General features: G+C 45.4%; 2 protein-coding genes and 2 pseudogenes across 2 annotated transcripts; all 4 read right to left on the bottom strand.

The window, feature by feature from the left end:
• Positions 1 to 28406: 28406 nt before the first annotated feature.
• Positions 28407 to 30586, bottom strand: LOC138847594 (melanoma-associated antigen B5-like; annotated as a pseudogene).
• An 895-nt stretch (positions 30587 to 31481) lies between these two features.
• Positions 31482 to 33955, bottom strand: LOC100348178 (melanoma-associated antigen B1). The gene is made up of 3 exons (XM_070066385.1): positions 33857 to 33955; positions 32988 to 33050; positions 31482 to 32650 (listed from the first exon to the last, which is right to left on the bottom strand). Exon 3 carries the CDS (start codon positions 32598 to 32600, stop codon positions 31599 to 31601), a length of 1002 nt encoding a protein of 333 aa, XP_069922486.1. The 5' UTR covers positions 32601 to 32650; positions 32988 to 33050; positions 33857 to 33955; the 3' UTR covers positions 31482 to 31598.
• Positions 33956 to 60602: 26647 nt separating this feature from the next.
• On the bottom strand, positions 60603 to 62786 carry LOC100348429 (melanoma-associated antigen B5-like; annotated as a pseudogene).
• An 867-nt stretch (positions 62787 to 63653) lies between these two features.
• LOC138847493 (melanoma-associated antigen B1-like) lies at positions 63654 to 66214 on the bottom strand. Its single transcript, XM_070066402.1, has 3 exons — positions 66078 to 66214; positions 65212 to 65274; positions 63654 to 64874 (listed from the first exon to the last, which is right to left on the bottom strand). Exon 3 carries the CDS (start codon positions 64822 to 64824, stop codon positions 63823 to 63825), a length of 1002 nt encoding a protein of 333 aa, XP_069922503.1. The 5' UTR covers positions 64825 to 64874; positions 65212 to 65274; positions 66078 to 66214; the 3' UTR covers positions 63654 to 63822.
• Between the last annotated feature and the right edge of the window lie 4953 nt (positions 66215 to 71167).

Below are 71167 nucleotides of genomic sequence, written 5' to 3'. Positions count from 1 at the left end.
GTTGTTATCCTCATTTACTTCCAGAAAGTTTTTGATTTCTCTTTTGATTTCTTGAATGACCCAGTGTTCATTCAGGAGCATGTTGTTCAGTCTCCATGTGTTTGCATACTTTCTAGGGTTTCCTGAGTTGCTAATTTCCAGCTTCATTCTGCTGTGGTCTGAGAAGCTGCATGGTATGATTCTCATTCTTTTAAATTTGCTGAGACTTGCTTTATGGCCTAGTATGTGATCAATCCTAGAGAATGTTGCATGCACTGCTGAGAAGAATGTGAAGTCTTTAGATGTAGGATTGAAAGTTCTGTAGATATCTGTTAGATCCATTTGGGCAATAGTGTCAATTAAATCTGCTGTTTCCTTGTTGATCTTCTGTCCGGATGATCTATCTATTTCTGAGAGTGGAGTATTGAAGTCCCCCAGTACTATTGTATTGGAATCTAAATCTCCTTTTAAGTCCCTTAACATATCTTTTAAATAGACCGGTGCCCTGTAATTAGGTGCATATACATTTATAATAGTTACATCTTCCTGTTGAATTGAACCCTTAATCATTATATAGTGTCCCCCTTTTCTCCCTTAACAGTTTTTGTGATAAAGTTTATTTTGTCTGATATTAATATGGCTACACCTGCTTTTTTTTTGGTTTCTGTTGGCATGGAATATCTTTTTCCAACCTTTCAGTTTCAGTCTGCATGCCTCTTTGTTAGAGAGATGTGTTTCTTGTAGGCAACAAATAGTTGGGTTGTGTTCTTTGAGCCAGTCAGCCGAACGGTGTCTTTTAAGTGAAGAATTCAGACCATTAATGTTCAATGTGACTATTGATACGTAGTGACTTTGCCCTGCCATTTTCCCGGAAATATTTTCTAGTATATGCTTTGAGCTTCCCATGCTCTTTTACTGGTAGGTTTTCTTCCTTTACCTTCTTTCATATTGATGGCCGTGTTTCTGTGTTTCTGAGTGTAGCACATCTTTAAGTATCTTTTGTAGGGCTGGATGAGTGGCCACAAAGTCTTTCAATTTCTGTTTGCTATGAAAGGTCTTATTTCACCTTCATTCACAAATGAGAGCTTAGCAGGATATAATATTCTGGGCTGGCAATTTTTCTCTCTTAGCACCTGTGCTATATCTTGCCATTCCCTCCTAGCCTGTAGTGTTTCTGATGAGAAGTCTGCTGTGAGTCTGATTGGAGATCCTCTGAGAGTAATCTGACGTTTCTCTCTTGCACATTTTAGGATCTTTTCTTTATGTTTCACTGTGGTGAGTTTAATTACCACGTGTCGTGGTGAGGATCTCTTTTGGTCATGTTTACTGGGGGTTCTGTGAGCTTCCTGTAGTAGGATGTCTCTGTCCTTCTCCTAACCTGGAAAGTTCTCTGCTAGTATCTCACTAAAAAGGCCTTCTAATCCTTTCTCCCTCTCCATGCCTTCAGGAACTCCTAGAACCCGAATGTTGGGTTTTTTAATAGTATCCTGAAGATTCCTGACAATATGTTTTAGATTTCTAATTTCCTCTTCTTTTCTTTGGTCTGACTGTATCCTTTCCTGTTCTCTGTCTTCTAACTCCGATATTGTCTCTTCTGCTTCACCCATTCTGTTTTTAAGGCTTTCTCGTGTGTTTGTCATTTGATCTATTGAGCTCTTCATTTCATTTTGATTTCTCTTCACTATCACACTTTCCTGTTCTACTAGTTTCTGCGTTTCATTTTGATTCTTCCTTAAAATTTCATTTTCACGAGAGAGATTTTCAATCCTGTCTAATAAGGATTTCTGTAGTTCAAGGATTTGCTTTTGAAAACTTCTAAATATTCTTATCATAAATTTTTTGGAATCCGTATCTTGCATTTCTTCTATCTCATCATCTTCATAATCTTGGCTTGGGGTGTTTTGTTTATTTGGAGGCTTCATAGTGTCATCGTTGATCTTGTTCCCTCGATTTCTGTGTTTGTTGCTTGCCATAGTTAATTCTTCTTTCATCACTGTGCGTTTTTTTTTTTTATTTTATTTTTTTAGTTTATACTATGTCTGTGTGAAGTGGACTGCCTGCTGTTGGAGGAGCCTCGGAGGCTTGAGGTGGGTGCGGCCTGAGAGCTCTGCTTGGTTCTTCTGTGTTACGGGTGTGCAAAGGTGACACCCTCAGGTTATGCGTGGTAAATCTCTCTCTTTTTATTTATTTATTTATTTATTTATTTTATTTATTCAGGGGGTAAGTAATGCCGCACGGCACGGCTGTGCAGAATTGATGGTATTTAGCTTCCGATCTCTGGCTTCTACCCAAAGAGTCTGTGCAGGCTCTGTTTCTCCTCTGTACTCCCACTGGGTTGCCTAGGCTACTGAATTGTAGTTACTCAGTTCCTTAGCTCTCCCCTGTTGTTATGTAAATCCAGGGTGGGGCCTGCTCTTTGTCTCTTGCAAACTCTTGCAAGCCTTGCAGCCTTGAAACCTTTGCAAGGTTGGCAGAGAGAGAAACCCTCCACCTTTTTTTCCTTCTCTCCGGTAGTTAGTCTGGTGCACTTTCCCACTCCCCTCTAGATTCTGGCCGCCGTTTCCCCGCCAGTGTCTTGGGTTATTGAGCTCACCTCCCCTTCCTGCGCCGATGTGTGGACTCGGAGCCCTGGGCGTCCCAACTCTTCCCGCTGGTGTCTGTGTGACATGAACTCCCCTTCCTGCACTGGCGCGCAGACCCTGCAGCTCCCGCGGCTCGGCTTCCATAATGTGGGTGACCTTGTTCTCCCAGTAGGTCCTCCGAGTCACAGCCACTAGATCTAGAAGAGTTTCCTCTGCAATTTTTTCCTGGTCCTTTTTCTGAGGCTACCGTAACTCCACTTTTATTAAACTAAATTTTCCCGGACTATCGGTGCGCGCCCTCACTATTCCGCCATCTTGGCTCCGCCCTCCCATTAGTTTTTTTTTCTTAAAACTTGGAATGTACCTCGCCATTGCCTCCTAGCCTATAGGGTTTCTGATGAGAAGTCTGCTGAGTCTAATTGGAGCTCCTCTGAAAGTAATTCTGGTGTTTCTCTCATGCAAATTTTGAAATGTTTTCTTTATGTTTTGCTGTGGTGAGTTTGATTACAATGCGTCATGGTGAGGATCTTTTCTGGTGATGTCTGTTAGGAGTTCTATGTGCTTCCTGTACTTGGATGTCCCTTTATTTCTCCAAATTAGGAAAGTTTTCTGTTATTATTTTGCTAAAAAGGCCTTCTAATTCTTGCTCTCTTTTCATACCTTTAGTAACTCCTAGAACCCATATATTGGGTTGTTTGACAGTATCCTGTTGATCCCCTACAGTGGTTTTTAATTTTCTAATTTCTTTTTGTGTTTGGCTTGACTGTATAATTTCCTTTGCTTTGTCTTCTGATATTCTTTGTTCTGCCTCACTGAATCTGTTGTTAAGGCTTTACACTGCATTTCTTATTTGTTCTATTGAGTTCTTCATTTCATTTTGATTTCTCTTTAAGATCTCAATTTCATGGGAAAAATTTTCTTTCATGTCCTGTATGGATTTCAGTAGTTCATACATTTGTTTCTGTGTAATCTTATCAATTTTCTGAATACCATTTTTCACCTTTCTTCCATCTCATTATCTCTGTAACCTGGTACTGAAGTGTTGTGTTCTTTTAGGGCATCATATTGTCTTCCTTATTCATGTTTCTTGAATTGGCACTTTTGTTGTTTGGTATTCATGGAGATATTTGTTGGTTTATTTTTAGTTTTTGCTGTGCCAGCTTTATCTTTGTACTGTACCTCTGTAGGTAAGTGGGGTGTCTGCTTTCAGTGAAAATCTAGAGGCTTATAGTGGGTGTGGCTGGGGAGCTCTGTTCAGTTCTCCAGGGTGAAGGGTGTGATTACGGTGACCCTTCCCTTTTTTTTAAATCAGGTGGTAAGTTTGTTCTCAGCTAAACTCCTCTCCTCAAAGGAGACCAGTGCTTGAACCCTAGCCCCAGTGTATATAATATTTGTCCACTCTGCCCCCGGGATCACAAGGATCTGTGCAGTCCTCCATGTAAGTTCAGATACCCCAGCAATGTCCCTCACAAGGTAACCAGGAGGCCCTGAGCATGTGGAGTCTCTCATAGTGACTGCCCAAATTCCCGGCTGCTCCGCAAGTCCTCCTACACAGCCTCAATTTTTTTTTTTCACAGTCCCAGCACACAAGCCTCCCACAGTCAGGAGCTCCCAGGCCCCTGTTAGTTCTCCCCACCAGAGTCAGGAATCTCCACTCAGCTGGTTGCTGGGTGCAGACATGAGCTGGCACAGCTGCTAGGTGTGTCCAAAGTGGGGAGAGAGAACGGTGACCCTCCTTTTTTTTTTCTCCTCTAGATTGGCAGATACACTGTCTCCCAGAGGACTCGAATCCAGGTTCCTTCTAGGCTTTTCCTGAAGCTTTATTGCCAGTGTCTTGGGCTGCTGCAGTCTAGTCTCACCTTACTTTCATACATTGGTGTGTAGGCTCTCGACTGCTGGATTCCTGAGTTGTGGGTGTCCATGCTCTCTATTGGGTCCCTCTAATTTTCATAGTTTCCTCTGCCATTTTCTCTCTAACTCTTCCCTGAGACTACACTCTCTCCACTTTTTAAACATTATCTTCTCCTGGACTAGAACCGTAAACTCCCTCCCTACTCCACCATCTTGTAACTTCCTCAAGATGCATTTCCAATTAACTTTATATAGAGAAGACCAACTCTGTACTAAGTAAAGGGTTCAACAATTTGCCCTGCCCTCCACCCCCAAAGAAACTTTTCCTCAACAATTAAGACAAGGGCTGTTCAAAGTCATTGCATCTTGAAATTAGTTTCACTTTTTTGAAGAAACTTAATTAACTTTAAAGAAGCATCCAAGAATGATACATCTTTTGTCAGCACTTAGACATAACTAAAACTTATGAGACATAGGAATATCCTCCATTTAATACATTAAAATAAAGTAAGTCTTTGATAACAAGTTTTATCATTAATTGAGGAAGCACCTAAGAAAACAAGCAGTGAAGTTGGACGCTTAGGTATAACTAAAACTTATGAGACATAAAAATATCCTCCACTTAATACACTAAATCTTTGAGAACAAGTTTAACTGTTAACTCTCATAATACAATTCATTGAGGACAGAGGTCTTGCATGGGAAGTTAGTGCACAGTGACTCTTGTTGTTAATTTAACAATTAACTCTCTTATGTATGACATCAGTGATTACCCAAGGCTCTTGATAGGAGCTACCTAGGCTATGGAAGCCTTTTGAATCCACAAACTCCTTCAGTATTTAGACAAAGCCATAAACAAAGTGGAAGTTCTTTCCTCCCTTCAGAGAAAAGTATATCCTTCTTTGATGACCACTTCTTTCCTCTGGGGTCTCAACTGCAGAGGTCCTTCATGTAGGACATTTTTTGCCACAGTGTCTTGGCTTTCCAGAGCATGCATTTCTTTAAGGGAAAGGGTTTATTGGGGGAAACCCAACAGACTGGAGGGAAGGGGCGAAGAAGGACAAAGAGAGAAGGAGAGTGTAAGAGAGAGAGAGAGAGAGCCACGTGTTCAGGAACAGGTCCTTTTAAAACTTTGCTGGGAGGCAGACAGGGAAGTAGGAGCAGAGAATCCCATTAGGGTGGGGGTGGAGCTGACACCAGTGGTTGAGCCATGGGGTCACTTGGCTTCCAGCCATGGTGGCAGGGGCTAGGATAGTGTCGGAGTGTAGATTGCACCATAGATAAGACTGTAATATTTTACTAACATTCCACCCTTTTGTTTTTTTATAAAGCAAGAGTTGTATGGGATTACATTAGTCCCCAAAGTCCAGGATGGGTAGAGGTATGATAATCTGTCTTTAGAGCTCCTTCTTGCTGACATGGGGCAACAAGGTACTCTTTGCTGGCATGGGGCGATGTCTTAAGCTGCTGTCTCCTGGATGAGGAGCCTAGTATATCCCTTTAACAGCATTTGGTTGACCACCTGGTTGCTGAAGGCCTTGGTTCCTTCCATTATCACCTCCTGTAAATACTTAAACAAACGCTGTAGTATAAAAGACAGGATGAGAATGGCAACCAATTATCCTAAGAGTGGCATTAACCGAATAATGAGTTGATTTCATAGAGGAGAGGAATTGAGAAGGGTCTCTGGACCCCTGTGAAGACTGTTTAATGGACGTGGTTTAAAGCTGATCCCAACTAAGACTGAGAGAAAAGCCATTCTTCTTTTGCTGGTAGACGGGTTTGTGGAGAAAATCCTGAACAATCATACAACATTAAATAGGGGAGAGGACCATCAATACACCCAGATTGAGAGTAGAGGCATTGATGTTAGAGTAGAGGCTATGATTACAAAGGAATGAGGCCCCAAGTGGGCTAGACAGGGTCTAGAACAAAGGACAGAGTCATTACTATAGGACCTAAAAATTTTGCTGTCTAAGCCACAACTAAGTTCTCCAATTGAGAGGCAAAAAGAAACTGACAGAAGGGGCTTGATAGTAATCTGGTGGGCTTTAAGGGCTTGTCAGTTATGAGAACCAGACCCATCTATCTCTTCACGTGGGGTACATCGTAAGGGAGGTGTGAACCTCCTTGGGAAAGGTACCCTCTTGACTTCCATTACCTCGCTGGCCTGGGAGGAGAGCTGGCCAGGTAAAGGCAGGTGACATCTCTAACAGGACATTTACAGTTCTGCCTGCAATGTTGCTGACCCTACTTGGCTGTCTGCTCCGCAGCGGTGGTCACTTTGGAAGCTGGGCCAAGTGAAGAGTTTTTCAGCTTGGAGCCAGGAAGCTCTGTGGCTCTGACCTGGATGTCCTTCAACTCCAGGGCAGTTCCATTTCTGGTGATTCAACTTTTAGCGAGCATAGCTGCCAGGGCTCTTCATAAGCTGACTTCTGCTGAAGCCCTGGCTTTCCACATCAAAAACCAATGCAGTGGACTGGCCTATTGGTTCTCCTTGATGGCAGATCACCGTACAGAGCCACATTTAATAGGCCTGTCACCTATCTCTACATCACTTCTGATGCCTAGCTTTCTCTTCCTCCTGATTTTTGTTAAAGCAGACCAGAAGATGTAAGTCAAGGGGGTGCAGAGCATGCATTTTTAAGAGCCCATATGATAGGGATTCAAAAAGCCAGAGATAAATATGTTCTCCACCCTCGCTTTTTTGTTGCATTGGGCCAATAGTTTATCAGTTTTTTTTTATTAAAAAAAAAAAAAAAAAAAAAACAAAAACAGCTCTTGGGGCTGGCACTGTGGCATAGTGGGTAAAACCACTGCCTGCAGTTCCAGCATCACATATAGGTGCTGATTTGAGTCCTAGCTGCTCCACTTCTGATCCAACTCTCTGCTGTGGCCTGTGGAAACACTAGAAGATGGCTTAGGTCCTTGGGATCCTGCACTCACTTGGTATACCTGGAAGAAGCTCCTGGCTTCGGAACGGATCAACTCTGGCCGTTGCAGCCATTTGGGGGGTGAACCAGTGAAGGGAAGACTTCTTTCTCTCTCTGCCTCTCTGTAACTCTGCCTTTCAAATAAATAAATGAATCTTTATAACAAAACTCTTTATTTCACTAATCTTTTATATTTTTTGTTTTAGTTTATTCCATTATTTTAATTATTTATTTTCCATATTAATTTTGATTTTGGTTTGTTCTTATTTATGTAGGTCCTTGAGATGCATTGTTAAATCATTCATTTGATGCTTTTCAAATTTCTTGACGTAGGCACTGATTGCTATAAACTTCCCTCTTAACACTGCTTTTGTTGTATAACATGTTTCAATATGCTGCATTGTCATCTTCATTTGTTTCCAGAAATTTTTTTGCTTTCCGTTTGATTTCTTCTATGACTTAATGTTGATTCAAGATCTTTTAAAAATATTTATTTATATTTTTGAAAGGTAGAGTTTCAGAGAGAGAGGAGGAGAGATAGATAGATCTTCTATCTGCTAGTCCATTCACTATAAGGCTGGGATGGTGGGAGCATGGCCTGTCCAATGCAAGGAGCCAGGAGCTTCCTCCAGGTTTCCCACATGGGTGCAGGGGCCCAAGCACTTGTATCATCTTCTGCTGCTCTCCCAGGTGCATTAGTACGAAGCTGGATTGGAAGTGCAGCAGCTGGGACTCAAACTGGCACCCATATTGGATGCCAGTATCACAGAGGGTGGCTTTACCTGCCTCTGCTCATCGCTGGCCCTCAGGATCATATTGTTCAGTCTCCATGTGTTTGCATATTTTCTGGAGTTTCTTAAGTTTTTAATTTCTGGCTTCATTCCATTGTTGTCAGAAAAGATACAGGGTATGATTTCAGTTATTTTGAATTTGCTAAGATTTGCTTTATGGCCTTGCATATGGTCTATCCTAAAGATAGTTCCATACAGTGATGAAAAGAATGTCTATAGGTCCATTTGGTCTGTAATGTAGATTAGCTCTGCTGTTTCTTTTTTGATATTTTTCTTATTGTTGCTCTGTACATTATGAAACTGGGGTGGTGAACCCTCATTATTGTATTGGAGTCTGTGTCTCTCTTTAGATCCATTAACATTGCTTCCTTTTTTTTTGTAATGATTTATTTACTTATTTGCAAAATAGAGTTACAGACAGAGATAGGTCTTCCATCTGCTGGTTCACTTTCCAAATGACCACAATGGTTGGAGCTGGGCCAATCTGATGCCAGGAGCCAGGAGCTTCTTCTGGGTCTCTCACATGGGTGCAGGGGCCCAAGTACTTGGGCCATCTTCCACTGCTTTCCCAGGCCATAAGCAGAGAGCTGGATTGGAAGAAGAGCAGCTGAGACACAAACCAGTACCCATATGGAATACTGGCACCACAGGAGGAGGTTTACCCTACGACACCACAGTGCCTGCCCAACATTGCTTTCAAATAGTGTGGTACCATAGTATTTGTTGCATATAGATTTATTATAGTCACATATTTCTGTTGAATTTGTGGGGAAATTAGTTACACGAAGCAATTCAAAGATGGTGCCTAGAGGAAGTAAGGTGGGTGAAATCCAAAGTTGTTTACCACTAAAGCTAATTGGCCATGCAACATCAGGGGAGGTAACAAAACTAGTAACAAGTGTGTAGACATATGGCTAGTCCTATGAAAATCGCCCCGTAAAATGACCGTTTAAGTGATTGGTTGGTCCTTAACCCTGCCCCAATGACTCTGCAGTTTTGTGCTATAAAAGGCTCTGTTACATGTGAAATAAATGAGTTCTTGCTAGACTTGACTCCCCGCTGCGTCTGATTGTCTCCAGGATCAGGAGGCTGGGGAACGGGCGAGCGGCACACTTACCTTTCCTCGGACCCAGTCCATCCTTGTACGGGTGGACTACGACCCTGCATCTGGTGCCCAACGTGGGTTTCGAACAGTTACTTTTAGGCCGAGGCTAAGCGGTCTCTCAGGGTAAGTGAAACCCTTATTATGGGTAATCCTATTTTTAAGGCAGTCTGGGATATGGAAGGGACAGAGGATGATATCGACAGTAGGAAAGATGAAGAGACACAGACAGTGGAAGTTAGGACAAAAGTAAAATTTCCTCCCCCCACCTACATTTCAGAGGAGTCTAGGCCCCTGCCATACGTGCCTGGGACTGAGGAGGGAGCGTCGTTCTATGCGACCCTGCAGAGGGACCTGTGTGACCTAGATCCCAATGACCAGCCCTCCACTGAAGACAGGGGCTTGGGGAGGTAACCTATGCGAAAGCTTATCTGGTGTACATAAAGCAGTGTAGGGAAGTGAACTCTGGGCATGGGAACTTGCTGCCTCAGGCCTACCCTGTTAATTTAGCCCCAGGGGCTAATAGGGCCTTGGAATGGTACCCTTGGGAGGCCAAGGACCTCAAAGAACCCTTGAGCCCTTGAGAAGCTTTTATGTTCCTTAACCATTTCAGATGGAGGTACCTCGACTGATGGGCATTCCAACCCTCTTGGCTCAGACGGTGGCCCAGAGAAACCCACCTCAACCTCAGTGGTTGACCTGACTAGTGACCAGTGCCAGCAATGGAGAGATCCTCAACAGCACCACACATAATGTCCCCTGAACCTGGTGGCCTGACATAGACCTCCCTTCTATGAGGCCCTAGGTGTTAAAGGAATCTGTACCCTTGGGCCCTGCATATTAAACAAACTATGGCGCTCTGTGGCCACTACAACAAGCTCAACCCTAAAGACTCCCCTATATTCTAGGCAAACCTCAGGAAAAGAGGTGCCAAATGGGTGTACCTTATAAAAAAGGTGCCCAAAGACCCGAACTTCGCAAGAGGTGGGTCTGCTTTTAAAACAAAAAGGGGGAATCTGTGGGGCATGGGCACGGCCATGGCACGGCCAGGCCAGGCCCTGGGGCTCCCCACGCGCAACTGCCCCCAGGCGCCCCCGCCCGAGCTGCGTGGAGCGGAGCTGCGCGGAGCCAAGCCCATGAACTAACCCGAGCCAGGGCCTGCGGAGCCAGTCGGCAGGTGTCCCAAGGATGGCGGCACAGGGAGGGACCCGGCAGGGCGCGCAGTGGTGGCGGCTCCAGCCCCCAGACCAGGCGGCACCAAGTCAACATGAAGTGCGCCTGGCTCCAGGAGGCGCAGGGCCGGCTGCAGCGCCTGCAGGAGGACTTCATCCACAGCCTGCAGGCGCTGGAGGAGCGGGACAGTGAGCTAGAGCGTGTGCACAGCTGCCGCCGTGATGCCGCTGTGCCCAAGGCCGGCCATGAACAAACTGCTGTCGTGGGAGGAGGAGGAGTGGATCCTAGAGCAGCTCATGCGGCTGCCACAGCCCCCAAGCAAGAGGACCGTTGGGAACCAGACGGAGAGGGACCAGGCTACCGACGATGATGCCGGCGGCCTCCTCTCTAATGGGCCCTGCGAGAGGGGCAAAGAAGATCGCGCCCTGAGGATCCCTGTTCCCGGCCCTCCTGCTGCACGGGCTGGGAGAGGGTTGAGCACCCTGCTATACAACACCCACCCGTACAGCGCCTTCCCCGTGCTGCTGCTGGACACTGTGCCCTGGTCTGCCTGCACATGCTCACCATCACGTCCAAGGGCAAGGAGACCAACCTGCCCAGGACCACCTGCAGCCCCACTTCCTGGAGATGCTCATTCAGCTGCCTGCCAGCTCAGTCACCAAAGTCTCCATCCAGTTTGGGTGGACCCTGCTCAAGTGGACTGAGTACACTCCAGACCCCAATCATGGCTTCTATGTCAGCCTCTCCATCCTCAGTCCAGCTACTTCGTGAGACTATACACGGAACTGCTGCTGGTGAGCCTGCCCCACGCAGGACTTCAGCATGCCCTACAATGTGATCTGCGTGTGCTACGGCTCCTTCTCCACATCGAGGAGCCTAGCACTGGCAGCCTGGCCAAGAGGCTGGCCTAAAGGAAACAAAAAGGGGGGACCAACCCCCATCTCAATGGGTGTGTGAGACTACGGGGATGGGTCATTGGATTAGTCAAAAGGGTCTCAGGAAAAAATATGGAATGGATGTCAAATTGTTAATGAGACTTTGGGCCTATGGGTGGCACCCCAGAAGGGAGGTATGTTTTGGTTATGCAGGGCTACAGGACTCACACCTTGTATTTCGATAGGGTTATTGGTTTACAACGATTCCTGCGTGCTAGTGACCCTCATCCCCCACGTACTGTAACCAGACTCATAGGTTTGGGTGCCACAGGGGTTGTTTTAGGAGCTTCATTTTTTAATAAAACAAAAAAGGGGGGACCATTCCGGGAAGTGCAGGACATTATGACAAAATTAATAAAAATAAAAAAACCTTCCATGTAGACGGGACGTACTTCCTAATGGAGGTGTCTGTATGCCCGAACTTCAAACAAGGTGGGCAGGCTCGAAACTCAAACAAGGTGGGCGATCAGCTAAAAACAAAAAAGGGGGAATATGTGGGGAAATTAGTTACATGAAGCAATTCAAAGATGGTGCCCAGAGGAAGTAAGGTGGGTGAAATCCAAAGTTGTTTACCACCAAAGCTAATTGGCCATGCAACATCAGGGGAGGTAACAAAACTAGTAACAAGTGTGTAGACATATGGCTAGTCCTATGAAAATTGCCCCGTAAAATGACCGTTTAAGTGATTGGTTGGTCCTTAGCCCTGCCCCAATGACTCTGCAGTTTTGTGCTATAAAAGGCTCTGTTACATGTGAAATAAACGAGTTCTTTCTAGACTTGACTCCCCTGTTACATGTGAAATAAACGAGTTCTTTCTAGACTTGACTCCCCGCAGCGTCTGATTGTCTCCGGGATCAGGAGGCTGGGGAACGGGCGAGCGGCACACTTACCTTTCCTCAGACCCAGTCCATCCTTGTACGGGTGGACTAAGACCCTGCAGAATTGATCCCTTAATCATTATATAATTTCCTTTCTTTGTCTCTTAACAGTTTTTGTTTTAAAGTCTTTTTTGTCTTATTTCTGGATGGCTGCTCTGGCTCTTTTTTAGTTTTTATTATCTTGGAATGTGTTTTTCCTTCCTTCAACTTTTAGTTTGTATGTATCTTTGTTGGTGATGTGTGTGTCTTGCATGTAACAAATAGATGGATCTTGTTTTTTAATCAGTTCAGCCAGTCTGTATATTTTCATTGGGGAATGCAGGCTATTTACATTCAAGGTTGTTATCTGTAAGTAACGGCTTAGCCCTGGCATTTCCCCATAAATATTCTTGTTGTTTATCTTGGATTTCCTTTGTACTTTTACTGGGAGATTTTCTACCTTCACATTCTTTGATAATGATGACTTTCTTTCTGTGTTTCTGTGTATAGCACATCCTTAAGCATCGTTTTTGAGGATGGATAATGGTGACAAAATCGTTCCATTTCTTTGTGTTATTAAAGGTCTTTACCTTCATTGATAAATGAGAGCTTTTTAGGGTATAATATTCTGGGTTGAAAGTTTTTTTCTTCTTTGGGACTGGCGCTGTGGCGCAGTTGGTTAATGTCCTGGCCTGAAGCACCAGCATGCTATATGGGCGCCGGTTTGAGACCTGGCTGCTCCACTTCCGATCCAGCTCTCTGCTCTGGCCTGGATGTGGCAGTGGAGTATGGCCCAGGTCCTTGGGCCCCTGCGCCTGCATTTGACACCTGGAAGAAGCTCCTGGCTCCTGATTTTGGATCAGTGCAGCTCTGGCCATTGCAGCCAATTGGGGAGTGAACCAGCAGATGAAGACTGACCAACCTCCCTCTCTCTCTCTCTCTCTCTCTCTCTCTCTCTTTCCTTCTCTCTCTCCCTCTCTCTGCCCCTCCTCTCTGTGTAATTCTGACTTTCAAATAAATAAATAAATCTTTAAAGCATTTTTTTTTCTAAGACTTGAACTGTGTCTATCCATTCTCTCCAACCTCTAGGGTTTCTGTTCAACTGTCAATCTGAATATAATCTGGAATTTCTCTCATGAACATTTTAGAATATTTTCTTTACATTTGATTGTTGAAAGTTTGGCTACAATATGTCATAGTTAAGATCTTTTCTGGCCTTATCTATTAGCAGTTCAGTGTGCCTCCGGTACTTGGATGTCCCTTTCTTTCTCCAAATAAGGGAATTTTCTGTTATTAATTCACTGAATAGGCTTTCTAATCCATTCTCTCCCTCCACATCTTCAGGAGCACCTAAGACCCATGTGTTGGGTCATTTGATAGTATCCCATAAATCTCAAAAATTGTTTTTAATTTTTCTAATTTTTTTGGACTGAGATATTTGTAAAGCTTTGACTTTTATCTTGGATATTCTGTCTTCTGCCTCATCAAGTCTGTTGTAAAGGCTTTCCATTGTATTTTTATGTGACATGTTGTTTATTTCTAATATTTCATTTTGATTTCTTTTCAATATCTATCTCATGGGAAAATTTTTTATACATGTCATGTATGGACTTCTTTAACTCGTAAACTTGTTTCTTGTTTCTTCCGAGTAATCCTAATGATCATTTTTTGAATCCCTTTACAGGCATTTCATCAATCTCCTTTTCTTTACATGCTAATATTAAAGTGTTGTGTTCCTTTTGGGGAGTCATATTTTCTTCCTTCTTCATGTTTCTTGTGTTTTTATATTTATTTTTAAGCATTTGTGGAGCTATTTTTTGGGTTTTAGGTTTCTCCTCTGATGGCTTTTATCTTTGAACTATGCCTCTCTGGCTTACTGGAGTGACTGACTGTTCCCTCAGTGGGTATATAGAGGCATGTGCTGGGGTCACCAGGGAGCTCCTAGCAGTGTTTGGGTATGGTACAAGAGTACAGAGTGACACCCATGTAGGGTGTGCTAGATCTCCTCTGTTGTCAGCAGGGGTGAAGGTATGATCCCTTTGGCTAGTATGATCACTGCTTCACCTCCTCTCTGCTAAGGTATTCAATGCCCAGGTGAGCCCACAGTTGCTACATACCCCATCCATGGATTTGTAAGAACCACACAAAGGATCCATGTGGATCTTGATGTGAGTACGGAACCCTCTGCAATGACCCACCCCAGGCACCTAGTGAAATCTGAGCCCCTCCAGTCCAGACACAGTGATTGCCCAGAGACTCAGCTATACCTCATGCCCTATCATGCAGTCAGATAATTTCCTCAGTCATAAAATGCAGGGCTCTTAAAATCACAGGTAGCAGGGGATCTACTCTCAGCCCCAGGAGGCCGCTTCATCCACAGAGAGAGCTGAGGCATTTCCAGAGCCAGCTGCCTGTTGGTGTTCTGCCTGGGCAGTTTGAATACAGGTGCCAGTGATATAGAGGCCAGGGGAGCACCTCATAGGCTTAAGTTGTTTTCTTGCCCCCTGCCAACCCTCCAGGCCAGACTCAAAGTCAATGGGAGAGAGAGAAGGAGGGGGAGGGAGGGAAGGAGAGAGAATGTTAGTTCTATTCCTATACCAGAATATCATAGACCAGGTGGCTTCTATGCAGCAAAATTATTTCTTATACTTCTGGAGGCTAGAACATCTAAGTCAAAGCTCTCAAAGAGTTGATGTCTGGTGAGGGCCTGCTTCCTGGTTCATAGATGATCTTCTTTTAACTGTGTTCTTACAGTACACAGAGAGAGCTCTCTGTGAACCCTTTCTGAAGGGGGCTAATATCACTAGTTATCACTTAATCACTTTGCAAAGGCCACTGCTCTAAAAATAGATGTGTGGGTGTTTGTGTGTGTGTATCACTAATTAGTTCTGTGTCTTTAGAAAGTTCTGACTAATTAAGTATCCGCTTATAGTTTGAATGTTCATTTTATTTTACAGACATAAAGATAATATACATTTCAACAGTGTTAGAAAATATTAAAATAATAATAAAATTGAAAAATCATATAAATTTCCAGAAGCGGAAGAGAAACATTCTTGATTATTTTCTCTGCTGGCTTATACTCTCCTACTTACATGTTAATGTGTATATATGAATATATGTGTGTGTATATATATATATATACACACACACACAAACATACACTCCTACATATATATTTGTGTATGTGTACCACAGTCTTTTCATTTAAGTTTTTACTCTGATTTATTTCAAGTGCTGATTGGCTTATGGTTTACATGTAACAGTGATTAGACTATGATACTTGTGTCTCTGGGGAAGGTAAAATAACAGGAGTTAGATTTAACCATCTGCCTGAAACAACTGAAAAACAGATGGAAATGATAAAATATAGTTAATAATTTTCAGCATATTGGACATCAAGCAATGAAAGGCATTGATTCCTGAGACATTAAGAACCAACACTGTCTGTCTATAATTGCCTCAGCTTGCTGCTGTGACACAGCATTGCAGGGTGGAGTAATTCAGGTGAAACTGACCACCTTCTGTTGTTGAGGAGATGAGGATGTGGGCCAGATTATGACCAAATTCACAGGACCAAATATTGGCAAGGAAGAAGCAGCACAGAGAAAGAATTACAGAGCTCCCACATGGGGCTTCCTAGTTCCATCCAAGTATAAAACCAGGTGTCCCACCCCACCCCCCATACTTCTAATGGTATTTTTTCCCTTTTTTGCAGGAGTAGATATATTAATATCACATAATGTTGAATTCAAGACAGAGAATACCCTTCATTTCTCATTTTATTACACATGAACTATTTGAATAACCTATATTGCTCCTCTTCATATATTTTATTGGCAAGGATTGTCACAGAATCCTTCCTAATTACAAGTTAACTAGATCATACTGCCTCCTAACATGCCAAAGGAGATATTGTCCAAGATACTATGTAGATGAGCACTTGAAGTCTCTCCTATAAGCTGTTACATATTAAGTGTTCAATAAAGGAAAATCTGTTAGAGAATGTTATGAAAACAATCATCTCCATACTTGATGTTGTCTCTAGGAAGGTTGAACATGCCTTGATTTTTTTCCAAGAGTCTACTGTGTGATAAGTGTTTTGCAATACAGGATCACATCAAATTTTCTAAAGAACCCTGTAGAATCACGGTGAGGGAAGGCTTCCTACCTTCTTCACTCATTACCATCTTAGAAATAAATTCTGAGGTGTAAGTAGGGTGAGAATGGTAAATCTTGAAAACCTAAGCATGTCTGAACTTACAGGATACTTCTATCGGTACCATTCATCACAGGGAAAAAAAATCACTATTTTCCTCTGGTGTAAATACTGAGATAAGAGGTATCTGAAAGATTGTAAATCATTTCTATCCTTTCTATTAGTGCGTCTTCCAAGAAGCCATTTTTTCTTTTTTTAGAGGGCCTCCCCGGGGGAAGAGTCCAAAAAATCAGACTCAATAGCTACACTACACTACAGTGATTTTTTTTTTGTGATTTTTCCTTATCTCCAATTTATGAGAGTGGCTTTGAATATTCAAAACCTGGTTAAGCCCACCATTGGGATATTTTTCCATGGACAAATTTCCAATAAAACTGCCATGAAAACTTTGCAAAAACTTGGTTGTTGACACATTATCTACCTACAGCATATAACTCTCAATCAAAAATATTGTTGCCAATTCTGATTCTACTCTCCTACTCATTTGGATAGTTTATGGGTGTCGTGGAGACACCCAGGTGGTCCGAGCTTTATGGTTCATACATGGAAGAGGCTGTCACCACCAGGGAGTGGCTATGTTCAGGAAAATGAATAAAAAATAATTGGAATCCTCTTTCAGGGGGAAAGAAGGTGATTTTGAGCTGCCCTCCTGCTGACGACGGGGCATCTGTGAGAGGAAGTGGCACTGAAAAAGTCCTGTTTCAGAAATGGACAGGAATTCACCCTGGGGAAGACCCAGGGAAGGGTGCTGTACTGCAAAGTGAACTGGAGTTGAATAAAAGCCAGTTTCTGGGCAGGGTCAGCTTTCAAGGAATCCTGTGGCAAGGGGCCATAAGATGCAACATGACTGAACTCCACAAACAGACCCAAAATTGTGGCTTATTCACACAGATGCTTCCTGTATTATGACTGATTGTAGTAACTGTGAAAGATTTGCTATAGTTTGGATATGGCTTATGTGCACAAAGTTGGAAGCTTGGTCCCAAGTGTGGCAGTGTTGAGGTGGGAACCTTTAAGAGGTGGGACCTGGTGGGACATAATTAGATCATGGTGGGGGTCCCTCCTCATGAATGGATTAACACTGTCTCAGGAGAGTGCTTCAGGGCTAGTGTAATGGGACGGGCTCTCACAAGAGCACATTGTTAGAAAGCAAGGCCCCATCTGCCTTGGCCCCTTGTGCACAGAGTTGTTTGCCTTTGTACTTCTCCATGTCGTGATGCAGCTAGGGGATCCTTGCCAGGATGCCGGCACCTTGCTGTTTGTGTGCCTTAGCAATGAGAAACACCAGGCAACTGTATAGGTCACCCAGCCTTAGATATTTTGTTACAGCAGTACAAAAGATACTAAGACGAGGGTCCTTTTTATTGCTGGAAATGCATTTTAGAATTGCAACAAGAAAAGGTAATAAAAAGACAGAATGTTTGTCTCAGGGTAGAAGGATTGGAAGAGTGTAGGATTTAGTTTAATTCAGACCAAGGGTCCAGTTACAGCTCTGTCACTTAACAGTCTGGGTAACATGATAAACTTGTATGAAACAGTAATAAAGGCCCTCCCAACAAAGAAAAGCCCAGGACCAGATGGATTCACTGCTGAATTCTACCAGACATTTAAAGAAGAACTGACTACAATTCTTCTCAAACTATTCAGAACAATCGAAAAAGAGGGAGTCCTCCCAAATTCTTTCTATGAAGCCAGCATCACCTTAATTCCTAAGCCGGAAAATGATGCAGCACTGAAAGAGAATTACAGACCAATATCCCTGATGAACATAGATGCAAAAATCCTCAATAAAATTCTCGCCAATAGAATGTAACAACACATCAGAAAGATCATCCACCCAGACCAAGTGGGATTTATCCCTGGTATGCAGGGATGGTTTAATGTGCGCAAGACAATCAATGTGATACACCACATTAACAGACTGCAGAAGAAAAACCATATGATTCTCTCAATAGATGCCGAGAAAGCATTTGATAAAATACAACACCCGTTCATGATGAAAACTCTAAGCAAACTGGGTTTGGAAGTAACATTCCTCAATACAATCAAAGCAATCTATGAAAAACCCACAGCCAACATCCTATTGAATGGGGAAAAGTTGGAAGCATTTCCACTGAGATCTGGGACCAGACAGGGATGTCCACTCTCACCACTGCTATTCAATATAGTTCTGGAGGTTCTAGCCAGAGCTATTAGGCAAGAAAAAGAAATTAAAGGGATACAAATTGAGAAGGAAGAACTCAAACTATCCCTCTTTGCAGATGACATGATTCTTTATTTAGGGGACCCAAAGAACTCTACTAAGAGACTATTGGAACTCATAGAAGATTTTGGCAAAGTAGCAGGGTATAAAATCAATGCACAAAAATCAACAGCCTTTGTATACACAGACAATGCCATGGCTGAGAAAGAACTTCTAAGATCAATCCCATTCACAATAGCTACAAAAACAATCAAATACCTTGGAATAAACTTAACCAAGGACGTTAAAGATCTCTACGATGAAAATTACAAAACCTTAAAGAAAGAAATAGAAGAGGATACCAAGAAATGGAAAAATCTTCCATGCTCATGGATTGGAAGAATCAATATCATCAAAATGTCCATTCTCCCAAAAGCAATTTATAAATTCAATGCAATACCAATCAAGATACCGAAGACCTTCTTCTCAGATCTGGAAAAATTGGTGCTGAAATTTATATGGAGGCACAAGAGACCTCGAATAGCTAAAGCAATCTTGTACAACAAAAACAAAGCCGGAGGCATCACAATACCAGATTTCAGGACATACTACAGGGCAGTTGTAATCAAAACAGCATGGTACTGGTACAGAAACAGATGGATAGACCAATGGAACAGAATTGAAACACCAGAAATCAACCCAAACATCTACAGCCAACTTATATTTGATCAAGGATCTAAAACTAATTCCTGGAGCAAGGACAGTCTATTCAATAAATGGTGCTGGGAAAATTGGATATCCACGTGCAGAATCATGAAGCAAGACCCCTACCTTACACCTTACACAAAAATCCACTCAACATGGATTAAAGACCTAAATCTACGACCTGACACCATCAAGTTATTAGAGAACATTGGAGAAACCCTTCAAGATATTGGCACAGGCAAAGAATTTCTGGAAAAGACCCGGGAGGCACAGGCAGTCAAAGCCAAAATCAACTATTGGGATTGCATCAAATTGAGAAGTTTCTGTACTGCAAAAGAAACAGTCAGGAGAGTGAAGAGACAACCGACAGAATGGGAAAAAATATTTGCAAACTATGCAACAGATAAAGGGTTAATAACCAGAATCTACAAAGAGATCAAGAAACTCCACAAAAACAAAACCAACAACCCAATTAAGAGATGGGCCAAGGACCTCAATAGACATTTTTCAAAAGAGGAAATCCAAATGGCCAACAGGCACATGAAAAAATGTTCAAGGTCATTAGCAATCAGGGAAATGCAAATCAAAACCACAATGAGGTTCCACCTCACCCCGGTTAGAATGGCTCACATACAGAAATCTACCAACAAGAGATGCTGGCGAGGATGTGGGGAAAAATGGACACTAACCCACTGTTGGTGGGAATGCAAACTGGTCAAGCCACTATGGAAGTCAGTCTGGAGATCCCTCAGAAACCTGAAGATAACCCTACCGTTCGACCCAGCCATCCCACTCCTTGGAATTTACCCAAAGGAATTTAAATTGGCAAACAAAAAGCGGTCTGCAGCCTAATGTTTATTGCAGCTCAATTCACAATAGCTAAGACCTGGAACCAACCTAAATGCCCAGCAACGGTAGACTGGATAAAGAAATTATGGGGTATGTACTCTTTAGAATACTATACCGCAGTAAGAAACAACGAAATCCAGTCATTTGCAAAAAAATGGAGGAATCTGGAACACATCATGCTGAGTGAAATAAGCCAATCCCAAAGGGACAATTACCATATGTTCTCCCTGATCGGTGACAACTGACTGAACACCAAAAAGGAAACCTGTTGAAGTGGAATGGACACTATGGGAAATGGTGACTTGATCAGCATAGCCCTGACTGTTAATGAACAACTTAATACATTATCCCTCTTAGTAGTTTTTTTGTCTGTTCTACTTAATATGACTGGTTTAATTCTGTAATTAATACACAATTATTCTTAAGTGTTGAAATTTAACTGAAATGTGATCCCTGTGAAACATAAGAGTAGGAATAAGAGAGGGAAGAGATATATAATTTGGGACATGCTCAAGCTGACTTGCCCCAAATGGTAGAGTTAGAAACATACCAGGGGACTCCAATTTAATCCCATCAAGGTGGCATGTACCAATGCCATCTCACTATTCCAAGTGATCAATTTCAGTTCACAATTGATCATAATGAAAGGACTAAGAGTCAAAGGGAGCACATAAACAAGTTTAGTACCTGCTAACACTAACCGATAGAATAAATAAAGGGGAGAGTGATCCAACATGGGAAGTGAGATACTCAGCAGACTCATAGAATGGCAGATGTCCTAAATAGCACTCTGGTCTCAGAATCAGCCCTAAAGGCATTAAGATCTGGCTGAAAAGCCCATGAGAGTATTTCAGGCATGGAAAGCCAAGACACTCTGGCAAAAGATCTCTGTGAGTGAGATCTCAGTGGAAAGAACAGGTCTTCAAAGAAGGAGGTACCTTTCTCTGAAGGGAGGAGAGAACCTCCACTTTGACTATGACCTTGTCTAAACAAGATAAGAATCGGAGAACTCAGAGGGCTTCCATAGCCTTGGAAACTCATGACTGGAGCATAGGGAGATTACTGATGCCATAAACAGGAGTGTCAATTGGTAAAGTCAACAACAGGAGTCACTGTGCACTTACTCCTCATGTAGGATCTCTGTCCTTAATGTGCTGTGTATTGAGATTTAATGCTATAACGAGTACTCAAACAATATATTTCACTTTGTGTTTCTATGGGGGTGCAAACTGTTGAAATCTTTACTTAATGCATACTAAACTGATCCTCTGTAAAAAAAAAAAAAAAGAAACTATCAACTCCCAACTTGACTCTCACTGGGATTAAACATGACAATAGGTCTGATCTGATTTCATCATCATTTAAAAAAAATCATCTATCATTTTTCACTTTATGTTTCTGTGTGGGAGCAAACTGTTGAAATCCTTACTTAATGTATACTAAGCTGATCTTCTGTATATTAAGATAATCGAAAATGAATCTTGATGTGAATGGAAGGGGAGAGGGAGTGGGAAAGGGGAGGGTTGTGGGTGGGAGGGACGGTATGGGGGGGAAGCCATTGTAATCCATAAGCCGTACTTTGGAAATTTATATTCATTAAATAAAAGTTAAAAAAATTTAAAAAAAAATAATGTGATCTAGCCTTGGCTTTTCTTTTCCTCTCTCATGATTTCCACTTTTAACATCACACAGAAATGTGTTGACACTTACTTCCTAGTTTTGTAGCAAATAGTTGGTGGTTTTTGTATTACTATTCTCCTGATGAGTGCTTTCTTGGAGGAGAATGGGAATGCTGTCTTAATCAACCATATTCACAACAGAAATCAACATTTATTTTAATGTTTGTGTTGTTTATATATTCCTGTATCTTTTATTTATTTAGTGATAATTGTTTAAAGTCAGCCAGTGATAAATAATTGTAATTTAATTAAAATGGTTTGATTTATATTTAAAAGAAAGAAAACAAAGGGAATGGAATTTGAGAAGTGGCCACTGTACTAGTTGATATGATAAATTATCCTGCCACAATATTAACCCCAATAACTCATTGTAAAAGCATTTTTTGAGCAACACTACTGTGGACAGTAGCTTAAGGAAACGGGCTGCCAGGGCTGAGGAGGATCTGTGATCTTGCAGCTGCACCAAAGGTACATGCCATTCATTGTTACCATGGGAAGGAAAAGTGAACAGAAAATTTGCCTGTAGCATTGGACTAAGCTTGAATGTGGAATGTATCACTTACGTGTTTTTGCCTACATTCCTTCATCCATAACACAGTATTGTGGGAAGTCCAGAAATGTAGACCTCCTGTGTACTCAGGAATGGGAAAATGAACATAGATTTAATGAATATATGGCATGAATTCTGCCACAGCCATCAGAAGAGTAGTATCTTTTTTATTTGATCACATGCAGTCATCATAAACCAGCATGATAGTAACTATGATTCATGGTAAGGAAACTGAGGCTCAGAGAATTAGTTTCATTTACCTGAAGTACAACAGCAAGTCAATGGTAATAAAGAGTTTATGAGTTAATAAACACAAATACGTGGAATCATATACACAGAAGTGTGTATTGATATATTCTAATATATATTTGTACATATATAGTTTAGAAATGCTGTGTTAGTATCTCCATTTGGAATATTAACTCATAAAATAATTATTCTTAAAGTCCTAAAAGAAATAATTCTAAAATATATTTATTATGATAGCAAATATAAACCTATGATTATTATCATTACCTGAGATATCAATAATAATACAAACCTTCATGCTGTTTAGTCATTCCTACTTGTTCTTTTAGTTTTGATAGTAAAAAAAAAACATATGGTTTTGATCACCTTTATTTTTATTAAATGCTTTCCATTACCAAATATTTCTTGGAAGATTCATTTATTTGAAAGACAGAGTAAGAGAGAGAGATGGAGAGAGGGAGTGGGGAGAGACAGAGAGAGATGTTCCATGTGCTTTTCTACTCCCCAGTGCCCACATTTGCCAAGGTTGGGCCAAGCCCAAGCCAGGAGCCTGGAACTCCATCCAGGACTCCCACATGAGTGTCAGGGGCCAAAACACTTCAGCTGTCTTCCACTACTTTCCTCAGGTGCATTAGCAGGGAGCTTCTCTGGAAACGGAGCAGCTGGAACTGGAAACAGTGCTCATATAGGATGCAGGTGTCACAGGCAGTGGCTTAACCCGCTGTGCTACAGTGCTGGTCCCCCATTGCCAAAGTTTTGACACAACAGTTTGCATGTCTATTTCTTGCACGTTGTAGATTTTAAAGTGTTAATTTAGTTTTCAGAGTATTTTAAATGTCACAGATATGATTTTTTATGGTTCTTGTTAATTTTTCACATTCTGTCAATACATATTGTGAAATTTTAAAGGTATTCATTTTTTCTACATGGTATTTTTCTGTATTACCTAGCCTGGAAGGAGAATGTGATGTGCTGATTAAGTTGATATTCTATTTAAAAGAGTGAACATAAATACCATACAAGAATAGCCAGTTTCTGAGAGAGTGTTATTCAAGAAATAATACCACCTATAATTGAATGTTATGCTATTCATCAGTTATATTTACTATTTTCAAATGTTTATTGAATATTAATACTATATCTCATGTGGTACTGAATGCCAAGAATACAAATATCTTCAGTAAACTTTCATATCATTTAATATCTCTTGATTGTTCAAATCATGCACCAACATATTAAGATCTATTAGTACCAAGAAAATTTCACTGAAATCTTTTATGATATTTCTGTTTCTACAATATCTTAACAAAGTCAAAAGATTGATGACCATAATTCATCCTTTCATTATCTTTACAATCTAATGCTTTTTTATTTTCAGAGTAAATAATCAGGTGAAAAATTTACTTCAAAAATACGTAAATATCATTTTTTTGTTTATTTGGAAGTCAGAGGTACAGAGGGAGATAGAGAGAGAGAGAGAGAGAGAGAGAGAATGAATCTTCCATCTACTGGTTCACTCTGAGAGAGAGAGAAAGAGAGAGAAAGAATGAATCTTCCATCTACTGGTTCACTCCCTAGATGGCCATAATAGCAGAGACTTGGCCAGGCCAAAGCCAGGAGCCAGGAACTTCCTCCAGGTCTCCCTCAGGGGTAGCAGGGTCCCAAACACTTGGGCCATCCTCTGCTGCTTCCCCCAGGACACTAGCAGGGAACTGGACCAGAAGTGGAGCAGCCAGGATAATAACTGGTGTCCATATCAGATGCCAGCATTGTAGGCAGTGGCCTCACCCACTATGCCACAGTGCCAGGCCCTATCATTTTTTTCTACATAAATAAAATGTAGACTGTATGCTTTGGATGATTCTGAAAAGAATAAATTCTATATTCACATCATATTCAGCACAATGCTTATTTTATAGTGTCTAATATAATTTTAAATATTTTGTTGAGTTAGAAATTTACTTAGTTTGCTGCCATTAATTAAAGAAGTTCCCTCCTGGCTACATAAAAGAATTTATGCTATATAAATTATAATTTAAAAAATAAGTAACTAGTAAAATAAATAACTCCATTTACAAAAGATAAAAAATGTATTTTTTAAGGATTTCTTTATTTGAAATTCAGAGTTACACACAGAGAGAAAGAGAGGCAGAGAGGTCTCCCATCTGCTGCTTCACTCCCCAATTGGCTGCAATGGCTGGAGCTGCACTGATCCAAAGCCAGGACCCAGGAGCTTCTTCCTGGTCTCCCATGCAGCTGCAGGGGCCCAAGGACTTGGGCTATCTTCCACTGCTTTCCCAGGCCACAGCAGAGAGCTGGATCAGAAGGGAAGCAACCAGAACTCGAACTGGCGCCCATATGGGATGCCAGCACTGCAGCGGAGGCTTTACCCAATGTATTTTGAGAGTTGAAATAATTTCAGTAAGTTTAGGATCACATGAATGGCAGTCAAAGGTACAGTTTTCAGTATCCGTTTTATGTGTTTGTCCAAAGAAATTTTTTAAGACTTTCCTTCCTGTCGCTCCCCCACTCGCAGAGGAACGACACCGGACCGGATGCTGTCCCTGCCACGGCTGGCTTTCTGTCCCCGCCACAGCTGGCTTTCTCTCCCTGCGTCCATATCCGAGTCACGGAACCACTTGTCGCTCCCAGACTCGCGGAGGAACAACACCGGGCCAGTTTTCTTTCCCCGGTCCTTCCCGGATTTGCTGCTGCTCCCCTGCCTCCGTGGAGGAGTGGCACCGGCAAACTCTCCAACTGACTCTCTCGGGGGGTGGGGGGGGGCGCCGCATGTTGTCTCTCTCCCCCTTTTATAGTCCTCTCCCACCAATCCGTGCTCTGCTGCCTGCGTGCTGAGCATGCCGCTTTCTTCCAAACAGTGGTTGGGTCAGGAATCAGCTAATTAACGAAGCAGCTGTGTAAGATTTGTTTACTGTCTCTCAGCGCCATATGGTGGGAGATCAGACGCATAGAGTTAGTTTCAGTCCACAGTCTCAGTACTTATTTCTCTCCCGGGTGCCCTGCCATGTTGCGGGAGACGGACCCTGCTCCCCACACCTTCCTCTCTCCCTCTTTTTTTTTTCTTGCTTTCACAGGCAGAGAGAGAGAGAGAAAGAGAGAGAATTTTCCATCTGCTGTTTCATTCTTCAGATGCCTGCAAAGGCTTTGTCTGGGCCAGGGTGAAGCCGGGAGCCAGGAACCCAAAGAAATTCAGTGTTGCTCTAACAGAAATTGTATACACCACTGAAGCGAGAGAATGAAAAAGGGTATCCAAGGTCAGCTTCAGGCTGATGGGACTGGAATACCACCACGTGCCGAATATGAATTTCTATCAGATGGGTAGAATAGCTCTATTACTTACCACTTTGTAAATATGAGAATGTTACATGTTCTTCATCTGCCATTTGAGAGTGGTAAGGCCTGTTGTACTGAAATGTTTGTGTCTCTCCAAAATGTATATGTTGAATTCTTAGATAACAATGTGATGATGTTGGGAGGAGTGGGTTTTGGAAGACACATATGGTTAAAGGAGGTAAAGAAGGTGGGGCTTTCTTTATGGAACTCGTGCCCTCAGAAAAAAAATGGACTCACATGCTCCTATTGCCTCTCTATCATGTGAGGACACAGCAAGAAGGCAGCTGTCTGTGGGGAAGTCCTGTCCAGGAGCCAGTATGCCGGCACCCTGCCTGCAGCATGTCAAGAGATGAATGCCGTTGAAGCCACAGAACTGTGATGTTCTGTTACAGCTTCCTAAGCTAAGATCCACCTATTTGGGTGGGGCATTGGGATGTATGTACTGTACAGAAAGCACCTGGCATGATGCCTGGCAAATACTGCATTTTTAATGAGTGGCAGTTATGATGATCTTTACCCAAACAATAACACCCTCCTATATGGGATTTTTAAAATTTTTTTAAATATTTATCTTGTTTACTTGAAAGACAGTGTTACAGAGTGTGGTGGAGCCAGAGGGAGAGGGAGAAGGAAAGGCAGAGGGAGAAAGAGAGTGGTCTTCCATCCGCTTGTTCACTCCCAAATGACTGTAATGGCTAGAGCTGAGCTGATCCAAAGTCAGGAGCCAGGATCTTTCTCCGTGTGTCCCACGTGGCACAAGGGCCCAAGGTCTTGGTCCATCTTCCACTGCTTTCCTAGGCCATAGCAGATAGCTGGATTGGAAATGGAGCAGCCAGGACTCGAACCGGTGCCCATATGGGATGCCAGCATTGCAGGCAGTGGCTTTAACCTGCTATGGCACAACGCTGGCCCCCTATAAGGGATTTTCTAAAATACAATATATGTCAGAAAATCTAGCGCTCTAAAAACACTTAATTAGCTGAAATTCACCTTAAAAAGTAAAATCAGCTTTTCCCCATTCGTGCTTCTGTTATTTAATTTGGTCTCCTATTTTTTAAAGATTTATTTATTTATTTATTTGAAAGTGAGATTTACACAGAGAAAGGAGGAGAGGTAGAGAGGGAGATAGGTCTTCCATCTGCTGGTTCACTCCCTAATTGGCCACATGTTTGGAGCTGTGCTGATACGAAGCCAGGAGCTTCCTCGGAGTCTCGCACATGGGTACAGAAACCCAAGGGCTCGGGCCATTCTCTACTGCTTTCCCAGGCCATAGCCGAGAGCTAGATCGGAAGTGGAGCACCTGGGATTCCAACTGGCATCCATATGGGATACTAGCACTGCAGGTGGCGGCCTTAGCCACTAAGCCACAGCACAGGCCCCAGTTTGGTCTCTTCAGCACATGGACATATCACACATCTCCCAGACTTTTGTCAAGGACTACCATTCCACACACCTACTCTGTTTTTATTCATTGGTTCCTATACCAAAATCTAGCCATGCCTTAGATTGGCCAAATTATACCCATGTGAATTCTAGAGTGCCCCCACTTTTTTTTTTTCATTAAAGATTTATTTTATTTATTTGAAAGACAGAGTTACAGAGAGAGGAAGAGACAGAGAGGTCCTCCATCTGCTGCTTTACTCCCCAGATGGCCGCAATGGCCTGAGCTATACGGATCCAAAGCCGGGAGAAAGGAGCTTCCTCCGGGTCTTCCATGTGAGTGTAGGGGCCCAAGGACATGGGACATCCTCCCCTGCTATCCCAGGCCATAGCAGAGAGCTGGACCGGAAGAGGAGCAGCCGGGACTAGAACTGGCGCCTATATGGGATACTGGCGCTTCAGGCCAGGGCTCCAACCTGCTGCGCCACAGCGCTGGCCCCTAGAGTGCCCTTTGAATGTAGCAGGCGTTCTAGTTCCCCAGTTCATGTCAAAACATGCCCACTTTAGTGGACTCTGTGCCTCTCATCCCAAAAGCATTTGACCCTTAGTTTGCAGAACTCCCTAGAGACAGTATGTACAAAACAACTAGAAAGCCAGGCTTCCTTCTACACGGAGATAACAGCAGATACTTCCCATTCATGCCTCTGATGGGATTAAATGTGTACCCTAACTGCATACGAAATCCACATTCCAGTAACTCAGGAATGGCTGATTTTGGAAATAAGATTTTACAATTGGTGACTAAGGTAAAATGATCCCATTAGGGATGCCTTCCTGCAGCCGAGTTTCAGCATGGCCCAGCCCTGGCCATCATGGCCACTTGGGGAATGAACCAGAGGATGGGAGATTTCACTCTTCCTCTGTCTCTTCCTCTCTGTCAATCACTGTGACATTCAAATAAATAAAATGCATCTTTAACAAAACAAGACACTAAAGGAAATGAGGAAAACCGAGATGGGTAAGTTTTTTTTTTTTTTATGTTGCATTAGCCCAACCCTTGGTCTGTGAGATTCTTCCCCATTTTAAAGGCAGCTCCTGTCATGGTGGCTTAGGTTCTCTTCTGGATAGCAAATGTCCTTGGATTTGAGTAGGAGTGAGGAAGCAGCTGGACATGTGCATGACCTGAGTCTGGCTCTGGCAGTAGCTCCTGGGGTGGCAGCAGTTCCGACTCGGGCTCTCTCTTCCTGATCTCGCAAAGCCTCTTCATACTGGGATGGGAAGGCAGTAGGCACGGTGTCACGGGCCTTGGCCACAAACTCCAGGACTTTCATTTTGCTGGTTTCAGCATGGGCTTTTGGACCCCACAGGAATTCGTAGCGTGCAGGATCAGTGTCAGGCAGCCTCCGGTACTCCAGGTACTGCAGCCTCACTAAATCCTTGGTGATGAGCTTCCTGGGCTCTCCGTAGATGAAGTGCTTCCTCCCAGCATAGATCCGCATGGTGTTCAGGAATTTCCAGACGTCTTCCTCGGTGGCCCGGTTGCCCTTCATGAAGATCACACCCAGGAGAGTCATCAGCAGACCGGTCTTGGGTAAGCCCCTGCCAGGGCGCACCCTCCCATTGTTGGGCAGTTTGAGTTTGCTGACGAGGTCATAGGATTGACAGGTTGAGTTGATTTCCTTCACTTCCACCGCAAAGAGAGCCTCAATGCTGCGAGAGGCTCCCTGGAGGATTTCTGCAAACAGGTGTGGGCACTTGGTGTTAACCACCATCAGCATGTCTGCCTTCATGATGGGCTGTTTCATTTTATACTTGTAGAGCAGGAACTGCTCCAACAAATCCACCTTCGTGGCTAAAGCATCACTGTGTGATCTGTCAGCGGAGGGTGTGACCCCCGAGGAAGGTGGCTGTTGCTCTTCCTCGCCTTGGCTGTCGTCACCCTCATGAGGTCTTGTGTCAGGAACACGTCCAGAAGTCGTGCTGGTGGAGGGAGGGCTGCTGGGTCTTGGGGGAGGGGTACCTGACACAGCAGCAGATGAGCTCCGTGGAATGTCCTCAAGAACAGGAGAAGAAGAGGAGGGCTCTTCTGCCAATTCGGTCCCTCCCTGAGCTGCCCTGTGAGCCTGGGGGTCCTGTCCAGTATGGCGACTTTTCTTAGGGGCACGGCCCTTGCGCTTATGAGCCCGAGGCATGATGATGTCGTCAGGGCCAGCAGGCGGGCGTGTGCAGACTAGGTGAGGTGGACTCCCTGGAGAATGAGGTTGAGAGGGTGTGTGTGTGCCTTCACCACGGAAGTTCCACCACGGCTATTAGGAGAGCTACATTTGCAGTCGTCTTTGAGGGACCTGCTCTAGGAGAACACGGGGCTCGTGTGCTCGCCGGGTCAGCCTGTCCTGTGGGCAGCCTGTGGAAGAAGAAGGCGTGAGTCTCGGGCTGAGCCTGCCATGCGTGCTTCAGGCACACTGCGTGACAGCCGCACAGGCTGCCGGTCTGCTGAGTTGAGAGGACCTCGTGATTCACACTCAAGACCGTCACATCAACAGATGACAGGTCCTGGAAATCATTCCCTCTGCTGATCTGAATTGGATTGCTCAACCCTCCCTGGAACCCCCAGAAGGGAAATGAAGGGCGCTTCCCATCCAGGTGCTTGCAGTGCTGACTTGTCAGTAGGGAATCTCCTACCCTGACCTCTTTGGATTCCCTAGTCTTCATTCTGGGCCATTGCACTTGCACAAGGGTCCTGGGACCCCCATGCCGTTTGGTGAATGGTGGCTGCAGACTCAGGCTCTCGTCTTTCAGAGCCCTAATGTAAATAGTGATTGGCAGCTTCTGCTCCACAACCCTGCCCCGTGGCTTTCAGGGCAGTGACCAGACTCTGATGGGCCTACTATTTGGTGGTGGGAGTTGCCCTCAGTATTTTTTGAGCCCACCTGCTTTGAGGCCTGGCCCCTCATACTGAGTACAAAGTCATTCTGAGACCCTCTGCCCACCCCCAGGACCGAGAGTCTTCTCATCCCGTCATACGTGTCCTAGGTGTGCTCAGGCTGAGGGCGAAGACTCCGTGATGGTTCCACTGTTACGGAGGGTTGGCTCCCTTAGTCCCCAGGGTACTCACCTTGGCCTTTTCAAACACTTGCGAATCCTGCAACTGCCAAGTTGAGGCCACAGCCCTTGGACTGAGTCCCTCACCCTCTGTGACGTCATAGGAGGAAGTAAGTATGTCACATCCTGGCAACAACGCCCTGGTGTCACAGATCTGCCCGCAAGTGGGGGAGGGGCGAGTGGTCCTGTCAGTTCTGAGGGGCAGGGCTTCCTGTGTCCCCCTCACCCCCCCAGGGGCCTCCTCTTATCTGCTGGTAGGGCTGGGCCTCCTCCATTTGCTTGCTTAAGAAACCTGCCAGCTGGGACAAGGACCTCACATCCTTGAGAGGCTGCTTGCTGAAATCAGCCTGACAGTGCTGCCCAAGGCTCCCAGCATTGATGGCAGGGCCAGGCTCTGGGTCAGCTCACTGTTGAGAATCTGCGGTCCCCTCAGATGACGTGCACTGCGCTATTCCCATCTGCAGTCTCCTCTTCTTAACCTCTTTTTCAAGTTTATGTCTTGGGGAGTATCTCCCTATCCTCCTAACATAGGGTAGCTGCTGCAGGACTCAAATTATCTGGGCAGTGGTGGGATCCTTTTCTCACAATTTGCATTATTGAGGGGATTTCCAAACAGTAGGTGCTCAATTAATGCCTGGAGAATCATAATAAAATTAAAATGACATCTCTGAGCAGGAAGTCCAATATAATACACAAAATTTGATACACATGTTAAGAAAACAAGCCATATCCAAGTGGGCACCATTTACTTTCAAAAGAGCCCTAGTGTTGTTTAAGCATTTTGCGATTCTGTTACCCTGTCGTGTTCTTACATGTTTCCATGAATGTACCTATCCCGTTGCTGTGTTTTCTTATTCTATGGTTAATCAAACACACACTAAAGGTCTTTTGATTTATTCAGAAACAGCAAAACTCTTTGTCATAAATCTGAGAAACAGTCATGAAGGTGTGATCCATGAGATTCAGAAACAGACTTTGCAACAATGTAAGCTTTGAATGAACGGGAATAACATTTGAAAACAGGGGAATAACATTTGAAAATACCTATTTTGTCGCCTCCAGCCTCTGTTAGTTAGAGCTTTGACTACCCTCTTCCCACTAAGTGAAAAATGCTGCTCAGACCTCATTAGGTGTGGGAGGACCTGCGGGACTTGGCCCTAGAACCCACCCTGGACCTGGCAACCGTGGAGGCCCTGGCTACAGCTTGCAGTTCTGCTCTCTCTTGCTCATCTCTTAAAGCCTCCTCATAGAGATCAGGGTAGCAGCGAGGGACAGTGTCATTGATCTTGGCCAAAACTTCCAGGACTTTCATCTTGGTAGTTTCAGCATGTGCTCTGGGACCCCACACGAATTCATAGACTGGAGGACTCCTAAAGCGCACCTGACGGTACTCCAGGTAATTTTCCTGCACCAGATCTTCGGTGATGAGCTTCCGGGGCTCCCCAAAGATTGAGTGCCTCCTCCCAGCATAGATCCCCAGAGCATTCAGGAACTCCCACATCTCCGCCTCAGTGGCACGGTTGCCCTTCATAAAGATCACAGCCAAGAGTGTCATCACCAGCCCTGTCTTGGGCAGCACCCTTTCCCCACTGACCTCATCCTCACTGGAGAGGCTGAGCTTGTTGATAAGGACATAGGAGCGACTAATGGGGTCGACTTCCTCCAACTCGAGGCCAAAGATCAGCTCAACACGCTCAGAGGTTCTCCTGAGGATCTCGGGGAAATGCTTCTTATACTTTCTCTTGACTACCTTCAGCATGTCTGCCTGCACGATGGGCTCTCGCTTTTTATACTTCTCCATGATGAACTGCACCAGCATACTCGCCTTCCTGTTCAGAGGATCTCTGAGGGAGACCTGGGAAGAGCCTGCCCTATAGCCCTCATCTACATCCGAACTGGCATCAGAACTCCCTGCCTCAGGAGAGCTAGACGCTCGGCCTCTCAGACCCCCCTGGGCAGCGCAGGATCTAGGGGAGCTTGGGGGAGTTCCCTCACGAACGGGAGAGGAGGAGGGAGACTCTTCTTCCTCTTCCCCAACGGCATGGGCAGCCTTGGCACCCTGGGCCACACTGCGGGTCTGCTGGCGCTTCTTGCGAGCTCGGAGCTTGCTCTTCTGTCCCCGAGGCATGACCACTGCAGGCGGCAGAGGGCTGGCAGCAGAGCGGGCAGGGCAGGCACCTGGATGGGGGAGAGTGTCATCGTGTGAGCACTGAAGTCGAGGTCCTCACCTCGTCCATGGTGGGAGCTGCGAGTGCTCCCATCTGCTGCCCGGAGGCTTCCCCTTCACCTCAAGGCTCTCACCTCCCATGGAGTTGGAGTTCGGCCATGAGGGGCAGCCTCAGCCTGATAGAACTGCCCTGGAGTCTGTCTCCAGGGCTGAGAGCAGGGGCAGGTCAGGAAGCTCAGCTCCCGCATTCAGGAGCCGCTGTTCAGTCTTCCCTTAACTTCCTCCCCTTGGCCACCACTGTGTCTCTTTACTTGAGACCCGGCCCCTCCCGCCAAGGTCAGCGCTTACCTGACAGGCAGCCCCGGGAACCGAGTGTGGACCTCTTGGTCCCACCTGCGTGGATTCTGCAAACTGGAAAATGCAAGAGCGAGTTGGGGTCTTTGGGGTTCCGGAGCTGCCCTGGAGGAGCCCCAGATTGTCTGTCCTCAGGCTAGCTTGTGACTCTTCCCCGACCAGAAGCCTCCACTTGGCTGCTATCCTTGAGGAACTGGGCGGCAGTGGGGTCAGAAAGACGTCTATGCCCGGGCTTCCCCAGGGGACAGTAAGGAAGGATTCCAGGGTGCCTGGGTGCCGCGCTCTGTGAGCATGGTCCCGGCACTCAGCAGGGCCCTCAAGCTGATTGTGCCCACGCTGTGGAAATCGTACTCTGCTGGCCTGCCGCCTCCCCCTGCAACTGAGCTCCCACACCCCGACTCTCTGGAGGAGACTACGCGGGCGCATCGGAGTCCTCAGACTCAGCGGGCCCTCCCAACGCAAGGTCCGGGGTTCCGTGTAGCACCGTTCCCCGGCCCAGCGGGTCCTGGACCCTCGCCCTGCCTCTGCTCTTGTGGCTTCAGCGCCGTGGGGGCCCCCCAAACCCTCAAGTGTCCCGAGGATTCCCTTCCTTAGCTGCAGAGGCCTGGGCTAACCCCTTCAGCGAGCCGAGTCCAACCCTGGAGTAAGCCTTTATTCCCTAGGCCGCCATGGCGGAGAGGGAGCGGGAGCAGGCCGGGTGGGGTGGGGGGGTGGGGTGGGGCGGGGGTGCTGCAGGGCCGAATCCCGCCCAGGCTCTGGGCGCGATGGGCAGATTTCTCGTGCTTTCTCTTTCTAGGGGCAGGGATTGTGGGTTTCGGCGGGGTGGTCCCCACACTTGTACGCCAGGTAACGCGCCGACACACCTGAAGAGACCTGTGAAGATGCCTCAGATGGAGGCCGCACCTCTCAGGGCAGCACCCCCCAACGGCCTTTTAGGCGGAAGTGGGGGTGGCCACTTCCGGCCATGCCCTCTGGCCCCTCCCCAGGGCGGACAGGGCGGTGCTCTGGGCCGCAATTCCTTCCTTCCTTCCTTCCGGGGAGGGAAGTGTGGAGTGCTTCCGGGTTCCGGGTTCCGGGTTTGGGGTTTGGGGTTCAGGGTCTCAGGTGGGGCGTGGTCCTAGAGAATTCCAAGCATGCTTTTGTTGTCAGGCAGCTGGGCCCGAGGCTCCTCTCACAGCTGAGCCTAGCCAGCCAGCCTGAGACCTGAGCTCTCATTTTCTTGCGGGCGCACCATTGCAAGTCCAGTGGAGCCTGAGCCCTGCGGTGACGTGTGGGTCCTCCCGAGGCTGATGGGGGAGGTGTGCGGCTTTGTGGGGTCCATCTTCGGGTGTGGATGGTACCCTCGGTTCTCTCGCACTGTATCATCTGGACTCCTCGTCGTGGGGGAGCCCCGCTTCTCTGCTGACGGGAGACCAGGCCTCGACCCACGACCTCCAGTACCTGAGCCACCTGCTGTGGAGTGCAGGTGCACCTCATGTGACCACCGCTCCCTGGGGCCTCCAGACCTGGCTGCTCTGGGTAAGTGGCTTAGGCTGTGGGAGGGCGGACTGGGAGGGAGCCAGTTTCTTTGGAGCTGTGCAGCCTCTGAGTTCTTGCTCTAGGTTCTCCTGCCCACTGCTGGAATTCGCCTTCTGATGGGAATCCGTCCCTTTTCTCCGCCCGTGCCAGCGAAATCCCCAAGGAGTGGGCGTGGGCGTGGGCGTGGGCGTGGGGTCTCCTTGTTGAGACAACTGTCTCTGTCCTTCTCTCCACAGGACTGTATGTTTCAAAACGTTCAGGGAAAAAAGTTCTACCTTTGTTACATGTGATAACAGAGATGCTTTGCTTGTAATGTGTTCAGTTCTTTATATGCTTTTTGATGATGATTAATGAGTCACTCTTCATGCGGTTCCAAGCTTCCAGGTGGTTATGAGCACAGCGTCTGGACCTATAGTGCTAATTCAGGTGGCATTGCTGTGTTGATAGCCCACACAGTACGGGTGTGTGGGGTCTCAGTTGCTGTCTCAGAGTGCTTCAGTGCAGCAGGAGAAATGCCTTGTCCCGAGGCACAGTAGAAGAACGAGGGTTACTCATTCAAAGTGTTCTTCTAGCTGATAGTGAAGTCTTCCAACTTGTATTCCCTTCAGATTACGCCTTAACCACCCTCACTAAAGTTAAAACTCAATATAAACTTAGTATTATTCAGAATTTCATTTTTGTTTTAGTGTAATTGTAAATATAGTTTTACTTAATTTTATTGTTTGTAGAAAGAGTTTTTTTTTTCTTTTAAGTTAACATAATTATAGATGGGAATATTTATGGGATATAGTGTAATATTTCAACACACATGTACAGCATGTACTGACCAAATCAGCATGATTTGCATTTTAATCTCCTTTGCATTTCTTTGTGTTTGATAGCTGCTAGTTACTTTCTTTCAGTCTTTCATCAAATATATAAATTTTATTGTAAATTGTAGTCACCCACTGTGCTGTCAAACACTAGAACTTTTTCCTTCTGTGCTACTTTGTTTTCATACTGATTCTCCAACCTAATTCTTTCAATGTTTCCCTTCCTGTGCACTCTTCTCAGTATGTAGGATTCAGATCAACAGTTTTTGACTTCCACATGTAAAAGAGAATATATGCTATTTATGATTTGTGTATGATATATAACCTAATATCCTCCAGTTCTATCCACTGCTGCAAAATATCAAGATTTCATTTTTTGTTATGGTTACTGTGATTAAAGTTTTCATTTTTCTTACCTCTTATTTACGTGGAACCATTGTTATGATGTGGATTGGCTATGCATTTCATCCAGTTTACAACACTGGTGGTAATGCCATATGTTTGTGTATTACTCTGTACTCTGTTGGGGATGCTTTTGTATTGCACCTTTACTGTGTTAATTGGGGATTTTACAAAATGGAAATTTCCCCATAGTGTAAGTTCACTGAAAGTTATTATCATGAACCACTTTTGAGTGTTTTTTTTTTTTTTAAGAGATGTTTTCTGTTACACATGATCACATACTTTTTCAGTAACATAGTGATTTCCAGTTGACAGGATTTTCTAATGTGATTTCATTTTTCTGTTTCTTGAACCCAACTGTTTCCCCAGTAATTTTTAGATTGGATTACTATGAATTTATTTAGGATATTTTTTTCCCTATGTGAGTGAACTTACCTTTAGTATTATTTTTTTAAAGATTTATTTTATTTATTTGAAAGACATAGATACAGAGAGAGGTAAATACAGAGAGAGAGGTGTTCCATCTGCTGGTTTACTCCCCAGATGGCCTCAACAGCTGGAGCTGCATAGATCTGAAGCCAGGAGGCAGGAGCTTCTTCTGGGTCTCCCACGTGGGTGCAGGGGCCTAAGGACTTGGACCATCTTCTACTGCTTTCCCAGGCCATAGCAGAGAGCTGGATTAGAAGAGGAGCAACTGGGGCTAGAACTGGCACCCATAAAGGATGCTGGTGCTTCAGGCCAGGGAATTATCCCACTGTGCCACAGCCCCGGCCCCCTTTAGTGTTATTTTTTAAAGATGTATTTATTTATTTGAAAGACAAAGGGAAACCGACACAAAAAGCTCTTCCATCTTCTGGTTTTTCCCCATGTGACCACAACAAGTGGGTCTGCTCCAAGCTGGAGCCAGGAGGTCAGGGGTCATGCTGTCTTCTAGATAGGTTGCAGGGGTTGAAGTACTTGAGCCACCCTCTTCTGCCTTTAAGGGACAGTACTGGCTTGCTAGATTATAAGTGAGGCAGCCAGCATGAAAACCAGTGTTCAGATAAAGGATGCTGGCATTGAGATAGCAGCTTAGTTCATTATGCCACAGTGCCATCTCCTCTTAAGTGTCATTTTATTGGGGTATCCTTATCTAGGCTTTGTATGAAGGAAAGCTAGCTTGTCAAAATGGTTAGTGATTCTCAGTCTTTTTGTAAGATTTGGAAGTATTTAAGTGAGATGATGATTAGCTTTTTCTTCACCATTTGATATAATAAGCCTTCTGACTGGTCCTCAAATCTTTTGATGATGCCTTGGGTTTGGACTACAGTGTTAGTTTCCTTGTAAGATTTCTGGTTTTTTTTTTTTTTTATGAACCAACTTAGTCATATCTATTTTGCCAAACTGCTACAATTTTTCTTATATAGAGGCATCATATTTGTAATGCAGTTATTGTTACAAAATTATTAGGAGTGTTCATTTGGCACTGTGGTTAAGATGCTGCTTGAAATGCCTCCATCACGTATCAGAGTGCCTAGTTATTCTGCTTCTAATTCTGCTTCCTGCTAATGCACATCTTGGAAGGCAGCTGGATGGCCCAGGTAGTTGGATTCTTGCCTCCCATGTGGGAGACCAGGAATGAGTTCCATACTCTTGACTCTGGCCTAGCCAATGCCCTGTAGTTGTGGCCATTTGGGGAGTCAACCAGTGGATGGAAGATCTTGCTCTCCTCCTCACCCAACACTGTTTCTCTGTATTTCAAAAAAGACCCCAAACATTTTAAAAAGCAAAATGAATAATATTTTAAAAATTAAAATGATCAAATATATGCAGCAGTACAGACAAGAGAATAAGGAACCAGATAACCTGACATTCATCATAAGTGATTCTCAGTTTTTAAAATAAAAACTTATACAGATTAAGGTTTACTTACTTGTCTGTTTATTGGCAAACATTCTCTAGAGGTGGCATTGTGCACACCCTTTAGGACATGTATTATGTGTCTTAACTCTTTTGATGTGATGTCAGCAGCCATCACCTTTATCATTAATATACTAGGGGCTACAGGATAGAAATATTCTGATTCTGAAATTCCTTTGAATTTATTACCTGTGTTTTTTTAGGTAGAATTTTTCCTTGTTTTTTTTTTTTTATTTTTCCTTTTTTATCTTTTTGAAAAGCTTTATTTATTTGGAAGGCATCATAGTGACAGTGGGAACTAGAGTGAAAGCATGAAAGAGACAGAGATATCTTCCATCTGCTGGTTCACACCCCAAATGGCCACAAAGGCTGGAGCTGGGCCAGGCCAAAATCAGGATACTAGGACTCCATCTGTGTTTCCCACATGTGTGACAGGGACCCAAGAAGTTGGGCCCTCATCTACTTTCCCAGGCACATTTACAGGGAGCTTGATTGGAAACAGAGCAGTCAGTGCTCAAAGCAGTACTTCAAAATGGGATGCCAGTGTTGCAAGCTGAGGCTTAGCCCACGGTGCCACAATGGCAGCCTCTGGTGATGAGACTCTTGTTAGCAGAGTCCTGAAGTGGTACTTCCTCTCTCTGCAAATATTTGCAACAGCTGGGACTGGCACTTGCAGAATTCAGGAGCCTGGAATGTCATCCAGGATTCTCACATGGGGAGCAGGAACCTAAGCACTTGGGCCCCTCATTTGCTGCGTTCCTAGGTACATTAGCAGGAAGTTGGATAAGAAGAGCAGTAACCTCTTCTGTGGCACTATGATATGGGATACAGGTGTGGTTTAACCTGTTGGGTCCCAATATCTGCCCCTCCCTATGTCTTCGTTGCTGAATAGCTATTTCTTTTTATTGCTAATCAAAATTATCTTGTATGAATGCAGCATACTTTATGCATTCTATTGAAGGACAGCTTAGCTTCTTCTAAGATTTAACAATTTTTTTTAAAGTATCATTTTATTTATTTGAAAGACAGAGTTACAGAGAGGTAGAGCCAGAGAGAGAGTGCACTGATCTGAAGGCAGGATTCAGGAGCATCTTCCCATCCTCCCATGCGGGTACAGGGGCCCAAGGACTTGGGCCATCTTCTACTGCTTTCCCAGGACATATCAAGGAGCTGGATCGGAAGAGGAGCAGCTGGGACTCAAATTGGTGCCCATATGGGATGCTGGTGCTGCAGGCTGGGGCTTTAATCTGCTGCACCACAGCACTGACCCCAGATTTAACAATTTTGAATAAAGTTGCTATGAACATTTGTGTGACAGTTTTTGTGTGGACCTAGTTTTCAATTATTTGGGAAAACACCAAGGAATGCATTTTTGGAATATATGATCAGGGTGTATTAAATTTTGTAAGATTCTGCCAAACGGTCTTCTAATGAGTCTGAATCATTAAGAAAAATTATTTTTTTTTATTTGAGAGATATAGAGTTAGAAAAAGAGGTATATAGAGAGAAGAGGGCAGATGAGATACAAGTTCTCTCCCCAAATACCTGCAAAAGCCAGGGCTACACTCTAGCCAAAGCAGAGAACTCAGAATGCAATCCAGGCCCCTTTGAGTGTAGCCAGAGCCCAATTACTTGGGCCATCATTGCTGATTTCTAGGGTCTTCATTAAAAGGAATCTGGAGTCTGGACCTAGTTCCAGGAAATGAACCCAGGTATTTGATGTCGAATACGGGGGTGTAATGACTAGGCTAAATGCATACTCCTTGTACCAATTTATTTCACTCCCACCAGCACTAAATGAGATATTCTCTTTTTCCACATCCTCTCCAGCATTTTATTCTTCTCAGTGTTTTGAATTTTAGTGGTTCTAATATGTATGTTTTGGTATGTCATTGTTGATTAATTTACAGTTCCCTAATGATAGGCTAAGCATCTTTCTATGTGCTTAAGTGTAGAGAATTAGCATTTCTGTCCAAAGATTTGGTAGAATTTGCCAGTGACCTCATCTGTGACTGTTGAATTGTTGATTCAGTATTTTTCATAGATAAAAGACTTTCAGATAATATGTCTGTCCTGTGTGAGTATTTGTACATTTTGTCGAATTGGTCCATCTCATCTTGGTTACAAAATTTGTGATTATAGAGTTTTTCATAGCATTTCTCTGACTTCTTTTAAAATTACATGTGAAAATTGTATACCTATATGGTATTGTGTAGTCTCTTGATAATGCATATTAGCATAATATACAAATTAGGATAAGCATATTCTTTATTATCCTTTTAATGCCTATGAAATCAGTAGTGATGGCCCATGTGTTAGCATTTTATATTTTCCCTGTTTTCTTGATCATGTGGCTAGAAGTTTATTAATTTTATTAATCTTGACAAAAATTACCTTGGGTGTTATTCATTTTCCATATTAATGTTTTCAATTGCATTGATTTCTGCTGTAATTTTTATTATTTCTTTCCTTCTTATTTACCTTGAATTTAATTTTGACTTTTTCGTTTCCTCAGAAATTAAGCTTATTAAATTAGATATGCCTTCTATTCTAACATACATTTGATCTAAAAGTTTCTTGCCAGACATTGCTTTTGCTGCACCCCACATATTTTGATTTTTTTTTTGAGAGAATGAGTTCCCATTTCCTGGTTTAGTTCCCAAATGCCTTCAATGGCTGGGACTGGGTTGGGCTGAAGCTGGAAGCTGGAAGCGCAGTCTAAGTCTTCCTTTTGGGTGGCAGAAACCCAATTACTTGAGCCATCAATACTGCTTCCCAGGATCTGCATTAGCAGGAAGCTGCAGTCAGGGGCCAGAGCCTGAGGGTGAACCTATGACATAGGATATGGGCATCTTAACCAGGATTCTAAAGATTAGGTTAAACACTCACTCATGATAAATATGTTTTAATTTTATTCAGAATGTATTTTAATTCCTCTTGGGATTCCTTTGATATATGTCTTCTAAATATGTTATTTAGATTTCAAATAATTGAGGATGTTCCTACTTTCTGTTACCAATATCTAGTTTAGTTACAGTGTGGTCTTAAAGCATACTTTGTATCATTTTTACTCCTTCAAATTTGAACTTTATGTTTTATGGGAAAGAATGTGGTCTAGGTGTACAAGGTGCTATAGTTTGTTTGCCTGAAGCATACAGGCATTTAAGTCCCAATGTCATGGAATGAAACTACTTACGGGGTGGAGGCTTGACCCAATTATACTGTCTGAAGTTGGGGCTATTGGATTGGACCATTAGAAATGAGCTCCCATGAACAAATAATGGTGGCTTCATAAGAAAAGACCACATAAACATGTATGACTCTGCTTCCTGGCTCACCATGTGATCCTTTCTCTGCAAGAAGTCAGCCATTCACCCCTCTCATCAGAAACCACAGTTATGGGGCTGGCTAATCTTGGACTGTGAACCTTTAAAATGAGTTGAAATAAATATTCCTTCCTAAGTAGCTTCTCTCAGGTATTTATGTTATAGTTATGAAGAGCTGACTACTATACGAAGATAGTTAAGAAAGTTTAATGGAAAAAATAAAATTAAAAGATAAGTTTATTTTGATGCAAAAAATTTAATAAATTTTATATATTTATAGTTTATATATATTTTCAAGAACTTTTTGAAGATCCTTCATGTTCCATGTGAACTTCAAAAAATGTTTTCTTATTGTGTTGATACTATTTTTAAAAAAATTTTTATTTATTTTTTGACGAGCAGAGTGGACAGTGAGAGAGAGAGATGGAGAGAAAGGTCTTCCTTTGCCATTGGTTCACCCTCCAATGGCCGCTGTGGCTGGCACACTGCGGCCGGTGCACCGCGCTGATCTGATGGCAGGAGCCAGGTACTTCTCCTGGTCTCCCATGGGGTGCAGGGCCCAAGCACTTGGGCCATCCTCCACTGCACTCCCTGGCCACAGCAGAGAGCTGGCCTGGAAGAGGGGCAACTGGGACTGAATCCGTCGCCCCAACTGGGACTAGAACCCGGTGTGCTGGCGCTGCAGGCGGAGGATTGGCCTATTGAGACGCGGCACCGGCCAATTGTGTTAATATTCTATAAAATCATTTAGATTTCATTAATTGTCTGTTAAATTCAGCTATATCCTTATAGATTTTCTGCCTGCTGAATTTGTCAGTTAATGACAGATGATTGTTTCAGTGTTTAACTATAAGAACATATTTTTCTCATCAGTATTTTCATTATATGACTTATTTTATTTTATATTTTTTTATTTTTTTTTTGACAGGCAGAGTGGACAGTGAGAGAGAGAGAGACAGAGAGAAAGGTCTTCCTTTTGCCATTGGTTCACCCTCCAATGGCTGCCACGGCTGGCGCGCTGTGGCCCGCGCACCACGCTGATCTGATGGCAGGAGCCAGGTACTTATCCTGGTCTCCCATGGGGTGCAGGGCCCAAGGACTTGGGCCATCCTCCACTGCACTGCCTGGCCACAGCAGAGAGCTGGCCTGGAAGAGGGGCAACCGGGACAGAATCCGGCACCCCGACTGGGACTAGAACCCGGGGTATGCCGGTGCAGCAAGGCGGAGGATTAGCCTAGTGAGCTGTGGCACCGACCTATATGACTTATGTTAACACTGTCAGTTTTAGTATATGCACAATAAAGATTTTTATATCTTCTTGTAGAATTGACCCCATCATCATGGGAAGCCTCTCTTTCTATATTTTTCTTGATCTGATTATTCTTTGCCTAAAAAAAATGACTATTCAATCTAACTTTTAATTTGTGTTAAAATGGTATAAATATTTTGCACCCCCTTTTTTTGTTAAAGATTTATTTATTTGTTTGAACGTCTGAGTTACACAGAGGAGAAGAGAGAAGAAAGAAGAGAGGAGAGGGAGAGAAGAGAGCGGGTAGGGGGAGAGGGGGAGAGGAAGAGTGGGAGGGGGAGGGAGAGGGAGAGGGAGGTATTCCATCTGATGGTTCACTCCCCAATCGGCTGCAATGGCCAGAGCTGCGCCAATCTGAAGCCAAGAGCCAGGAGCTTCTTCCAGGTCTCCTATGCAGATGCAGGGGCCCAAGGACTTGGGCCATCTTCCATTGCTTTCCCAGGCCATAGCAGAGAGCTAGATTGGAAGTGGAGCAGCCAGGACCTGAACTTGCACCCATATGGGACGCTGGCACTGCTGGCAGCGGCTTTACCCACTATGCCACAGCGCCGGCCCATTAGCATTTCAATTATACTTCTTTTTTAAAATTTTATTACAACTCTTGGTATGTATGTAAGTATGGCTTATGGATTACAATGGCTTCCTCCACATACCATCCCTCCCACCCGCAACCCTCCCCTTTCCCACTCCCTCTCCCCTTCCATTCAAATCAAGATTCATTTTCGATTCTCTTAATATACAGAAGATCAGTTTAGTATACATTAAGTAAAGATTTCAACAGTTTGCTCCCACACAGAAACATAAAGTGAAAAATAATAGATGATTTTTTAAATGATGATGAAATCAGATCAGACCTATTGTCATGTATAATCCCAGTGAGAGTCAAGTTGGGAATTGATAATTTCTTTTTTCTTTCTTTTCTTTTCTTTTCTTTTTTTTTTTTTTTACAAAAGATCAGTTTAGTATACATTAAGTTAAGATTTCAACAGTTTGCACCCCCATAGAAACACAAAGTGAAATATACTGTTTGAGTACTCGTTATAGCATTAAATCTCAATGTACAGCACATTAAGGACAGAGATCCTACATGAGGAGTAAGTGCACAGTGACTCCTGTCGTTTACTTTACAAATTGACACTCCTGTTTATGGCATAAGTAATCTCCCTATGCTCCAGTCATGAGTTTCCAAGGCTATGGAAGCCTTTTGAGTTCACCGACTCTTATCTTGTTTAGACAAGGTCATAGTCAAAGTGGAGGTTCTCTCCTCCCTTCAGAGAAAGGTACCTCTTTCTTTGAAGACCTGTTCTTTCCACTGGGATCTCACTCACAGAGATCTTTCATTTAGTTGTTGTTGTTGTTGTTGTTGTTTTTTTTTTTTTTTTTTTGCCAGAGTGTCTTGGCTTTCCATGCCTGAAATACTCTCATGGGCTTTTCAGCCAGATCGGAATGCCTTTAGGGCTGATTCTGAGGCCAGAGTGCTGTTTAGGACATCTGCCATTCTATGAGTCTGCTGAGTATCTCGCTTCCCATGTTGGATTACTCTCCCCTTTATTTATTCTATCGGTTAGTATTAGCAGGTACTAGACTTGTTTATGTGCTCCCTTTGACTCTTAGTCCTTTCATTATGATCAATGGTGAACTGAAATTGATCACTTGGACTAGTGAGATGGCATTGGTACATGCCACCTTGATGGGATTGAATTGGAATCCCCTGGTATGTTTCTAACTCTACCATTTGGGGCAAGTCAGCTTGAGCATGTCCCAAATTGTACATCTCTTCCCTCTCTTATTCCCACTCTTATGTTTAACAGGGATCACATTTCAGTTAATTTCCAACACTTAAGAATAACTGTGTATTAATTACAGAATTAAACCAGTCATATTAAGTAGAACAGACAAAAAAACTACTAAGAGGGATAATGTATTAAGTTGTTCATTAACAGTCAGGGCTATGCTGATCAAGTCACTGTTTTTCATAGTGTCCATTTCACTTCAATGTCGCTCCCCCTCTTCGTGGAGGAACGACACAGGACCCTGCGCTGTTCTTTTGTCTGCTCGGCCCTTCCCGGGTTTGCTGTTGGTCCTTCCCGGGTTGGCTGCCGATCCTTCCACCTCCGTGGAAGGGCGGCTCCCCCTGCCACTTTCCCCACTTCCGTGGGGGAGCGGCAAACCACCGGCTGGCTCTCTCAGGGGCTGCTCAGATGTTATCCGGATGTTCCCTTTAGATGTTCCTGGTGCATGTTGTCTCTCTCCTCCTTTATAGTCCTCTTCCACCAATCCCAACTCTGCTACCCACACGCCGAGTACGCTGCTCTCCTCCAATCAGGAGCAGGATCAGCTCCTGCAGGTTACTGGTCGAACTGGAGGCAGCTGTGTAAAAGTTGTTTACTCCTCTCCCAGCGCCATATTGTGGGAGAGCAGATGCACAGAATAAGTCTTAATTCCAGTAACTTAGTCTAGTCCGAGTTGCTCCCCACAGTTCCACCTTTCTTTTTATTTTTTGGCGTTGATACGCGCCTGTCTTTGGTGCCCCGCGGCACACACTCTGCTCTGCTTGCTAGAGTTGCCCACAGGTGCTTACAAGCCCTACCAATCAGGCAAACCGAATCCAGGTCCTCTCTTCACCATGTTGTGAGGAGGTTTTTAGGCGCTGATGCGTGCCTGTGTTCGGTGCCCTGCAGTGCACGCTCTGCTCGAGCTGCCTGCAAGTGCTCATCGCCTTACTAATCAGGCAGACCGAATCCAAGCCCTCTCATTGCTGTGTTGTGCGGAGGCCTTATTTTTCTCTATTTCTGTATCTCCGGGCATTCCTATCTCTCCTATTTTACTTCTATCTGCCAGTATTCCTATTTCTCTCATTTTACTTCTATACTTCTGTTTCTCTTATCCCCGCGGCTTCCTGGCACCCGCCCCGAGGCGGCTTCTCGGCGCCTCGCCCCACAGCAGCTTCTGGGCTCTGTGCGGCTTCAGCCCGCGCTTCCCTCATCTGCGTGGCTTCCTGGTTTCGCGCGCGCTGTGCGGTCTCCACGCCCTTCGCGCCCGCACCACGGCCTCCGCGCCAGCCCTGCACGTCCTATCTACTCGCGCCCCGCTTGCTTTCACTGCACGCAGCAGCTTCCGCGAATCAGGGCCTAGCTCACATTTCCGCTTCTCGGTTTTCAGTCTAAGTTCCCTGGGCTAACCTGACGAAATCCAACCTAGCTTACGTCTCCGCCTTTTGGTTTGGCTTCCCGTCTTTTGCTCCCCGGGCTAATCTGACGGATTCCAACCTAGCTTACGTCTCCGCTTCTGGTTTTAGTTTTTCGCGTTTTGCTCCCCAGGCTGACTTGACGAATCCCAACCTAGCTTACGTCTCCGCTTCGGCCTGCCCCCGCGGCTTCATCCTCCCTAACATGTTTTTCTCTACCCGGTATGTTTCCTAACTTTTCTTCTAACAATATTCCCCTCTCATTTCTCCTGGCTTCTCCCCCACAGTCCGTAAACGAGTCTAAGTTTCTTCTAGCTTTCACTTTCGCTTTCAACCATAGATTTCTCCTAACTTCCCCCCCATAGTCCGTATCTGAATCTATTTTCTTCCAGCTTTCACTTTCGCTTTCAATCCTAAATTCTTCCAGCACTTTTAACGTCCGGCTTTTCCCTAGGCTCTTCCCTAGTCTCTCTCTCCGGTATTTTCCCACTTCTTCCCGCTTCTTCCCTAGTCTATCTCCGATATTTTCCCGCTTCTTTCTGCTTCTTCCCTCCTAGGTTTCCTATCCGAGTCACGGCACTATTATGCTTCCTAAGCTTCATATCCGAGTCACAGCACCATTATGTCGCTCCCCCTCTTCGTGGAGGAACAACACAGGACCCTGCGCTGTTCTTTTGTCTGCTCGGCCCTTCCCGGGTTTGCTGCTGGTCCTTCCTGGGTTGGCTGCCGACCCTTCCACCTCCTTGGAAGCGCGGCTCCCCTGTGGGGAGCAACCCGGACTAGACTAAGTTACTGGAATTAAGACTTATTCTATGCATCTGCTCTCCCACAATATGGCGCTGAGTAGGGAGAAACAGCTTCTACGCAGCTGCCTCCAGTTTAACCAATAAACAGCAGGACCTGCTCCTCATTGGAGGAGAGCAGCATACTCGGCGTGTGGGTAGCAGAGTTGGGATTGGTGGAAGAGGACTATAAAGGAGGAGAGAGACAACATGCACCAGGAACATCTAAGGGGAACATCTATCTGAAGGAACACCTGTGCAGCCTCTGAGAGAGCCGGCCGGCGGTGTGCCACTCCCCCACGGAAGTGGGGAAAGTGGCAGGGGGAACCGCCCTTCCACGGAGGTGGAAGGGTCGGTAGCCAACCCGGGAAGAACCAGCAGCAAACTCGGGGAAGGCCGAGCAGACAGAAGAACAGCGCAGGGTCCTGTGTCGCTCCTCCACGAAGATGGGGAGCGACACTCTCCCTGCCACTTTCCCCACTTCCGCGGGGCAGTGGCACACCACCGGCCGGCTATCTCAGGGGCTGCTCAGATGTTATCCGGATGTTCCCTTTAGATGTTCCTGGTGCATGTTGTCTCTCTCCTCCTTTATAGTCCTCTTCCACCAATCCCAACTCTGCTACCCACACGCCGAGTATGCTGCTCTCCTCCAATCAAGAGTAGGATCAGCTCCTGCAGGTTACTGGTCGAACTGGAGGCAGCTGTGTAAAAGTTGTTTACTCCTCTCCCAGCGCCATATTGTGGGAGAGCAGATGCATAGAATAAGTCTTAATTCCAGTAACTTAGTCTAGTCCGAGTTGCTCCCCACACTTCAACAGGTTTCCTTTTTGGTGTTCAGTCAGTTGTCACCGATCAGGGAGAATATATGGTATTTGTCCCTTTGGGACTGGCTTATTTCATTCAGCATGATGTGTTCCAGACTCCTCCATTTTGTTGCAAATAACTGGATTTCTTTGTTTCTTACTGCGGTATAGTATTCTAAAGAGTACATATCCCATAATTTCTTTATCCAGTCTACCGTTGATGGGCATTTAGGTTGGTTCCAGGTCTTGGCTATTGTGAATTGTGCTGCAATAAACATTAGGGTGCAGACCGCATTTGTTTGCCAATTTAAATTCCTTTGGGTAAATTCCAAGGAGTTGGATGGCTGGGTTGAACGGTAGGGTTTTATTCAGGTATCTGAGGAATCTCCAGACTGACTTCCATAGTGGCTTGACCAGTTTGCATTCCCACCAACAGTGGGTTAGTGTCCCTTTTTCCCCACATCCTCGCCAGCATCTCTTGTTGGTAGATTTCTGTATGTGAGCCATTCTAACCGGGGTGAGGTGAAACCTCATTATGGTTTTGATTTGCATTTCCCTGATTGCTAGTGATCTTGAACATTTTTTCATGTGTCTGTTGGCCCTTTGGATTTCCTCTTTTGAAAAATGTCTATTGAGGTCCTTGGCCCATCTCTTAAGTGGGTTTTTTGTTTTGTTGTTGTGGAGTTTCTTGATCTCTTTGTAGATTCTGGTTATTAACCCTTTATCTGTTGCATAGTTTGCAAATATTTTTTCCCATTCTGTCGGTTGTCTCTTCACTCTCCTGACTGTTTCTTTTGCAGTACAGAAACTTCTCAATTTGATGCACTCCCAATAGTTGATTTTGGCTTTGACTGCCTGTGCCTTCCGGGTCTTTTCCAGAAATTCTTTGCCTGTGCCAATATCTTGCAGGGTTTCTCCAATGTTCTCTAATAACTTGATGGTGTCAGGTCGTAGATTTAGGTCTTTAATCCATGTTGAGTGGATTTTTGTGTAAGGTGTAAGGTAGGGGTCTTGCTTCATGCTTCTGCACGTGGTAATCCAGTTTACCCAGCACCATTTATTGAATAGACTGTCCTTGCTCCAGGAATTGGTTTTAGATCCTTGATCAAATATAAGTTGGCTATAGATGTTTGGGTTGATTTCTGGTGTTTCAATTCTGTTCCATTGGTCTATCCATCTGTTTCTGTACCAGTACCATGCTGTTTTGATTACAGCTGCCCTGTAGTATGTCCTGAAATTAGGTATTGTGATGCCTCCGACTTCTTTTTGTTGTACGAGATTGCTTTAGCTATTTGAGGTCTCCTGTGCCTCCATATGAATTTCATCATCGTTCTTTCTAGATCTGAGAAGAATGTCTTTGGTATCCTGATTGGAATTGCATTGAATCTATAAATTGCTTTTGGGAGAATGGACATTTTGATGATGTTGATCCTTCCAATCCATGAGCATGGAAGATTTTCCATTTTTTGGTATCCTCTTCTATTTCTTTCTTTAAGATTTTGTAATTCTCATCGTAGAGATCTTTAATGTCCTTGGTTAAGTTTATTCCAAGGTATTTGATTGTTTGTGTAGCTATTGTGAATGGGATTGATCTTAGAAGTTCTTTCTCAGCCATGGCATTGCTTGTGTATACAAAGGCTGTTGATTTTTATGCATCCTGCCACTTTGCCAAACTCCTCTATGAGTTCCAATAGTCTCTTAGTAGAGTTCTTTGGATCCTCTAAGTAAAGAAGCATATCGTCTGCAAAGAGGGATAGTTTGACTTCTTCCTTCTCAATTTGTATTCCTTTAATTTCTTTTTCTTGTCTGATGGCTCTGGCTAAAACTTCTAGAACTATGTTAAATAGCAGTGGTGAGAGTGGGCATCCCTGTCTGGTGCCAGATCTCAGTGGAAATGCTTCCAACTTTTCCCCATTCAATAGGATGCTGGCCGTGGGTTTTTTATAAATTGCTTTGATTATATTGAGGATAGTTCCTTCTATACCCAATTTGCTTAGAGTTTTCATCATGAAAGGGTGTTGAATTTTATCGAATGCTTTCTCTGCATCAATTGAGATAATCATATGGTTTTTCTTCTGCAGTCTGTTAATGTGGTGAATCACATTGATTGATTTGCGAATGTTGAACCATCCCTGCATACCAGGGATGAATCCCACTTGGTCTGGGTGGATGATTTTTCTGATGTGTTGTTGTATTCTCTCGGCGAGAATTTTATTGAGGATTTTTGCGTGTATGTACATCAGGGATATGGGTCTATAATTTTCTTTCAGTGCTGCATGTTTCTCTGGCTTAGGGATTAAGGTGATGCTGGCTTCATAGAAAGAATTTGGGAGGATTCCCTCTTCTTCGATTGTTCTGAATAGTTTGAGAAGAAATGGGATTAGTTCTTCTTTAAATGTCTAGTAGAATTCAGCAGTGAATCCATCTGGTCCTGGGCTTTTCTTTGTTGGGAGGGCCTTTATTACTGTTTCAATTTCTGTTTCAGTTATGAGTCTATTTAGGTTTTCAATGTCTTCCTGGTTCAATTTAGGTAGATTGCATGTGTCCAGGAATCTATCCATTTCTGATAGATTTTCCTGTTTGCTGGCATAGAGGTCCTTGTAGTAATTTCTGATGATTCTTTTTATTTCTGTGGTGTTTGTTGTTATGTTTCCTTCTTCATCTCTGATTTTATTGATTTGGGTCTTTTCTCTTCTTTTTTTAGTTAGTTGGGCCAATGGGATGTCAATTTTGTTTATTTTTTCAAAAAACCAGCTTCTCGCTTGGCTGATTTTTTGTAGTGTTTTTTTTTTTTTTGATTCAATCCTGTTAATTTCTTCTCTGATTTTAATTATTTCTCTTCTCCTACTAGATTTAGTTTGGTTTGCTGCAGTTTTTCTAGGTCCTTGTGATGCGCTGAAAGCTCATTTATTTGGTACCTTTCCAATTTCTTGATATAGGCACCTATTGCTATAAACTTGCCTCTCAATACTGCTTTTGCTGTATCCCATAAGTTTTGATATGTTGTGTTGTTATCCTCATTTACTTCCAGAAAGTTTTTGATTTCTCTTTTGATTTCTTGAATGACCCAGTGTTCATTCAGGAGCATGTTGTTCAGTCTCCATGTGTTTGCATACTTTCTAGGGTTTCCTGAGTTGCTAATTTCCAGCTTCATTCTGCTGTGGTCTGAGAAGCTGCATGGTATGATTCTCATTCTTTTAAATTTGCTGAGACTTGCTTTATGGCCTAGTATGTGATCAATCCTAGAGAATGTTCCATGCACTGCTGAGAAGAATGTGTGGTCTTTAGATGTAGGATTGAAAGTTCTGTAGATATCTGTTAGATCCATTTGGGCAATAGTGTCAATTAAATCTGCTGTTTCCTTGTTGATCTTCTGTCCGGATGATCTGTGTATTTCTGAGAGTGGAGTATTGAAGTCCCCCAGTACTATTGTATTGGAATCTAAATCTCAAGTCCCTTAACATATCTTTTAAATAGACCGGTGCCCTGTAATTAGGTGCATATACATTTATAATAGTTACATCTTCCTGTTGAATTGAACCCTTAATCATTATATAGTGTCCCCCTTTTCTCTCTTAACAGTTTTTGTGATAAAGTTTATTTTGTCTGATATTAATATGGGTACACCTGCTTTTTTTGGTTTCTGTTGGCATGGAATATCTTTTTCCAACCTTTCAGTTTCAGTCTGCATGCATCTTTCTTAGAGAGAGATGTTTCTTGTAGGCAACAAATAGTTGGGTTGTGTTCTTTGAGCCAATCAGCCAATCGGTGTCTTTTAACTGAAGAATTAAGACCATTAATGTTTAATGTGACCATTGATACGTAGTGACTTTGCCCTGCCATTTTCCCGGAAATATTTTCTAGTATATGCTTTGAGCTTCCCATGCTCTTTTACTGGTAGGTTTTCTTCCTTTACCTTCTTTCATATTGATGGCCGTGTTTCTGTGTTTCTGAGTGTAGCACATCTTTAAGTATCTTTTGCAGGGCCGGACGAGTGGCCACAAAGTCTTTCAATTTTTGTTTGCTATGAAAGGTCTTATTTCACCTTCATTCACAAATGAGAGCTTAGCAGGATATAATATTCTGGGCTGGCAATTTTTCTCTCTTAGCACCTGTGCTATGTCTTGCCATTCCCTCCTAGCCTGTAGTGTTTCTGATGAGAAGTCTGCTGTGAGTCTGATTGGAGATCCTCTGAGAGTAATCTGACGTTTCTCTCTTGCACATTTTAGGATCTTTTCTTTATGTTTCACTGTGGTGAGTTTAATTACCACGTGTCGTGGTGAGGATCTCTTTTGGTCATGTTTACTGTGGGTTCTGTGAGCTTCCTGTAGTAGGATGTCTCTGTCCTTCTCCAAACCTGGAAAGTTCTCTGCTAGTATCTCACTAAAAAGGCCTTCCAGTCCTTTTTCTCTCTCCATGCCTTCAGGAACTCCTAGAACCCGAATGTTGGGTTTTTTAATAGTATCCTGAAGATTCCTGACAATATGTTTTAGATTTCTAATTTCCTCTTCTTTTCTTTGGTCTGACTGTATCCTTTCCTGTTCTCTGTCTTCTAACTCCGATATTGTCTCTTCTGCTTCACCCATTCTGTTTTTAAGGCTTTCTCGTGTGTTTGTCATTTGATCTATTGAGCTCTTCATTTCATTTTGATTTCTCTTCACTATCACACTTTCCTGTTCTACTAGTTTCTGCGTTTCATTTTGATTCTTCCTTAAAATTTCATTTTCACGAGAGAGATTTTCAATCCTGTCTAATAAGGATTTCTGTAGTTCAAGGATTTGCTTTTGAAAACTTCTAAATGTTCTTATCATAAATTTTTTGAAATCCATAGCTTGCATTTCTTCTATCTCATCATCTTCATAATCTTGGCTTGGGGTGTTTTGTTTATTTGGAGGCATCATAGTGTCATCGTTGATCTTGTTCCCTCGATTTCTGTGTTTGTTGCTTGCCATAGTTAATTCTTCTTTCATCACTGTGCGTTTTTTTTTATTTTTTTATTTTTTTAGTTTATACTATGTCTGTGTTAAGTGGACTGCCTGCTGTTGGAGGAGCCTCGGAGGCTTGAGATGGGTGCGGCCTGAGAGCTCTGCTTGGTTCTTCTGTGTTATGGGTGTGCAATGGTGACACCCTCAGGTTATGCGTGGTAAATCTCTCTCTTTTTATTTATTTATTTATTTATTTATTCAGGGGGTAAGTAATGCCGCACGGCACGGCTGTGCAGAATTGATGGTATTTAGCTTCCGATCTCTGACTTCTACCCAAAGAGTCTGTGCAGGCTCTGTTTCTCCTCTGTACTCCCACTGGGTTGCCTAGGCTACTGAATTGTAGTGACTCAGTTCCTTAGCTCTCCCCTGTTGTTATGTAAATCCAGGGTGGGACCTGCTCTTTGTCTCTTGCAAACTCTTGCAAGCCTTGTAGCCTTGAAACCTTTGCAAGGTTGGCAGAGAGAGAAACCCCCCACCTTTTTTTCCTTCTCTCCAGTAGTTAGTCTGGTGCACTTTCCCACTCCCCTCTAGATTCTGGCCGCCGTTTCCCCGCCAATGTCTCGGGTTATTGAGCTCTCCTCCCCTTCCTGCGCCGATGTGTGGACTCGGAGCCCTGGGCGTCCCAACTCTTCCCGCTGGTGTCTGTGTGACATGCACTCCTCATCCTGCACTGGCGCGCAGACCCTGCAGCTCCCGCGGCTCGGCTTCCATACTGTGGGCGACCTTGTTCTCCCAGTAGGTCCTCCGAGTCACAGCCACTAGATCTAGAAGAGTTTCCTCTGCATTTTTTTCCTGGTCCTTTTTCTGAGGCTACTGTAACTCCACTTTTATTAAACTAAATTTTCCCGGACTATTGGTGCGCGCCCTCACTATTCCGCCATCTTGGCTCCGCCCTCCCATTAGTTTTTTTCTCTTAAAACTTGGAATGTACCTCGCCATTGCCTCCTAGCCTATAGGGTTTCTGATGAGAAGTCTGCTGAGTCTAATTGGAGCTCCTCTGAAAGTAATTCTGGTGTTTCTCTCATGCAAATTTTGAAATGTTTTCTTTATGTTTTACTGTGGTGAGTTTGATTACAATGCGTCATGGTGAGGATCTTTTCTGGTGATGTCTGTTAGGAGTTCTATGTGCTTCCTGTACTTGGATGTCCCTTTATTTCTCCAAATTAGGAAAGTTTTCTGTTATTATTTTGCTAAAAAGGCCTTCTAATTCTTGCTCTCTTTTCACACCTTTAGTAACTCCTAGAACCCATATATTGGGTTGTTTGACAGTATCCTGTTGATCCCCTACAGTGGTTTTTAATTTTCTAATTTCTTTTTGTGTTTGGCTTGACTGTATAATTTCCTTTGCTTTGTCTTCTGATATTCTTTGTTCTGCCTCACTGAATCTGTTGTTAAGGCTTTACACTGCATTTCTTATTTGTTCTGTTGAGTTCTTCATTTCATTTTGATTTCTCTTTAAGATCTCAATTTCATGGGAAAAATTTTCTTTCATGTCCTGTATGGATTTCAGTAGTTCATACATTTGTTTCTGTGTAATCTTATCAATTTTCTGAATACCATTTTTCACCTTTCTTCCATCTCATTATCTCTGTAACCTGGTACTGAAGTGTTGTGTTCTTTTAGGGCATCATATTGTCTTCCTTATTCATGTTTCTTGAATTGGCACTTTTGTTGTTTGGTATTCATGGAGATATTTGTTGGTTTATTTTTAGTTTTTGCTGTGCCAGCTTTATCTTTGTACTGTACCTCTGTAGGTAAGTGGGGTGTCTGCTTTCAGTGAAAATCTAGAGGCTTATAGTGGGTGTGGCTGGGGAGCTCTGTTCAGTTCTCCAGGGTGAAGGGTGTGATTACGGTGACCCTTCCCTTTTTTTTAAATCAGGTGGTAAGTTTGTTCTCAGCTAAACTCCTCTCCTCAAAGGAGACCAGTGCTTGAACCCTAGCCCCAGTGTATATAATATTTGTCCACTCCAGGTCTCCCTCAGGGGTAGCAGGGTCCCAAACACTTGGGCCATTGTGGGGAGCAACTCGGACTATACTGTTACTGGAATTAAGACTTATTCTATGCATCTGCTCTCCCACAATATGGCGCTGGGAGAGGAGGAAACAGCTTCTACGCAGCTGCCTCTTGCCAACTTGAGTGATGACCTGCAGGAGCTGATCCTGCTCCTGATTGGAGGAGAGCAGCATACTCGGCATGTGGGCAGCCAAGTTGGGATTGGCGGAAAAGGACTATAAAGGAGGAGAGAGACAACATGCACCAGGAACATCTGAAGGAACACCTGTGCAGCCCGCGAGAGAGCCGGCCAGCAGTGTGTCACTCCCCCGCGGAAGTGGGGAAAGTGACTGGGGGAACCGCCCTTCCACGGAGGTGGAAGGGACGGTAGCCAACCCGGGAAGAACCAGCAGCAAACCTGGGGAGGGCCGAGCAGACGAAAGAACAGCGCAGGGTCCTGTGTCGCTCCTCCACGAAGAGGGGGAGCGACATAATGGTGCCGTGACTCGGATTAGGGAAACTTAGGAGGGAAGAAACAGGAAGAAGTGGGAAAATGCCGGAGAAAGAGACTAGCAAAGAGCCTAGGGAAAAGCCAGACGAAAAAGGTGCCGGAAGAAGCTATTGAAAGCCTAGGCATAGACTCAGATACGGACTACGGGGGGAAGCTGGAAGAAATCTCTAAGGTCGAAAGCGAAAGTGAAAGCTAGAACAAACAGACTCGGATGCGGACTGTGGGGAGAAGCCAGGAGAAATGAGGGAGGAATATTGTTGGAACAAAACTTAGGGAAACATACCGGGTAGAGAAAAATGTTAGGGAAATTGAAGCTGCGGGGAAGGCCGAGGCGGAAACGTAAGCCAGCTTGGAATTCTTTAAGTTAGCCCGGGGAGCAAAAGGCGAAAAGTTAAACCAGAGGTGGAAACGTGGGCCAGGTTGGAATCCGTCAGATTAGCCCGGGGAGCAAAAGACGGGAAGCCAAACCATAAGGCGGAGACGCGTAAGCTAGGTTGAATTCGCCAGGTTAGCCCGGGGAACTTAGATTGAATACCAGTGGCGGAAACGTGAGCTGGGGCTGTGTGATTCGTGGAAGCCGCCGTGTGCAGAGAGAGCACGGGGCGTGAATAGATAGGGAACGTGGGGCTAGCGCGAGGCCGTGGTGCGGGCGCGAAGGGGCGCGGAGGCCGCGGAGTGCGCGCGCGAAGCCGGGAAGCCGCGCAGATGAGAGAAGCGCGGGCTGAAGCGGCTCAGAGCCAGGAAGCCACCGCTGCGGGGCGAGGCGCCGAGAAGCAGCCTCAGGGCGGGCGCTGGGAAGCCGCAGGGATAAGAGAAACAGAAGTTTTAGAAGTAAAATGAGAGAAATAGGAATGCTGGCAGATAGAAGTAAAATGGGAGAGATAGGAATGCCCGGAGATAGAGAAATAGAGAAAAATAAGGCCTCCCCTCAACATGGCAATGAGAGAGCTTGGATTCGGTCTGCCTGATTAGGGAGGTGGTGAGCACCTGCGGGCAGCTAGCAGCTTATGCGCCGCAGGTCACCGAAGACAGGCACAAATTAACATCAATAAGTCTCCCCACAACACCGCAATGAGAAGGCTTGGATTCGGTCTGCCTGATTAGTAAGGCGATAAGCACCAGCAGGCAGCTCGACCAGAGTATGAGCTGCAGGTCACCGAAGATAGGCACGAATCAACACCAATAAGTCTCCCCACAATACGGCAATGAGAAGGCTTGGATTTGGTTTGCCTGATTGGTAGGGCTTGTAAGCACCTGCAGGCAGTTCTAGCAGAGCAGAGCATGAGCTGCAGGGCACCGAACACAGGCATGCATCAGCGCCTAAAAACCTCCTTACAACATGGCGAAGAGAGGACCTGGATTCGGTTTGCCTGATTGATAGGGCTTGTAAGCACCTGTGGGCAACTCTAGCAAGCAGAGCAGAGTATGTGCCGCGGGGCACCGAAGACAGGTGCGTATCAACGCCAAAAATAAGAAGAAAGGGGGATCTGTGAGGAGCAACTCGGACTATACTGTTACTCGAATTAAGACTTATTCTATGCATCTGCTCTCCCACAATATGGCGCTGGGAGAGGAGGAAACAGCTTCTACGCAGCTGCCTCTCGCCAACTTCAGTGATGACATCCAGGAGCTGATCCTGCTCCTGATTGGAGGAGAGCAGCGTACTCGGCGTGTGGGCAGCCAAGGTGGGATTGGCGGAAAAGGACTATAAAGGAGGAGAGAGACAACATGCACCAGGAACATCTGAAGGAACACCTGTGCAGCCCCCGAGAGAGCCGGTCGGCAGTGTGCCGCTCCCCCGCGGAAGTGGGGAAAGTGGCTAGGGGGAACCGCCCTTCCACGGAGGTGGAAGGGACGGTAGCCAACCCGGGAAGAACCAGCAGCAAACCTGGGGAGGGCCGAGCAGACGAAAGAACAGCGCAGGGTCCTGTGTCGCTCCTCCACGAAGAGGGGGAGCGACAGGCCATCCTCTGCTGCTTCCCCCAGGACACTAGCAGGGAACTGGACCAGAAGTGGAGCAGCCAGGATAATAACTGGTGTCCATATCAGATGCCAGCATTGTAGGCAGTGGCCTCACCCACTATGCTACAGTGCCAGGCCCTATCATTTTATTCTACATAAATAAAATGTAGACTGTATGCTTTGGATGATTCTGAAAAGAATAAATTCTATATTCACATCATATTCAGCACAATACTTATTTTATAGTGTCTAATATAATTTTAAATATTTTGTTGAGTTAGAAATTTACTTAGTTTGCTGCCATTAATTAAAGAAGTTCCCTCCTGGCTACATAAAAGAACTTATGCTATATAAATTATAATTTAAAAAATAAGTAGTAAAATAACTCCATTTACAAAAGATAAAAAATGTATTTTTAAAGGATTTCTTTATTTGAAATTCAGAGTTACAGAGAGAAAGAGAGGCAGAGAGGTCTCCCATCCGCTGCTTCACTCCCCAGTTGGCTGCAATGGCTGGAGCTGCACTGATCCAAAGCCAGGACCCAGGAGCTTCTTCCTGGTCTCCCATGCAGCTGCAGGGGCCCAAGGACTTGGGCTATCTTCCACTGCTTTCCCAGGCCACAGCAGAGAGCTGGATCAGAAGTGAAGCAGCCAGAACTCGAACTGGCGCCCATATGGGATGCCAGCACTGCAGCAGAGGCTTTACCCACTACGCCATAGCGCTGGCCCCAAAAATGTATTTTGAGAGTTGAAATAATTTCAGTAAGTTTAGGATCATATGAATGGCAGTCAAAGGTACAGTTTTCAGTATCCGTTTTATGTGTTTGTCCAAAGAAATTTTTTAAGACTATCCTTCCTGTTCCTTCCTGTTGTTCCCCCGCTCGCAGAGGAACGACACCGGACCGGATGCTGTCCCCGCCACGGCTAGCTTTCTGTCCCCGCCACAGCTGGCTTTCTCTCCCTGCGTCCATATCCGAGTCACGGAACCACTTGTCGCTCCCAGACTCGCGGAGGAACAACACCGGGCCAGTTTTCTTTCCCCGGTCCTTCCCGGATTTGCTGCTGCTCCCCTGCCTCCGTGGAGGAGTGGCACCGGCAAACTCTCCAACTGACTCTCTCGGGGGGTGGGGGGGGGCGCCGCATGTTGTCTCTCTCCCCCTTTTATAGTCCTCTCCCACCAATCCGTGCTCTGCTGCCTGCGTGCTGAGCATGCCGCTTTCTTCCAAACAGTGGTTGGGTCAGGAATCAGCTAATTAACGAAGCAGCTGTGTAAGATTTGTTTACTGTCTCTCAGCGCCATATGGTGGGAGATCAGACGCATAGAGTTAGTTTCAGTCCACAGTCTCAGTACTTATTTCTCTCCTGGGTGCCCTGCCATGTTGCGGGAGACGGACCCTGCTCCCCACACCTTCCTCTCTCCCTCTTTTTTTTTTTCTTGCTTTCACAGGCAGAGAGAGAGAGAGAAAGAGAGAGAATTTTCCATCTGCTGTTTCATTCTTCAGATGCCTGCAAAGGCTTTGTCTGGGCCAGGGTGAAGCCGGGAGCCAGGAACCCAAAGAAATTCAGTGTTGCTCTAACAGAAATTGTATACACCACTGAAGCGAGAGAATGAAAAAGGGTATCCAAGGTCAGCTTCAGGCTGATGGGACTGGAATACCACCACGTGCCGAATATGAATTTCTATCAGATGGGTAGAATAGCTCTATTACTTACCACTTTGTAAATATGAGAATGTTACATGTTCTTCATCTGCCATTTGAGAGTGGTAAGGCCTGTTGTACTGAAATGTTTGTGTCTCTCCAAAATGTATATGTTGAATTCTTAGATAACAATGTGATGATGTTGGGAGGAGTGGGTTTTGGAAGACACATATGGTTAAAGGAGGTAAAGAAGGTGGGGCTTTCTTTATGGAACTCGTGCCCTCAGAAAAAAAATGGACTCACATGCTCCTATTGCCTCTCTATCATGTGAGGACACAGCAAGAAGGCAGCTGTCTGTGGGGAAGTCCTGTCCAGGAGCCAGTATGCCGGCACCCTGCCTGCAGCATGTCAAGAGATGAATGCCGTTGAAGCCACAGAACTGTGATGTTCTGTTACAGCTTCCTAAGCTAAGATCCACCTATTTGGGTGGGGCATTGGGATGTATGTACTGTACAGAAAGCACCTGGCATGATGCCTGGCAAATACTGCATTTTTAATGAGTGGCAGTTATGATGATCTTTACCCAAACAATAACACCCTCCTATATGGGATTTTTAAAATTTTTTTAAATATTTATCTTGTTTACTTGAAAGACAGTGTTACAGAGTGTGGTGGAGCCAGAGGGAGAGGGAGAAGGAAAGGCAGAGGGAGAAAGAGAGTGGTCTTCCATCCGCTTGTTCACTCCCAAATGACTGTAATGGCTAGAGCTGAGCTGATCCAAAGTCAGGAGCCAGGATCTTTCTCCGTGTGTCCCACGTGGCACAAGGGCCCAAGGTCTTGGTCCATCTTCCACTGCTTTCCTAGGCCATAGCAGATAGCTGGATTGGAAATGGAGCAGCCAGGACTCGAACCGGTGCCCATATGGGATGCCAGCATTGCAGGCAGTGGCTTTAACCTGCTATGGCACAACGCTGGCCCCCTATAAGGGATTTTCTAAAATACAATATATGTCAGAAAATCTAGCGCTCTAAAAACACTTAATTAGCTGAAATTCACCTTAAAAAGTAAAATCAGCTTTTCCCCATTCGTGCTTCTGTTATTTAATTTGGTCTCCTATTTTTTAAAGATTTATTTATTTATTTATTTGAAAGTGAGATTTACACAGAGAAAGGAGGAGAGGTAGAGAGGGAGATAGGTCTTCCATCTGCTGGTTCACTCCCTAATTGGCCACATGTTTGGAGCTGTGCTGATACGAAGCCAGGAGCTTCCTCGGAGTCTCGCACATGGGTACAGAAACCCAAGGGCTCGGGCCATTCTCTACTGCTTTCCCAGGCCATAGCCGAGAGCTAGATCGGAAGTGGAGCACCTGGGATTCCAACTGGCATCCATATGGGATACTAGCACTGCAGGTGGCGGCCTTAGCCACTAAGCCACAGCACAGGCCCCAGTTTGGTCTCTTCAGCACATGGACATATCACACATCTCCCAGACTTTTGTCAAGGACTACCATTCCACACACCTACTCTGTTTTTATTCATTGGTTCCTATACCAAAATCTAGCCATGCCTTAGATTGGCCAAATTATACCCATGTGAATTCTAGAGTGCCCCCACTTTTTTTTTTTCATTAAAGATTTATTTTATTTATTTGAAAGACAGAGTTACAGAGAGAGGAAGAGACAGAGAGGTCCTCCATCTGCTGCTTTACTCCCCAGATGGCCGCAATGGCCTGAGCTATACGGATCCAAAGCCAGGAGAAAGGAGCTTCCTCCGGGTCTTCCATGTGAGTGTAGGGGCCCAAGGACATGGGACATCCTCCCCTGCTATCCCAGGCCATAGCAGAGAGCTGGACCGGAAGAGGAGCAGCCGGGACTAGAACTGGCGCCTATATGGGATACTGGCGCTTCAGGCCAGGGCTCCAACCTGCTGCGCCACAGCGCTGGCCCCTAGAGTGCCCTTTGAATGTAGCAGGCGTTCTAGTTCCCCAGTTCATGTCAAAACATGCCCACTTTAGTGGACTCTGTGCCTCTCATCCCAAAAGCATTTGACCCTTAGTTTGCAGAACTCCCTAGAGACAGTATGTACGAAACAACTAGAAAGCCAGGCTTCCTTCTACACGGAGATAACAGCAGATACTTCCCATTCATGCCTCTGATGGGATTAAATGTGTACCCTAACTGCATACGAAATCCACATTCCAGTAACTCAGGAATGGCTGATTTTGGAAATAAGATTTTTCAATTGGTGACTAAGGTAAAATGATCCCATGAGGGATGCCTTCCTGCAGCCGAGTTTCAGCATGGCCCAGCCATGGCCATCATGGCCACATGGGGAAAGAACCAGAGGATGGGTTCTCTTCCTCTGTCTCTTCCTCTCTGTCAATCACTGTGACATTCAAATAAATAAAATGCATCTTTAACAAAACAAGACACTAAAGGAAATGAGGAAAACCGAGATGGGTAAGTTTTTTTTTTTTTTTTTTTTTTAATGTTGCATTAGCCCAACCCTTGGTCTGTGAGATTCTTCCCCATTTTAAAGGCAGCTCCTGTCATGGTGGCTTAGGTTCTCTTCTGGATAGCAAATGTCCTTGGATTTGAGTAGGAGTGAGGAAGCAGCTGGACATGTGCATGACCTGAGTCTGGCTCTGGCAGTAGCTCCTGGGGTGGCAGCAGTTCCGACTCGGGCTCTCTCTTCCTGATCTCGCAAAGCCTCTTCATACTGGGATGGGAAGGCAGTAGGCACGGTGTCACGGGCCTTGGCCACAAACTCCAGGACTTTCATTTTGCTGGTTTCAGCATGGGCTTTTGGACCCCACAGGAATTCGTAGCGTGCAGGATCAGTGTCAGGCAGCCTCCGGTACTCCAGGTACTGCAGCCTCACTAAATCCTTGGTGATGAGCTTCCTGGGCTCTCCGTAGATGAAGTGCTTCCTCCCAGCATAGATCCGCATGGTGTTCAGGAATTTCCAGACGTCTTCCTCGGTGGCCCGGTTGCCCTTCATGAAGATCACACCCAGGAGAGTCATCAGCAGACCGGTCTTGGGTAAGCCCCTGCCAGGGCGCACCCTCCCATTGTTGGGCAGTTTGAGTTTGCTGACGAGGTCATAGGATTGACAGGTTGAGTTGATTTCCTTCACTTCCACCGCAAAGAGAGCCTCAATGCTGCGAGAGGCTCCCTGGAGGATTTCTGCAAACAGGTGTGGGCACTTGGTGTTAACCACCATCAGCATGTCTGCCTTCATGATGGGCTGTTTCATTTTATACTTGTAGAGCAGGAACTGCTCCAACAAATCCACCTTCGTGGCTAAAGCATCACTGTGTGATCTGTCAGCGGAGGGTGTGACCCCCGAGGAAGGTGGCTGTTGCTCTTCCTCGCCTTGGCTGTCGTCACCCTCATGAGGTCTTGTGTCAGGAACACGTCCAGAAGTCGTGCTGGTGGAGGGAGGGCTGCTGGGTCTTGGGGGAGGGGTACCTGACACAGCAGCAGATGAGCTCCGTGGAATGTCCTCAAGAACAGGAGAAGAAGAGGAGGGCTCTTCTGCCAATTCGGTCCCTCCCTGAGCTGCCCTGTGAGCCTGGGGGTCCTGTCCAGTATGGCGACTTTTCTTAGGGGCACGGCCCTTGCGCTTATGAGCCCGAGGCATGATGATGTCGTCAGGGCCAGCAGGCGGGCGTGTGCAGACTAGGTGAGGTGGACTCCCTGGAGAATGAGGTTGAGAGGGTGTGTGTGTGCCTTCACCACGGAAGTTCCACCACGGCTATTAGGAGAGCTACATTTGCAGTCGTCTTTGAGGGACCTGCTCTAGGAGAACACGGGGCTCGTGTGCTCGCCGGGTCAGCCTGTCCTGTGGGCAGCCTGTGGAAGAAGAAGGCGTGAGTCTCGGGCTGAGCCTGCCATGCGTGCTTCAGGCACACTGCGTGACAGCCGCACAGGCTGCCGGTCTGCTGAGTTGAGAGGACCTCGTGATTCACACTCAAGACCGTCACATCAACAGATGACAGGTCCTGGAAATCATTCCCTCTGCTGATCTGAATTGGATTGCTCAACCCTCCCTGGAACCCCCAGAAGGGAAATGAAGGGCGCTTCCCATCCAGGTGCTTGCAGTGCTGACTTGTCAGTAGGGAATCTCCTACCCTGACCTCTTTGGATTCCCTAGTCTTCATTCTGGGCCATTGCACTTGCACAAGGGTCCTGGGACCCCCATGCCGTTTGGTGAATGGTGGCTGCAGACTCAGGCTCTCGTCTTTCAGAGCCCTAATGTAAATAGTGATTGGCAGCTTCTGCTCCACAACCCTGCCCCGTGGCTTTCAGGGCAGTGACCAGACTCTGATGGGCCTACTATTTGGTGGTGGGAGTTGCCCTCAGTATTTTTTGAGCCCACCTGCTTTGAGGCCTGGCCCCTCATACTGAGTACAAAGTCATTCTGAGACCCTCTGCCCACCCCCAGGACCGAGAGTCTTCTCATCCCGTCATACGTGTCCTAGGTGTGCTCAGGCTGAGGGCGAAGACTCCGTGATGGTTCCACTGTTACGGAGGGTTGGCTCCCTTAGTCCCCAGGGTACTCACCTTGGCCTTTTCAAACACTTGCGAATCCTGCAACTGCCAAGTTGAGGCCACAGCCCTTGGACTGAGTCCCTCACCCTCTGTGACGTCATAGGAGGAAGTAAGTATGTCACATCCTGGCAACAACGCCCTGGTGTCACAGATCTGCCCGCAAGTGGGGGAGGGGCGAGTGGTCCTGTCAGTTCTGAGGGGCAGGGCTTCCTGTGTCCCCCTCACCCCCCCAGGGGCCTCCTCTTATCTGCTGGTAGGGCTGGGCCTCCTCCATTTGCTTGCTTAAGAAACCTGCCAGCTGGGACAAGGACCTCACATCCTTGAGAGGCTGCTTGCTGAAATCAGCCTGACAGCGCTGCCCAAGGCTCCCAGCATTGATGGCAGGGCCAGGCTCTGGGTCAGCTCACTGTTGAGAATCTGCGGTCCCCTCAGATGACGTGCACTGCGCTATTCCCATCTGCAGTCTCCTCTTCTTAACCTCTTTTTCAAGTTTATGTCTTGGGGAGTATCTCCCTATCCTCCTAACATAGGGTAGCTGCTGCAGGACTCAAATTATCTGGGCAGTGGTGGGATCCTTTTCTCACAATTTGCATTATTGAGGGGATTTCCAAACAGTAGGTGCTCAATTAATGCCTGGAGAATCATAATAAAATTAAAATGACATCTCTGAGCAGGAAGTCCAATATAATACACAAAATTTGATACACATGTTAAGAAAACAAGCCATATCCAAGTGGGCACCATTTACTTTCAAAAGAGCCCTAGTGTTGTTTAAGCATTTTGCGATTCTGTTACCCTGTCGTGTTCTTACATGTTTCCATGAATGTACCTATCCCGTTGCTGTGTTTTCTTATTCTATGGTTAATCAAACACACACACACACACACACACACACACACACTAAAGGTCTTTCGATTTATTCAGAAACAGCAAAACTCTTTGTCATAAATCTGAGAAACAGTCATGAAGGTGTGATCCATGAGATTCAGAAGCAGACTTTGCAACAATGTAAGCTTTGAATGAACAGGAATAACATTTGAAAACAGGGGAATAACATTTGAAAATACCTATTTTGTCGCCTCCAGCCTCTGTTAGTTAGAGCTTTGACTACCCTCTTCCCACTAAGTGAAAAATGCTGCTCAGACCTCATTAGGTGTGGGAGGACCTGCGGGACTTGGCCCTAGAACCCACCCTGGACCTGGCAACCGTGGAGGCCCTGGCTACAGCTTGCAGTTCTGCTCTCTCTTGCTCATCTCTTAAAGCCTCCTCATAGAGATCAGGGTAGCAGCGAGGGACAGTGTCATTGATCTTGGCCAAAACTTCCAGGACTTTCATCTTGGTAGTTTCAGCATGTGCTCTGGGACCCCACACGAATTCATAGACTGGAGGACTCCTAAAGCGCACCTGACGGTACTCCAGGTAATTTTCCTGCACCAGATCTTCGGTGATGAGCTTCCGGGGCTCCCCAAAGATTGAGTGCCTCCTCCCAGCATAGATCCCCCGAGCATTCAGGAACTCCCACATCTCCGCCTCAGTGGCACGGTTGCCCTTCATAAAGATCACAGCCAAGAGTGTCATCACCAGCCCTGTCTTGGGCAGCACCCTTTCCCCACTGACCTCATCCTCACTGGAGAGGCTGAGCTTGTTGATAAGGACATAGGAGCGACTAATGGGGTCGACTTCCTCCAACTCGAGGCCAAAGATCAGCTCAACACGCTCAGAGGTTCTCCTGAGGATCTCGGGGAAATGCTTCTTATACTTTCTCTTGACTACCTTCAGCATGTCTGCCTGCACGATGGGCTCTCGCTTTTTATACTTCTCCATGATGAACTGCACCAGCATACTCGCCTTCCTGTTCAGAGGATCTCTGAGGGAGACCTGGGAAGAGCCTGCCCTATAGCCCTCATCTACATCCGAACTGGCATCAGAACTCCCTGCCTCAGGAGAGCTAGACGCTCGGCCTCTCAGACCCCCCTGGGCAGCGCAGGATCTAGGGGAGCTTGGGGGAGTTCCCTCACGAACGGGAGAGGAGGAGGGAGACTCTTCTTCCTCTTCCCCAACGGCATGGGCAGCCTTGGCACCCTGGGCCACACTGCGGGTCTGCTGGCGCTTCTTGCGAGCTCGGAGCTTGCTCTTCTGTCCCCGAGGCATGACCACTGCAGGCGGCAGAGGGCTGGCAGCAGAGCGGGCAGGGCAGGCACCTGGATGGGGGAGAGTGTCATCGTGTGAGCACTGAAGTCGAGGTCCTCACCTCGTCCATGGTGGGAGCTGCGAGTGCTCCCATCTGCTGCCCGGAGGCTTCCCCTTCACCTCAAGGCTCTCACCTCCCATGGAGTTGGAGTTCGGCCATGAGGGGCAGCCTCAGCCTGATAGAACTGCCCTGGAGTCTGTCTCCAGGGCTGAGAGCAGGGGCAGGTCAGGAAGCTCAGCTCCCGCATTCAGGAGCCGCTGTTCAGTCTTCCCTTAACTTCCTCCCCTTGGCCACCACTGTGTCTCTTTACTTGAGACCCGGCCCCTCCCGCCAAGGTCAGCGCTTACCTGACAGGCAGCCCCGGGAACCGAGTGTGGACCTCTTGGTCCCACCTGCGCGGATTCTGCAAACTGGAAAATGCAAGAGCGAGTTGGGGTCTTTGGGGTTCCGGAGCTGCCCTGGAGGAGCCCCAGATTGTCTGTCCTCAGGCTACCTTGTGACTCTTCCCCGACCAGAAGCCTCCACTTGGCTGCTATCCTTGAGGAACTGGGCGGCAGTGGGGTCAGAAAGACGTCTATGCCCGGGCTTCCCCAGGGGACAGTAAGGAAGGATTCCAGGGTGCCAGGGTGCCGCGCTGCGTGAGCATGGTCCCGGCCCTCAGCAGGGCCCTCAAGCTGATTGTGCCCACGCTGTGGAAATCGTGCCCTGCTGGCCTGCCGCCTCCCCCTGCAACTGAGCTCCCACACCCCGACTCTCTGGAGGAGACTACGCGGGCGCATCGGAGTCCTCAGACTCAGCGGGCCCTCCCAACGCAAGGTCCGGGGTTCCGTGTAGCGCCGTTCCCCGGCCCAGCGGGTCCTGGACCCTCGCCCTGCCTCTGCTCTTGTGGCTTCAGCGCCGTGGGGCCCCCCAAACCCTCAAGTGTCCCGAGGATTCCCTTCCTTAGCTGCAGAGGCCTGGCTAACCCCTTCAGCGAGCCGAGTCCAACCCTGGAGTAAGCCTTTATTCCCTAGGCCGCCATGGCGGAGAGGGAGCGGGAGCAGGCCGGGTGGGGTGGGGGGTGGAGTGGGGCGGGGGTGCCGCAGGGCCGAATCCCGCCCGGGCTCTGGGCGCGGTGGGCAGATTTCTCGTGCTTTCTCTTTCTAGGGGCAGGGGTTGTGGGTTTCGGCGGGGTGGTCCCCACACTTGTAAGCCAGGTAACGCGCCGACACACCTGAAGAGACCTGTGAAGATGCCTCAGATAGAGGCCGCACCTCTCAGGGCAGCACCCCCCAACGGCCTTTTAGGCGGAAGTGGGGGTGGCCACTTCCGGCCACGCCCTCTGGCCCCTCCCCAGGGCGGACAGGGCGGTGCTCTGGGCCGCAATTCCTTCCTTCCTTCCTTCCAGGGAGGGAAGTGTGGAGCGGTTCCGGGTTCCGGGTTCCGGGTTCCGGGTTCCGGGTTCAGGGTTCCGGGATCCGGGTTCCGGGTTCCGGGTTCTGGGTTTGGGGTTCAGGGTCTCAGGTGGGGCGTGGTCCCAGAGAATTCCAAGCATGCTTTTGTTGTCAGGCAGCTGGGCCCCAGGCTCCTCTCACAGCTGAGCCTACCCGGCCAGCCTGAGACCTGAGCTCTCATTTTCTTGTGGGCGCACCATTGCAAGTCCAGTGGAGCCCGAGCCCTGTGGTGACGTGTGGGTCCTCCCGAGGCTGATGGGGGAGGTGTGCGGCTTTGTGGGGTCCATCTTCGGGTGTGGATGGTACCCTCGGTTCTCTCGCACTGTATCATCTGGACTCCTCGTCGTGGGGGAGCCCCACTTCTCTGCTGACGGGAGACCAGGCCTCGACCCACGACCTCCAGTACCTGAGCCACCTGCTGTGGAGTGCAGGTGCACCTCATGTGACCACCGCTCCCTGGGGCCTCCAGACCTGGCTGCTCTGGGTAAGTGGCTTAGGCTGTGGGAGGGCGGACTGGGAGGGAGCCAGTTTCTTTGGAGCTGTGCAGCCTCTGAGTTCTTGCTCTAGGTTCTCCTGCCCACTGCTGGAATTCGCCTTCTGATGGGAATCCGTCCCTTTTCTCCGCCCGTGCCAGCGAAATCCCCAAGGAGTGGGCGTGGGCGTGGGCGTGGGGTCTCCTTGTTGAGACAACTGTCTCTGTGTGTCCTTCTCTCCACAGGACTGGATGTTTCAAAACGTTCAGGGAAAAAAGTTCTACCTTTGTTACATGTGATAACAGAGATGCTTTGCTTGTAATGTGTTCAGTTCTTTATATGCTTTTTGATGATGATTAATGAGTCAGTCTTCATGCGGTTCCAAGCTTCCAGGTGGTTATGAGCACAGCGTCTGGACCTATAGTGGTAATTCAGGTGGCATTGCTGTGTTGATAGCCCACACAGTACGGGTGTGTGGGGTCTCAGTTGCTGTCTCAGAGTGCTTCAGTGCAACAGGAGAAATGCCTTGTCCCGAGGCACAGTAGAAGAACGAGGGTTACTCATTCAAAGTGTTCTTCTAGCTGATAGTGAAGTCTTCCAACTTGTATTCCCTTCAGATTACGCCTTAACCACCCTCACTAAAGTTAAAACTCAATATAAACTTAGTATTATTCAGAATTTCATTTTTGTGTTAGTGTAATTGTAAATATAGTTTTACTTAATTTTATTGTTTGTAGAAAGAAAGTGTTTCTTTTTTCTTTTAAGTTAACATAATTATAGATGGGAATATTTATGGGATATAGTGTAATATTTCAACACACATGTACAGCATGTACTGACCAAATCAGCATGATTTGCATTTTAATCTCCTTTGCATTTCTTTGTGTTTGATAGCTGCTAGTTACTTTCTTTCAGTCTTTCATCAAATATATAAATTTTATTGTAAATTGTAGTCACCCACTGTGCTGTCAAACACTAGAACTTTTTCCTTCTGTGCTACTTTGTTTTCATACTGATTCTCCAACCTAATTCTTTCAATGTTTCCCTTCCTGTGCACTCTTCTCAGTATGTAGGATTCAGATCAACAGTTTGTGACTTCCACATGTAAAAGAGAATATATGCTATTTATGATTTGTGTATGATATATAACCTAATATCCTCCAGTTCTATCCACTGCTGCAAAATATCAAGATTTCATTTTTTGTTATGGTTACTGTGATTAAAGTTTTCATTTTTCTTACCTCTTATTTACTTGGAACCATTGTTATGATGTGGATTGGCTATGCATTTCATCCAGTTTACAACAATGGTGGTAATGCCATATGTTTGTGTATTACTCTGTACTCTGTTGGGGATGCTTTTGTATTGCACCTTTACTGTGTTAACTGGGGATTTTACAAAATGGAAATTTCCCCATAGTGTAAGTTCACTGAAAGTTATTATCATGAACCACTTTTGAGTGTTTTTTTTTTAGAGATGTTTTCTGTTACACATGATCACATACTTTTTCAGTAACATAGTGATTTCCAGTTGACAGGATTTTCTAATGTGATTTCATTTTTCTGTTTCTTGAACCCAACTGTTTCCCCAGTAATTTTTAGATTGGATTACTATGAATTTATTTAGGATATTTTTTTCCCTATGTGAGTGAACTTACCTTTAGTATTATTTTTTTAAAGATTTATTTTATTTATTTGAAAGACATAGATACAGAGAGAGGTAAATACAGAGAGAGAGGTGTTCCATCTGCTGGTTTACTCCCCAGATGGCCTCAACAGCTGGAGCTGCATAGATCTGAAGCCAGGAGGCAGGAGCTTCTTCTGGGTCTCCCACGTGGGTGCAGGGGCCTAAGGACTTGGACCATCTTCTACTGCTTTCCCAGGCCATAGCAGAGAGCTGGATTAGAAGAGGAGCAACTGGGGCTAGAACTGGCACCCATAAAGGATGCTGGTGCTTCAGGCCAGGGAATTATCCCACTGTGCCACAGCCCCGGCCCCCTTTAGTGTTATTTTTTAAAGATGTATTTATTTATTTGAAAGACAAAGGGAAACAGACACAAAAAGCTCTTCCATCTTCTGCTTTTTACCCATGTGACCACAACAAGTGGGTCTGCTCCAAGCTGGAGCCAGGAGGTCAGGGGTCATGCTGTCTTCTAGATAGGTTGCAGGGGTTGAAGTACTTGAGCCACCCTCTTCTGCCTTTAAGGGACAGTACTGGCTTGCTAGATTATAAGTGAGGCAGCCAGCATGAAAACCAGTGTTCAGATAAAGGATGCTGGCATTGAGATAGCAGCTTAGTTCATTATGCCACAGTGCCATCTCCTCTTAAGTGTCATTTTATTGGGGTATCCTTATCTAGGCTTTGTATGAAGGAAAGCTAGCTTGTCAAAATGGTTAGTGATTCTCAGTCTTTTTGTAAGATTTGGAAGTATTTAAGTGAGATGATGATTAGCTTTTTCTTCACCATTTGATATAATAAGCCTTCTGACTGGTCCTCAAATCTTTTGATGATGCCTTGGGTTTGGACTACAGTGTTAGTTTCCTTGTAAGATTTCTGTTTTTTTTTTTTTTTTTTTTTATGAACCAACTTAGTCATATCTATTTTGCCAAACTGCTACAATTTTTCTTATATAGAGGCATCATATTTGTAATGCAGTTATTGTTACAAAATTATTAGGAGTGTTCATTTGGCACTGTGGTTAAGATGCTGCTTGAAATGCCTCCATCACGTATCAGAGTGCCTAGTGATTCTGCTTCTAATTCTGCTTCCTGCTAATGCACATCTTGGAAGGCAGCTGGATGGCCCAGGTAGTTGGATTCTTGCCTCCCATGTGGGAGACCAGGAATGAGTTCTATACTCTTGACTCTGGCCTAGCCAATGCCCTGTAGTCGTGGCCATTTGGGGAGTCAACCAGTGGATGGAAGATCTTGCTCTCCTCCTCACCCAACACTGTTTCTCTGTATTTCAAAAAAGACCCCAAACATTTTAAAAAGCAAAATGAATAATATTTTAAAAATTAAAATGATCAAATATATGCAGCAGTACAGACAAGAGAATAAGGAACCAGATAACCTGACATTCATCATAAGTGATTCTCAGTTTTTAAAATAAAAACTTATACAGATTAAGGTTTACTTACTTGTCTGTTTATTGGCAAACATTCTCTAGAGGTGGCATTGTGCACACCCTTTAGGACATGTATTATGTGTCTTAACTCTTTTGATGTGATGTCAGCAGCCATCACCTTTATCATTAATATACTAGGGGCTACAGGATAGAAATATTCTGATTCTGAAATTCCTTTGAATTTATTACCTGTGTTTTTTTAGGTAGAATTTTTCCTTGTTTTTTTTATTTTTCCTTTTTTATCTTTTTGAAAAGCTTTATTTATTTGGAAGGCATCATAGTGACAGTGGGAACTAGAGTGAAAGCATGAAAGAGACAGAGAAAGAGATATCTTCCATCTGCTGGTTCACACCCCAAATGGCCACAAAGGCTGGAGCTGGGCCAGGCCAAAATCAGGATACTAGGACTCCATCTGTGTTTCCCACATGTGTGACAGGGACCTAAGAAGTTGGGCCCTCATCTACTTTCCCAGGCACATTTACAGGGAGCTTGATTGGAAACAGAGCAGTCAGTGCTCAAAGCAGTACTTCAAAATGGGATGCCAGTGTTGCAAGCTGAGGCTTAGCCCACTGTGCCACAATGGCAGCCTCTGGTGATGAGACTCTTGTTAGCAGAGTCCTGAAGTGGTACTTCCTCTCTCTGCAAATATTTGCAACAGCTGGGACTGGCACTTGCAGAATTCAGGAGCCTGGAATGTCATCCAGGATTCTCACATGGGGAGCAGGAACCTAAGCACTTGGGCCCCTCATTTGCTGCGTTCCTAGGTACATTAGCAGGAAGTTGGATAAGAAGAGCAGTAACCTCTTCTGTGGCACTATGATATGGGATACAGGTGTGGTTTAACCCGTTGGGTCCCAATATCTGCCCCTCCCTATGTCTTCGTTGCTGAATAGCTATTTCTTTTTATTGCTAATCAAAATTATCTTGTATGAATGCAGCATACTTTATGTATTCTATTGAAGGACAGCTTAGCTTCTTCTAAGATTTAACAATTTTTTTTTAAAGTATCATTTTATTTATTTGAAAGACAGAGTTACAGAGAGGTAGAGCCAGAGAGAGAGTGCATTGATCTGAAGGCAGGATTCAGCAGCATCTTCCCATCCTCCCATGCGGGTACAGGGGCCCAAGGACTTGGGCCATCTTCTACTGCTTTCCCAGGACATATCAAGGAGCTGGATCGGAAGAGGAGCAGCTGGGACTCAAATTGGTGCCCATATGGGATGCTGGTGCTGCAGGCTGGGGCTTTAATCTGCTGCACCACAGCACTGACC

The sequence above is a fragment of the Oryctolagus cuniculus genome, chromosome X, assembly GCF_964237555.1.
Source record: "Oryctolagus cuniculus chromosome X, mOryCun1.1, whole genome shotgun sequence".
Taxonomy (NCBI): domain Eukaryota; kingdom Metazoa; phylum Chordata; class Mammalia; order Lagomorpha; family Leporidae; genus Oryctolagus; species Oryctolagus cuniculus.
This window is presented reverse-complemented; position numbering and strand designations above follow the sequence as displayed.

Bases quoted from the DNA above. Each gene is read 5' to 3' on its own strand.
- LOC100348178 (XM_070066385.1), bottom strand. From the start codon at position 32,600: ATGCCTCGGGGACAGAAGAGCAAGCTCCGAGCTCGCAAGAAGCGCCAG.
- LOC138847493 (XM_070066402.1), bottom strand. From the start codon at position 64,824: ATGCCTCGGGGACAGAAGAGCAAGCTCCGAGCTCGCAAGAAGCGCCAG.